Source organism: Mustela lutreola, chromosome 7, assembly GCF_030435805.1.
Source record: "Mustela lutreola isolate mMusLut2 chromosome 7, mMusLut2.pri, whole genome shotgun sequence".
Taxonomy (NCBI): domain Eukaryota; kingdom Metazoa; phylum Chordata; class Mammalia; order Carnivora; family Mustelidae; genus Mustela; species Mustela lutreola.
This window is the reverse complement of record NC_081296.1, coordinates 3,962,010-4,031,008: the sequence shown is the minus strand read 5'-3', so window position 1 is coordinate 4,031,008 and position 68,999 is coordinate 3,962,010. Positions and strand designations below refer to the sequence as shown.

Genomic DNA, 68,999 nt, shown 5'->3' with positions numbered 1-68,999 from the left:
AGGTCATGTTGGTGATGCTTCCAGACGCTTCAGTAAGGAATAACCATGAATGGGGGACGTCCACCTGCCAGAAAAAAATAAGTGAGTTTGACCCCCACAGCACCCTGCTGGGGCAGAGCCGGCCTGCACGGCCTGCGAGCGGCTGTTGCCACCTGCTGGACGTGACATGGGATGCAGGGAAGAACGCGCGGAGGTAGGCGGCGTCTCCCTTCCTTTTGAAAAGAGCAGCCGCCCTGACGCCACACGCGGGCCTGGCACCCAGGGCTTTCCCGTGAGCGTGAACGACCCACAGAACACCCGCGTCGGATAAGGCCGCTCCCCTAGGCCAGGCTGGGGCAGGACACTCCATGAGCAGGTGTGAACGCAGACCAACTCTGAGCGGCTCCCGGGCCACAGACTGCGGGGCCACCCGCACCCCCTGTGCCAGCCGACACTGTGACCTGGGACCGTTGTGGCCTCACGTGCCCTCCTCCAGATCAGACTCGTGGACCCACCCCAGCACGGAATCAGCCCTGCTTCCCGGGAGCACCGGCCCCACGGAAAGGCTCCCTGAGACTCTCCCCAGATCCGCCGGCCGTGAGTCCAGACCCTGCCGGGGGTTCTCTCCAACGCCATCTCGCTGGGGCACCCATGTTGCCATCGCGCGTCCTCCCCGCCCTGGGGTGGGTACTGACCCAGCGGGCCAACTCCAGGGGAGTGCCTAGGGGTCTCCCACCCGCCGCCAGTGCGGGCATGACCACCAGTTCTCAGATCCAGTTTGGACAACCCAACGAGCGCTGGCTGGAACCAGGGCAGCTAACTGGCCGGCCTGCGGTCTCCGCGTTCCCCGGGCGGCTGTGACTCGCCGGATGGTCCTCCACCTCACCACCTTTCCCCGCGTCACCCCTGTCCTTACCCTCTGAGATAATTTCCACTTGGCTGATTCAGTCATGTGACCCACCCAAGTGACGATGCCCTAGCCCTGTTGTGACACCTGCGTCCTATGGGACTCTGCCAGGTGCCGGCCACTGGATGAGCGAGGTCTCTGACTGCACCGGGGAGGAAAGGCAGCAGCTCTGGGACCCAGAAGCCCAGGGAGTGAAGGTGGAGCCTGACCCCAGCTCTCTCCCTCTACAGCGGCTGCTGCCGGCACCGGGCGCCCAGCTGGGCGTTCCTGCCTCCGTGCCTCCTGCCGCCACGCACACCAGGGCAGACGCCCCCACGCCACGATTCTGCTGGTCACTGTCACCAACATCAGCACCGACCCAGCTCTGTCACAGTCACTGACGGGTTCCAGAAGGCAGATGCCACTGTGTCCCTCCAGGGTGACAGGTGACAGTCGGGTCAGGCTCTCTCTATATTTGCATATCTTATTTTTGTTTTTTTTTTTTTTTTTTAAGATTTTATTTATTTATTTGACAGAGAAATCACAAGTAGATGGAGAGGCAGACAGAGAGAGAGAGAGAGGGAAGCAGGCTCCCTGCTGAGCAGAGAGCCCGATGCGGGACTCGATCCCAGGACTCTGAGATCATGACCTGAGCCGAAGGCAGCGGCCTAACCACTGAGCCACCCAGGCGCCCTGCATATCTTATTTTTGAATGTTTGATCTTTGGGCTTTTAATTCAGAAAAATGTAAAGAACTCTGGAACCCCAGGATAACCCTGGAAAGTTGATGACCGATGAGGGGTCTTTTCCTAGACGTAGGGCAGTATCAAAAAAACCCCTAGCCACTGGACCAAATAATTTGTCTAGGACAACATGGAAGGTTTTATTTTTGTCCTCTTTGTGACAAACACAGAAATGGCAGCAATAACGTCATCTAATCATTACCAGGTATCATTAATATTCATGCGATGCTCCCTAGTTCCTGCTCCAGGACCAAGGACAGCTCACGGCTTCCCGCAAGCTTGGTCCCTGCGCACAGAAGAGGCTAATCGCTTGGGCACTGGGTCCCTCCTGCGTGTCAGGGCACCGCTTTGGCATGGATAAATTCTGCAGAGAGGGCCCGCTCGTGGACAGCCTGACCCTGGGATGAGCGTGAGGAACGGGTCTTGTTGGGGAAACACACACACACACACACACACACACACACACAGTCCCCTGCAGCATCCTCACCGTGGAGGGGCAGGGTGCTTGCGCACAGGGAAGACCCCCACCCCAGCCACCCCTCCTGGCAGAGCCAGCATGCAGGAGAGCGGCTCCACTCACTGCACTGCACCAGCCCTGCTGGGTCCCGGGGAGGCTGCATGGGGATACCTTGTTGGCGTGGGACAGAGAAGTCCAAGTTTCGAGCTTTGCAAATTTCCCCACTGATGGAAATATCGGGGGGCAGTGGCCAGAGGCTTGGGGCAGACCCGTGATCTCCTCCTGGGCCCAGGTTGGAATAACTTTGTCCTTGACCTCCTGACCTTGAAGCTGGATCCTACAGGAGGTAGTCATGAAAGATGGCTTCCAGCACCCCCATCTGTGGGTTGTTGCCCTGTATACACCCTATAGGTCTGACCCCTATCACCCCAGAAACAGAGGGACACACCTGAAGCTTTATGCTTGCAATGGGGGAAGTGAGTGTCCCCCTGACTCGTTGTGGCTTCTAGTCCCGACCCCTGTCCATCAGGCCAGGCTGCCTCCTCACTGCGCAGGTGTCCTCCTCTCCTGGCTGTTCACCGGGGAGCCCAGACTGACAGGCTCTCCAAGTCTCCTCCAGCAGAGCCTGGATCCCCTCAGCCTGCCCGCCAGTGCCCTGGGCCTCTGCTCCCCCGGGGTGCCCTCCACCCCAGTCTTCCCACCCTCCCCGTCCACATAAACAGGCACCCTTCGGTGTCTGATCACTGTATGGTTAGTAGAGGAACCAGGGCTCCTGCGCAGCTGGGACACGTCCCCGCGTCGCCCCAGAGGACGTGCAGTTCTCAGAGAGGCCAGTCCAAGGCCAGCATCCTGCGCTATGACGGCATGGGCGGACCTGGTGACACCACAGACAGAACAACACACCCATTTCCCAGATGGGGAAGCTGAGGTTCAGAAAGCAGAAGGGGTTTCTGGGTGTTCTGCGATCATTAAGAAGCGGATTCCACGGTTCCTGATGTCCAGGTCAGTGTCCTTCCAGCCGCCGCGGACATCAAGGGGACCGTGAGTGCCGGCGCTGCAGTCCCCCCGGCAGGGCTGAGGGCACCTTCAGAGACGGCAGGACCCCGAGCACAAGGACGGACGCCGACGGGAGCCAAGAAGAGCAGCTTCTGTTCATTGTTTTTGGCTTAAAGAGTGTTGAATTGTGAAACGAACAGCACGCTTGTTGTGTTTCCAAGTGGGGAGGAGTGTGACACAGAGCACAGATCCCCTCTCCGGGGTCCTCTCAGACACGTCCCACACACGCATACACAGACGGCGATGTTCACTTGTAAGGGTGTACGCGCGGTTTTCATACAACGGGGCTCCGAGGATACGTTCGGCTCTGCCGTGTGCTTTCTTCAGTCCGTACACGGGCTCAGCCACGTGTCCACGTCCGGAGTGTAGACGACCCTCTTCCGTGATGTCCACACAGAAATCCATGGTCTTGACATGCCGCACCTTACGGAACTCGGCCGTGGATACTCGGGCTGTCTCCAGCTTGGGGACGTGCCGGGGACGAGCAAACAGGTCACTGGAACATTCTGTCAGGCCACTGCTCCTGACCACGAGGAGGAGCTGGCCCGGAAGACGGCTACCGCGGCTGACATCTCCGACGTTTAGTTCATAACTGACGTTTACTTGGGCCAAAACAGCAAACAGGAAACTCACACCCAAAATGTACAGAGAACATTTTAAGTACTGTCTTCCCTGTCCAGCTCTGATTCTACGACGCAATGACGTTCCCTGTGTAAAGAGCAGGAACAGTGGAGGACGAGCAAAATGCGACTCAAAACCTGCAGCTCACGGGACCCGCCTGCCCTCAAGAAACAGAAGAAGCAGAACGTGGTGCTTCCTTGAGGCCACACTTTCTGGGCTGCTCTCTGTGCAGAACAACGCGTCTGTGTGCACTTTGAACCCGAACTGGGCCCACACCCTGGGCCGCGGTTTATATCCTTCTTTTTGGATCTTAAGACAGTTATTTTCTTCATAAAGTTCCTGCACATTTTAGAAAGCTTTTTCCTCTAGTGGTAGAATAGATTTAATTTTTTTTTTCCTTGCTGATAAGTCTTCCAACCAGCCATCCCTGCTTTGTAAGAAGATACTGATTTTGTATATGTTTTTAAACAACCTCTTTATTCTTGTTAGTTCTGATAGGTTTTTAGTGAATAACCATGGGTTTTCCACATCGAGAATCATCTCAGCTACAAATAAAATTCTCCTGTTTCTCTTGAAATCATGATGCGTACTTTCTTTCCTTTGGAGGCCTTAAGTGCAGAAAGAAAACATCAGTTCTCGAAAGGAGGGTGACCATAAGGATACGTTTTCTTAGGCGTTCCCCAGCGTGACTGAGTCCGAGACTGCACTGATTCGGGATTGACCACGGGACACCCCACATTCCAGCGCTGCACAGTTTGTCTGTTGAAAAATGGCCGGAGACTCGGCATCAGGTGAGGGCCAAGGCCGGCTGCTCTCCAGGCATCAGAGCGCGATGGTGATGCCAGCTTCCCGGGGGGGCCTCTGGAGAGTCTGGGAATGGGGGTGAAGCCAGGTCAAGGGAAGGTCCACTGACTGTCGGAGTGGAACCAACCGTCTGGGCCACATCACTGTGTCAAAGAGGGCTTTTTAAAATCAATTTTCCCATTTTACTTCCTGAAGTATCTTTCCAGGGAAAGAGAAGAGAATCAACCTGTTCTGAAGCCCTGGTTACTTCAGGCTTGTCCCATTTTTCCGACATGCGGATACGGAAGGTCACGGCTTTGTGTATGAGCGAGAAGCCCCTTCTCGGGGGGTATCCCTCCCCCAGCAGAGGGTCCTGGGAGTGGGAGGACCGGAGGACCCAGACCTGCTTTTCTATCCGCACTCGCCCACGATGGCTGCCGATTCAGCATCTCACTGGCCAGCTCACGGGACCCCAGACCCGGGGTCTGCCCCACCACCCCCACCCGAAAACTCTCCTTCCCACTAACAGGGACCGCTTTGCACCCAGTCGCTCGAAGTCTCCTTCTTCGGTGCCTCCAACCCAAGATCCCACCCTTCAACCCCCACCCCTGCCACTCCAGCTGCTGAGGCCACGGTCACCTCTGCCCAGGTGGTCATGGTGGCTTCACCCACTGCATCCCCCGACAGAGCAGCCAGGGGGACCCCTTGGAATATAATCTTACCCAAAGGGGGATGCTCAGAAAAGCCCAACATTGGAAACAAGCCCAGGGTCTGTCCGTGGGGTACACACGCGCCACGGGACAGACTGCGCAGAACCAGACAGAACGCACTAGTAAGGCACACAGCAACCTTGATGGGTCTCAAGGGCGTTCTGCTGAGTGAGAAAAGCCAGTCTCAGCAAACTGCAGGATTCCACTGATGCAACATCTTCAGAATGACGGGACCACAGGGACGGAGAACAGGAAAGTGGTGGCAGGGGGTTACGGGTGGTGAGGGCACGTGGTGGTGAGGGAACATTCCAGATCGGGGTGGGGGGGGCCCTCTGCGGGGCTGGGGCTGTCCACACAGCACTCGCGTCAACGCCTGCTGCCGAACCCCCCGTAATTATACGGGATGTGACGACTGACAGAAACTGAGCGAAGTGTGAGGCGCCTGGGTGTCTCAGTGGGTTAGGCCTCTGCCTTCAGCTTGGGTCATGATCCCAGGGCCCTGGGATCGAGCCCCGCATCAGGATCTCTGCTTGGCAAGGAGCCTGCTCCCTGCAACCCCTCCCCTGCCTGCCTCTCTGCCTGCCTGTGATCTCTGTCAAATAAACAAAGAAAATCTTTAAAAAAAAAAAAAGAAAGAAAAGAAAAGAAAAAGAAACTGAGCAAACTGGACACCAGGTCGCTCCTAAAACTATATTTTAAGACTTCATTTTTTTAGTGCAATTTTACGTTCACAGCCAAATTGAGAGGGAAATCCAGAAGTTCCGCCAGAGCCTCTGCCTTATACAAGCTTGGCGCCCACATCATCAAATCACTCATCAGAATGGCCACATTTTTACCCAGGATGAACCCACACTGACACTTAGCAATCTCCCCAAATCCACATTTTCCCTCAGGGTTCGCTCTCGGTGCTGTATGTACCACGAGTTTAGATAAACACTGGATGGCCTATACCCATCGCCATCATATCCTATCTCCACGGCCCTAAAAATCCTCCATGATCTGCCTGTTCGTGTCCTCCCAGCCCGGCAACGACGTGTCTTTTTACGGTTTCTGGCTTTGCCTTTCTCAGCACGTCCCATGGCTGCGGTCATACAATACGTAGCCTTTTCAGATTGGCTGCTGTCCCCTGGCCACAGGGTCTTAAGGTCTCCTGGCTCGTGTCCTCGTGGTGCGGAATGAAATCCCATCTGGACACACTCAAGTGTGTCTCTCCGTGCCCGCAAAGGGCGTCTCGGTGGCGCCCCAGTTTGGGCAGCTGTGAATAAAGTCCGTGCGCAGGGTTTTGTGTGGACGTAAGTGTTCACTCCTTCAGGTCAATGCCAAGGAGGGATGCTGGATGGGGTGCGTGGTTCTGTGGGGAAGCACCAGCCTGGCTTCCAGGCGGCCGCCGCACACGCGTTCCCACCCCTCCCCGGCCTCACCAGCGCATGGCGCCCTCAGCCGGATTTGGCCATTCCCACGGGCGTCCTGCCCTACTTTTGAAACTTCCTGTGAATTTAGGGTCATTTCAAAATAAAAAACATTAAAAATGCGAAACTTTAAAAGAACGATCTGCCCATCCTCTGTCTCTGCTGGTTTCCCATCGCAGGCTGGCATAGAATTAAGCAGATAGTCTTACCACAGTCCAGAAACTCCACATGAGCTGGTCCGGGGTGACCTCTCAAAATTCGTTTTTTACCACTGGCCCAGTGGCTCACTGCCATGTCTGTTCTTAAATTCCTGATGTTCCCAGAACATGCCCTGAAATACCGCCTCAGGGCCTTTGCACTTGTCTTTCCTCCCAGCTGGAAGCCTGCTGCTCAAAGGCCCCCTCGGGAGTGAGCCGGTCCTTACCCTGATCGCTAATGCCTTTCTGACTCCGTCTCCATCTCTGCCCCACACCCAGCGTCGTCCGTCTTCACGGCACCGCGTTTGTCTACGATGACTGTTCATAGAACGTAAGTCTCAGCAGAACGAGAACTGTGTTTATTCGTTATTTCCTCTCCAGTATTCGGCAGAGCCCAGCACCCAGCAGAAGTTCAGTAAGTGGTTAGCGGATCGACTACTTAATTAACCAGACTGCTGACTTTGGGGTTGTGAGTTGCAACACGAGCTTTCCCAGTCTCGTATTTGGTCGTGTCTCGCGTGTGTGTCTCGCGTGTGTATAGGGCACGGAATAATCTAAAATCCCGTGTAGTCGGGCTCATTTCTCTCTCCCGGATATTGTGTCATGTTTAGAAGGGCCCCCCACCAAGGCCAAGCTTAATATCTTTTCTTTTTAATGTTTAAATCTTTCATCTTCCTGGAAATCTTTTGGCATAAAATAGGAAGCAAAGATGAACTTTCTCTGATCTGGAACTTGGGACCATCACCACCTCCTCCTGCGTGTTTTATTTACGTGGTACCCGCTGGCAACCTGTCCATTCTCAAGTTTGCAGGGTATGTTTGTTCCAGCTGCGTTTCCGGCCCACATTGTCGACGGTATAAACGATACGGGATGTTTGTGCACCAACCTTTGTCTTCACATAGATGAGGTTAGCCCATTTATCTGATTTACCTTCATCTGCCGGATGTATGCGATGTTCATTCCTTTAGGCCATTTCGTCATTTGTATCTCTGCTTCAAACTCTTCTTTTATAAAGGCAACTAATTCATCATTAATTGATGGTGACATATTTGGCCATAATTTTCATCTGCCCCATGCCAACATTTTGGTGTTTTCCATTTTCAGTGTGTTTTTCCAGGCGTTTCTTCTTTTTATCTTGTTGTTTTCCTTGGATAGACCAAGGCTTCTCCCCCTAGGCCCCCCGGCATCTCAAGTCATCCACAGCTTTGCTGCGGGAGCCGTCCTGTGCCCCTTCCCCCATCCGATGTTCAGCAGCATCTGGGGACCCCCACCCACCAGATGCCTCTTCTCCAGTTGCGACAACCAAATATATCTCCAGGCCTTGCCAGACTGTCCCCTGCGGGGCCCCTCCCTATTGGATCAGGAGGTCCTGCCTTCGGTTGCTCATCTCTGAGAAAGAAAGGAGCATTCTGCTTGCATAGGGATGAGCCCTGCTTAGGTCACAGAGGCCCTCCCCTCCACCCTCCAGTGGCACAGGGGAGGGCCAAGCAAGTGTCCGTGTGCTCTGCTTCTCCAGCCTGCTGGGCCCGGGAGCTGTTGCTCTGCTCACATGTCTCTCCTCCACCAGCCCCCATCTTCCCAAAGCCTGCCCCAAAAGTCGCTCTGAGGATGAAGCCCAACTCCCCCTTCGGATAATGACACCGTTCTGCTCACCCCTGCCAGCCTCCTCAGGCCCACTGGCACCACAGAGCCGTCCCTCTCTCTGCCCACAGTCAAGCCCACCTTCCTGGAGCGCTCAGGATGAAGGACACTTCTCTGCCTTGGCTCCCACCTGCTCTCTGCCTTCCCCGCTGGCTCCCCCGCCTCAGCCCAGGAGCCACCTTCTCCAGCAAGGTCCTCGGGCTCCCATGCAGCGGACCCTGCCCTGCCTCCAGCCTGGGTCTCCATGAATCCACGGGTGCGTGTATGAGTGAGCAGGCGTGTGAATGATCTGTTGTTCCTACTGATGCCATTCTTCCCAGTCGCTGGGCGTACTGAGGAATGAATGAATGAATGAATGATGTTGCTTCCAAGTCACATCAAATTGAGAAAAACAATTACATTTAATGCAGAAAAACCTGGGGAAACGGCCTTCTTTGTACTGAGCAGCACCGGCCCAGTGATTACAGCCGGCCCATCGTGGACAGCACACCCAGCATGTGGGCTAGCTACCACTGCATAAGGAGCTGCCCTCCGATTCAGCATCTGCAGACATGAACATGGGCTCTTGAGCAGGAGCTCAGGGTGACTCAACGGTGAGGTTCTGGCTCAGGAACCATGAAGCCGCCGCCAAGAAGCTGCCCAAAGACCCTTCCCCTGACATTCTGTGATGCACTGAAAGGCCCAGAATCACGCCCATCCACAAGTCTCTGCAGAGACACAGGGCCCCTGCTCAGAGGCAGACTGGTTTACACCAGCTGGACCCAGAAAGCGAAACGAGCCTCACTGGTGTTTCCACACTGTCCTCCTGTGGCCACGTCTCACATGGCTGCAGTTCTAAGAAAAACACGAGATCCACTTGGTGTTGATGGCAAACACTAGTTAGGTACTCACTGCAGTCCCTTGACAGGGTCTACTGGGCGGTGCAGGGCATGCCCTCGTGCCATTCCCCTTCGGAGAGTTTATTCTCACCGTGAAAGTAAGAAACAGCCCTGAGGGCATGACCCGTGCAGCCATGCGGTGGGCGGGGGGGGTCGAGCCGCTCAGGGGTCTGACTCTGCTCCCCACACTTACCGCCCTCACCCGCCACGACGGAGGGTGAATTTGCTCCTGCTGGAGCTGGGATGCCCCCCGGCCCCTCTCCCCGCCCCCAGACAGGGAGCTCCTGGTCTCAGGCATTCAGACTCATATTGGGGTTCACGACGCCGCTCCCCTGGCCTCAGACTGACCAGCACCCCTTGCTCTCCTGGTTCGGCGGCTCACATCTGGCAGGTCCGGGGACTTTTCAGCCTCCATGGCCATGGGAGCCAATCCCTCTAGGAGATCCCCTGTAATAAATCCCATTGTTTCCATTTCCCTGTTTCTCATGAGTGTCTAGAAGAAATGCCCCGCCTCAGGGGAACTGCAGTCACGAAAGACAGAACCAGTAGCTCTCTTAAAAAAAAAAAAAAAAAAAAAAAAAGAATGGATTTTACTAATCCCTTTGTGAATCCAATGTGTTTTTCAGGGTCTCTTGGGTGGACTGAAGCGCATCCCTCATTTCACTCTTACGAGCGAGACGGCCTCGGGGAAAGCTGACTAAATGCCCCGTGCCTCGGTTTCCCTACTATAAAACGGGATGGCCGACAGTCCCCGTCATAGAGCCCTTTGGAGAACTAAAGAGCTTTAAGCGATGGTTGGCCCAGAGTAAGAGTGCCGTGTAGCTCCTTCCGTTGTCATGATTGCGATCGTTTCTTAAGTTCCCAGCAGGGGAAAGAAGGCCGTGCACATGTGCCCTCCCTCGGCCCCCGGCTCCCTAGTTCTCGGTCCCCACGGGCTGTGTTGTTGAATCACTGCTGCACCATCGGGAGGACACAGCCCACGCGGAGGAGCAGATTTCCCGGCTCCACGGTCCTGGGTGGGTGTCGTTGCGGACGGAGAGCTCGCAGGAATGCGTGCGCCCTTTCTCTGCTGCTTCTCTCTCCCGCTGGCTCGCGGGGGCTCCTCCCTGGGGTTCCTCCTTATTCCAGAACGGGCACGCTGTCCCCCACGGACCTTCCAGCTCTAATCGTCACCTGCTGCCTTCGTGTCTGGATAGCAGGAAGCAGTTTCTGATCTTCCTGCGCGCTCTTTCCTACAGCTCCCTGGAGACACCACGCCGTGGTCTTCCCAGCGAATCTGGAAATGTCAGAAATTGTGGATTTCTTCTTGGTGTGGATCACCTGCTCTCTGGTCTTTGCTGTTGTGGCTGTACTTTCTTCTTCAGGGACGCCCAGACCTGCACGATGGACCCGCTCTGCTGTGCAAATCTGTCCCCAGCAACGTCCGGCTCTGGGTTCCTTGTCTGCTCTATCTGTGACACTCTTGGGCTTTCCTCCAGCCTCCCACACTGGGATCCTGGTGGCACCTCTTCCCGGGCCATCTGCAAACCGATGACCCTTTCTGGGACGGTTTCTTCCTCGTCCGTGCTCCCCGGAATCTTGACGGCTCTTTCTCACCTTTCCCATCCAGCAGAACCTCGTCTGATTTCTTGTAACTCTGCTCTGAAACCTTGTTGCATTGTCCCTATTTTTTTTTTTTAAGACTATAGGGGGAAATGGGCGTTTGCGCTGTTCTGCGTCCTGGGGTAACTCTCTCCAGATCGGCCCTCCGCGTGCCTTCTGTTGGTTCGCTCTCACACCAGTCCAGAGGGGCCACTCCTGCTCCAGACATCGTGACCACCGGCCTGCCGGAAAAGTGTGCGGGGAAGCGGCACGGGGAGCCTGGCCTCCGGTGCCTGCTCGCCAGCTCCCTCAGGACAAGCCTCCGCTGGGCGGTCCCTCCGTCCTCAGCATGACCCAGGAGACAGCAGTTCCAGTGACACCCGGGCGGCCACAGAACTGCCAGGGACAGATCTGGCGTGATCCTGGCTACACGGCGGATTCCCCTTCGGGGCTCCACCCTCCGCCTGCCAAGTCTCCTGCCCACCCGTCTGACCAGCTTCTCCTCCGACCCTACCTGCCCCGTCCCTGGGAGGAAAGAAGTAGAGTGGGGACCCCCTCTGCTGCCCACACGCAGTCCCAGGAAGTACCATTACAGGCTCCGCAGCTCGGCCATCCACAACAACGCCTCCTTCTCTTAGGAAAGTCTCAGCCCGCTACAACCGCTCTGGGCATCTCCCCCCTTCAGGTATCACTGATCTGACAGCCATTCCCTGTAGCTAGTGATTCAGGACTGTGACCTTTCTCTGGTTTCAGGGACTTAAATTCTATTTTACTCTCATCTGCTTGGGTTGGTCTCACTGGAAAGGGGGTGGGAGGGACATGAGGAAGGGGTCTGTCTTCTTGCATCAGGAGCCCCTGACCCTTCTCTTAGCAGTTACTGTGACGCCATGACCTCTCCTGAGAGCTCACTCGGCAAACCCGCGTGTCGTCTACAAGCCCGCCTCGGACTCGGGATCGTCCTGGAAACACAAGCACTCAGTGGGACACGGTTCCTCCAGCTTCGGACCGCTGGGGAGAGCGCGCATCCGTGAACCAGACTGGTTCTAAGCCAGACGATGCTTGGAGGAGAGGCTACCTGGACGCCGCCCTGTCTCGCTTCCCTTGACAACGTTCTGTTACCGTTGCTTACGCTCAGCGGGTTTCAAACCCAGGGATTTGGGAGCCTCGGAAACCAGGGGTCTGGCTGGAACACGCTCGGCTGAGCCAGAATTGGTTCCTATGCACCCTTGAAAGCCGAAAATAGACCTACAAACGCTGGAAACAGTCTGATCGCGTTCTTGGAGGATTTCTCCGGGATGTGACAGGGAGTGTGAAGAAGCACGCCATATGTGAAGCCTGTTTTCTCCTGTGGCCAAATATTGGACTGAGAAACACAAACCGGCAGAAGGAACACTGCGTCGAGCTGGGTCAGCATCGGGAGAGCCGCTGCCCGGCAGTTCTGCGGGTGGAAAGGCTGAGTCCAGAGCTACGTGACCCGAAGGGGGTTGCCTACCCCTAACCCGGCAGGCCCGCGGGGCGGGTCCCAGGGAGCAGGGAGGAGCTGAGCCCATGGTTGCCACCAGGGCTAGAAAAGCAGGTGCTCCCCAAACCTGTGCGGAACCTGTTGTCTGGCTGCGTGAGACCGCGCGTGCATGTGGGTTTGGCCAAGGACGTTCTGTCCGTGATCTTACATTTCTGCAGAAAGAGACGTCCCAGGGGGTGACGCATCCCTGCGGGTCCGCTGCAGGTGAAGGCCCAGCGCGCAGCCGGCCCGTGGCTCCGCAGAGACAGGGGTTCTCCTGCCAACAGGAAGGATGGGGCTGCACGGGGCTTAAAGCCGAGACAGAGCGCATCGCAGTGCGGTGGTGGCCGGGCAGAGCCGGAGGCCCACGGGCCTCACCTCAGCAGCTGTTCTCCCCGCGACTGGAAGATGGACTGGAAATTCAGACAAGGAGGACATGAAGCCTCTCCCTGCTTCGTGTCGCACACTGAGAAAGCCCAGAAGGAAACGCCATGAGAGGCTTTTGCTCAGAACCTCAACCAGGACCGAGATCGAATCCCTGGGACGCGGGGCTGCAGGAGGCAACCGCTGTCCCCTCGCAGGTCGGTGACGGCCGGGAGTGGGGCACAGGCTTGGGCTTGTCTGGGGAGCGGCCCGGCCCGCCCCGCCCCAGGCCAGTGGCCAAGCCTCCCCGTGAGGATGACAGACTATCCAACGATTGCCGTCCATATCTGGGCCTAAAAACCAAGCACTGTCCGTTAGAGAAAATCGATCCTTTGCAAGAGTTCAAGGGAGGGAGGTTCTAGTAAATCGGGATCTTCAGTGTCCCAGTGCCCCCCCACCTTGAACTCATCCCGTCACGTCCGCGGATGAGCTCCTGCAGGGGCCACTCCAGGGTGCGGGGGCCTCGCCAGCTCTGGCGGGAAAGGCCGGGAGCTTCTCCTTCTGCACCAGCTGAGTCCCCGTGGCCTGGCTGTCGCTGAAGGTGCCTGCGTGCGTCCACAGCCGGTGGACGTCCCGGCGTCCTGTCCTGTCGCGTCTGCTGCGCTCTCACACGAGACCCTCAGGGCACCTCGGACGGCGGGCGGCTCCCCACCGAGCAACTCCGCGGCACCAGCCATCCGACAGCGTCACTTGCCTCTGTCCTCCCCCCGGGGACAGCATCACATCCCACAGGCCGAGGGCCCGGTCTCCCCAGACTGTCCCCACGTCCCAAGCCGTCATGACCGCAGGCTGTCCCGGCTGCTCTGACCCAGCTAGAGATTGGAGGCGCCCACGGCCCCCTTCTCCGGTTCCACTGGTTCGCTGGAGCGGCTCCCGGAGCTTGGGAAGTAGTTCAGCTCCTGACGCCGGTTTGGCATAAAAGGAGAGGATGACGGGGCAGGTGAGCAGCCAGATGGGAGAGGCGTGGGGCGAGGCCTGGGAGGGGTGCAGAGCGCCCGGGCCCTCCCCAGAGGCACCCCCCCCGCAACCCCGCGTGTTTACCAGCCCAGAATCCCCCTGAACCCTGTGCTGTCGGGATCGTCACGGAGGCTCCACCACGTAGGCCTGGCCCGTCCTCGGAGCGACCTTCTTCCAGCCTCCCCGCACCCCTCTCCTTCCCATTGAGAGGAGGTATTTCTTAAGATTTATTTGAGAGACAGAGAGCAAGTGTGCAAGCAGGGGGAGGGACAAAGGACAGAGAATCTCAAGCAGACGCCACGCTGAGCGAGGAAGCCACCGAGGGGCTGGATCCCAGGACCCCGGGATCGTGATCTGAGCCGAAGGCAGATGCTTAATGACGGAGCCACCCAGGTGTCCCAGGAGGCTATTAATTTTTAAAATAAGGAAGAAAAAAAACCCTCAGGCACATATGAACAGATAAGCAGCATTTCTCTCCACTAGGCTAGCAAGCCTCATGGAGGGTCTCTTCCTGGTCTACAACACATTAGCGACACCTGCCAGGAGGCTCTGGCTTTCAGATCACTCCTAAGAGGTCCCTCAGGGCAGGTTTCAGGTCTCTGGGACCTCCTTCAGAGACACTTGGCCATCACCAGCTGCTGACAGGTAAGGCTGCTGGCTTGGCCCCCAATTGCATAGAGACCTTAGTACGTAGCAGGGGTTGTGCTAGGGACCAGGGACGCATCAGTGATGATACGTAGCTGAAAAGTAAAACAGGGACAGGGAGACGGGAAGGGGCAGGTGGGCAGGTGCCATTCTGAACAGAGCGGTGAGGGTTAACTCGCCAATAATGTGACATCTAACCACGAGACAAAGGGGGATTGCACAGGTTATCAGGGAGAGGGAGGGGGAGTTCTAATAGGATGCGGCATGTGCAAAGGCCCTGGGGCAGAGGCATGGCCTGGTGTGTTACTTGAATAGTGAGGAGACCTGGGCAGAGGGATAAGAGGACACGGAGCCGAGCAGCCAGCAGCCCGGTGAGGTACAACCTCATGGCCCCCAACAAGGATGGGGCCAGGACCTGAGAACACGTGGAGCCACGGGCGGTGTTGACCGGGGGGATCGGTCTGACCCAGGTTTGACAGAGCCCAGTGTGGCTGCCATGGACACAGCCCAGGACAGCTGCTGACAGCTCTGTCCCTTCCCGTGCTCAGCCCACAGCTTGACTCGACGATGATCAGCTGTTTCAACAGTGACCTCTGGAGTCGGAGATGAGAGAAAGCACAGTCCCCATGTCACCGCTGTCATTCCACCGGGAGGAGGGCAGCGGAGCCCAGGCCGCGCGCGGGTGTCCACGCACGCCTCGAGGGCAGCGCCTGCTCTCCCGCACACTCTCTGCGGACACCCCGTTCCCTGGGAAGCCGCACACTCCTCCAGGGCAGAGAGAGAAAGGCACGGGTCTGCGTGGAGCTCCTGCTTAGCTTTTACTGACCGGAGGGCTGCATCCGGGAGACCCACGGCTCACCACGGGCAGCTGGCCTCCGGGCTCCTGCCTCCACAGATGACACAGCTGCTCACCTGGGGCGGGGGTCTCTGCAAAGCCGCCTCAGGGCCTGTCTCCACAGACCCAGTGAGCCCCACAGAGACAAGCCAGACGACGGCCCCTCCTTGTCCACAGAGGACAGGACACACACAGGCCCGACGACCCATGCACCGTGGACAGAGGGGGTCCCTGAACCACCCCAAGAGGCTTGAGTACCCGGGGTTCCTCCTCCAGCCAGGCTGGGCCCCTCACAGTGGCCAGTCCAAGCCCAACAGCACGCTTTTCTCGGTGTTCCCCACGGAATGTGCCTAGAAGCCTCTGGATCATCAGGCTCAGAGGGCGCTGGCTACTGGGGTACGAGGAGTAAGCAGCGGGGTGCCCCAGCCCAGGGTCGCCCTCGGGCCTGGCAGGAGCCCGTGACGCAGTGGCCTAGGAGTGCGGCGCCCGAGGGCCAGCCCGCTTCTCCGTGAAGAAGCTCTTCAGCAGCAGCACCTGGCTGAAGCTGACCACGAACAGGGCAACGGTCTCGCCGACCGACCAGTACGAGACGCGGCTGTTGAGGTCTTCGGCCCGGGCCCGGTCCTGTGCCTCGCGGAGCCGGTAATGCGTCTGCGAGTCGATCACCGTCTTCAGAGCCTCGTGGATGGTCACACAGGCCGACTCCATCTGGGCAGGAAGAGGGAGGCGGTCACACTGGGCGCTGAAACAGGAGGGACGCGTCCACGTGCGGCCACCGCGGCCCCAGGCGGCACAGGGGTAAGCCGGCGTCTGCGTCTGCCTGGTGGAGGGGCAGGGGAAGGAGGGCAGCGGGCCAACAGAAGGCAGGTGAGGCGCACAGAGGCCCACTGGGCTCAGGGATGTGTGGGGAGGAGAGCAGGTGCGGGGGCTCACGGTAAAGGCCTCAGGGTTGACCCTTTGCTGCCACGGCAGGCTGAGAACCCCACTCTGCAAGGCCTCCGGGAGCCAGGATGCCGCGAGGGGCCAGTGGGAGCCGGTCTGGAAAGGGCTGCGCTCTGGGGGGCAAGAGCAGACCTGGGCACGGCCATCCTTGAAATTAGGGGACAGATGGGGACACACGCACGTCCATGTGTCTGCACGTGTGTGGGCCTATGTACCCACACATGCATTTAGTATGCGTAAATACACACAGACGTTGTTTACAAACAAGAGGAAAGGGCCTGTCTGGGTCTCCAGGCTGGAAGTCCACTCTCCGTTTACTTCTGTCCCGAGCTCATGCAGAAACTCTGCACACGCTGGGCTTACCCATCGCGGGTGCGCCCTGAGCCCTGGGTCCTGGCCGCAGGGCTCAGCTGGACAGGCTGCCCCTCCAGCCTCCTCCCAAGGCTCCAGAATCACCACAAACGGAGGGAGGCAAAAGGAGGAGGGACAGGGAGGACTCCCAAGCCACACGACACGTCAGAGGTGCCACACGACACGTCAGAGGTGCCACACAAGGCACCATGGTCAAGGCCTGGGTCAGAGTCCAGAGGCCCTAGACGGGCACCAGGGTGCTGGAAAGTCTCAGATAATCTGTGCCAGGGAAGGAGGCCCAGTCCCAAAGGGCAACAGGCACTAACATGGCCTTGCTGGTGTCCCTCAGGACCTGGTGTGGGCACCATGGGAGACCCGAGGGCAATCACGTGGTAGGATTCACAGACCCCTGGGAGCACCCCCTCCTGTGACAGCAGCCTCCGCCCCACTCACTGGGATCTTCCAGTGTCTAACGGGCACCTCCTCGGCCTGTTGTTACAACATCCGAGCTCAGCAGCCCAACCAGCCTGCTCCCCCGGGGCCAGGGTGTCTAAGAAACAGGTGAGGCCTTCTCGCTGCCCCTTCTTCTGGTGGCGAGAGGCAGAGGGAGAGCAGACAGGGGACAGGAAAGAGAAACCCCAATTCCTGATCAGTCCCTGCATGAAAGCTTCCCGCCAACCTAGATTTATCGCCCAAGGGACAAAAAACTTCTCATGCTAGGCCATCGACCCTCGGGGCGTAGCTGCTGCAGCGGCTTACATTACCAAGCGAACATGCCTTTGGTCCTTACGACACAGATGGTGTGAGCAGAGGGGGCTCGGCAAGGCCTTTCCTCAGTGGCGCTGCGTGCAAACCTGAGCCAGAACCCAGGAATGCCGGAGCAAGGAGCCGCAGGGATCCCGCAGGACAAAGCAGGGGGCTCAGAGGGGAAGGTGTCCTTGAGGACTGAATGTGCGAAGAGATGAAGCCGACCCTGAGCCTTCCAGCCCAGGAGCGGGACCGAGGAGAGGCTGACGCTGAGCACAGCCGAGACTGGATGAGAAAGGCTGAACCGGCCCGGGGCCGGCCGATGTCCACTCACCTGCGTGAGAGCGGTGACCCTGTTCCCCATGTCTGGCAGAATGGGGGGCTCGTCGCCCACTTGAAAATCAAAGTAGATGGTCTTGTGAGAGAAGGTGGAAAACTCATTACTGAAGCAAAACTGGTAAACGCCCTTGACCTCAGCCCGGTGGGTGAAACTGTCATACTGCTTCTTGGTCTCCCGGTAGATGGTGTTCCCCAGGGGGTCCTCCACGTAGCAGTCGACATCGTAGTGGCCTCCGGTGATGACCTGCAACCACAAAGACACCCCACAGTCTGCTGTGACCGGCGGGGCAGCCACTGGTATGAAATGCCAACCAGACACCGTGATCAGACTTGACAAACTTGGTTTTTTTCATGTAACCATCACAGCTTTCTAAAGCAGGTGCTAGGACACTGTTCTACCGGGGAGGAGACAGGCTGAGAGAGATGGAGGAAGTCAGCCAGGGTCACGATGCTTGAAAGTGACGGCCAAGATCTGAATCCCTGACAGCCTGACTCCAAAAGGTTTCATTCTGCAAAGGGGCAAGGAGCCTGATCCTTCCCATTCCACAGAAGAGAAGACGGAGGCTCCCAGCTCAAGCAGGTTGCAGAGTGGGTCTCGTGAATGTTCGTGTCACTACTGATCGAATTCACAGATTCAGTGGCCATCAGAGGTGAGAGGGTCCTTGGGAATTACATAGTTCAAACTCGCTTAAGAAACATGTCATACAGCAGGGTCATACTGGCGGTCAGTGGCTACAACCAAGGTCCACCGAGGGACACAGTCAATGGCCTCCAGCTGCTTCCAAACTTCAGAAGGTCCTCTTTGTGCAGATGGGAGAATTTACCTAGCGACCAGGGCCCCGCTGCTGGAGGTGTTAAAACTGTGCTGGCCGTTCCTTGACAAGAGATTCCTGACCTAGCAGTGCCCAGAGGACCTCCCAGGCCCCTCCAGGCTCACAACAGTCAGTTTGCAGTGACTGTGCTAGGGGGGCCCCCGGTAACCCGGCCATAATTCATATTCACATGTGGTGCCCAGAGAAGTGTAAGCGGCCAAATAGGAGACCCCGAGGCCATCCCACACCGTCTCCCAGCAGACCGCTCCCTCGGTGGCTCTGGACAGCGAGGACCCACAGAAGGGCCGCCCTCCCTCCTGAGGCTCAGGCCACTGCATCTCCGGGGTGTCTGCGAGCAGGAAGGCAGCCGGGGTCCTTCCCGCTCAGTCCGCCCACCAAAACTCAGGGGCAGACCCCCGCCCCGAGACCCGCTCCTGCGCGCGCCCGAGGTCCGCGGGAGGAGCCTTGGACCGCGGGCGGGCAGCAGACGGCAGCAGGCTCTGCGCTCACCCCGCGGCCCCCGCAGCGCGGAGAGGGGCGGGGAAGGAACGCGAAGCCCCCTCCTGCCCGCTGACATATGGGTACACCCGGGACTCCGCGGTCCCAGAGGCTTGGGACGGGGCCCGGGGCGCGCGGCGGCCGCTCCGACCGCGCCCCGGGCCCGGTGCACCTGCGGCGCTCCCCTCCGGCCGGCGAGGGGCGCGGCCCACCTGGTAGTCCAGGGAGAACCTGGCGCCCTGCTCCACGTCCTCGTGGAAGCACTGCCGGGCGCTGTCGGGCAGCTCGAAGGTGAGCTCGGCGCCCCGCGGCCGCTCGGCCCGCAGCAGCACCAGCAGCAGCAGCAGCAGCGCCGAGGCGGAGCGCGCGCCTGCGCGGCCCATGGCGCTCCGCGGCGGTCGGTGGGTCCCGGCCGGAGGCGGCGGCGGCGGGATGCGGGGCGCGGACGTGGCGCGGCGGCGGCGCTTCCGGGAGGGGCGGGCGGTCTGGTGCGCAGGCGCGCGCGGGGAGCCACCCCGCCCCTTCCCGCCGCGCGTGCGCGCTGGCCGAGCGGGCCGGCCACGCCCCCTCCCCCTGCGGCGCCCGGCTCGGCGGGGGGCCTCCGTGTGGGGGGTGGGGGGCGCCCTGGACTCGGGCCCGCGGGGTCGGCGCCCCTCCCGAGGGGCCCAGGTCCACACGCCCACCGCCGCCGCCGCCACCGCGAGGCACAGCGGCTGCGCGGAAGCCCCGCACCGCCCGGGAGGACCGGCCCGGCCCGGGAGCAGCAGAGGGCGCGCCCGCGGCGCCGCGGCTGCCGGAACCGAGCTTGGGACGGCCGCACGCCCGCTCCCCGGCCACCCCTCCGCGGGCGAGAGACTGCCGCGGCGCCGGGGGCTGACCCCGGCTCGCACCCCCGGCTGGCGCGATGCCCCGGGTCGCACCCTCCGCGGTGCACCTGTCCGGGGGTCGGGACGAGGTGAAGGTTCTCCGGGGGCAAAACCCTCGCTCTTTGCCTTCGACTTCGCAAAATCCCCGGACGCTGATAAATTGTTTACTGCGTTATCCGTGACCGCTGGCCCGGGAAGGTATTTATAGGATCGTGCATAGGGTTTATATTCTACGATCAGGTAGAACAGAGAGAGAAGACGCTGGTTGTGGTCTGGCCGCCCAGTAGAGAACGTTCTCGGGACAGCAGGACCCGACGCGAGTCTCCGTTTCGGGGAAGAGCTACACCGCCCCTACAGACCCCCTTGTGGGCGGGAGGGGCGGGACGGCCTCCAGGCACCTTGGACCAGCACCACGGGCTAAGCAATGTGAAAGGGATCCCTACCGGTAACGTCTGCTAGTACGTCTGGTCAGAGACCAGAGAGGTGTGGAGGGCTCTGCCTTGAGGCTCCTTCCCTGACTCTGTACTGATGAGCACTGTCTCCTAGCTCCTGGCTTAAGAAAACAGGTAAGACGCACCAGGGGAAGCAACAAATGACAGATGGAAGACCAAGCAAGAGGAGCACGGCCAGCTGCATGCTAAGCTAAGACTAACGAAAAGGAGTTTTGCCGGGTTTACGGTTAAGTCCCATGTTTAAGTTCCAAGAAAACACCTGCTTCAGTTCCGAGGTGGGAAGCGACCTGGCAGTCGCTCAAGTCAGAACGCTGGAAGACGGATCATGGACAGGTACCAGGATGCCAGATGGCAGAAGTGGAAGAGCTAGAAAAGGAGCCCTGACTTGCATGGGGTTATTAAAGGAAGGGCAGTGTTTCAGCACCTGCTGCTGAAAGGTGGAAGGCGCCACCACTGGAGGTAGGATCAGAGCCCACGTGTCGTACTGCTTTAGGAGGGATGGTAATAAAGTGGGGGGTGGGTGGTAATTAGGAAGGGGCCGGTATAGTAAATGGCCAGGGAGGCTTCTCAAGTCAAAGGACATGGGATTTAACCTCAAAAAATAAAATCTAAGGGTGAAGAAAGTGTTAACTTCAAAAGTTGGCATTAACAGCAATCATGAGAGCTGCCTCTTACTTAGCACCTACAGTGTCCCCACCGCGGCACTGGCTATGCATGCACTTTACATATTTTGCACTAATTAATCCTCACTAGCAACCGTGTGAAAAAAAAGGCATTATTTTTTTCCTTTGATAATAAAGATACAGAAGATGTGTAATGAAATCATGTTCCTGCTTCTGTTCAGCCTTTGCTAGACGACAGACTACCCGGTGGTGTACACTGGCTGCGACTTACAATGTCTCGTGGTTCTGTCAGTTGGCTGGACAGTTCTTGAGCTGGAGGGTCCCCTGGGCTGGAGGTCCATGATGGTCCTACTCTCACGTGTGCCGCTGCTGGGAGCTGTTGGCTAGCGCGCTCAGCCCTCCACGCATCCTGCGGCTTCTTGCAATGTACACGATTTCCGTGTGTGGCAGATGTGGGGCACCATCCCAAGACAGCAGGGTAGAAACAGAAACTACCCTCCAGTATCACTTTTGCCCCGTTCTGTTAGCCAAGCAAGTCCCAAGGCCAGCCCAGATTGAAGGTGGAGAATTAACACTCCAGCTCTGGATGGGAGGAGTTCTAAGTCACATTCAGAGGAGGATGACACTGGATGGCAAGAGTTTATGGCCGTTAAACAAATTGTCATATTTCCCAGACTTACTCAGCTTGTGAACGGGGGAGCCAGCAAATGAACCCAGATCTGCCTGATGTTGTAGCAACATGCTTTCCACGAGCACACTGTGTCCACCCATACTTCGGGGTACATCTGTCCTGCGTGTCCCATCTTGTGTAAGTTGGGGCAATGCATGAATCTGACAGTAAGGGACATTTCGACTCAATATAAGAAAGGACTTTCTGGCAATTAGGCTTTCAAAAAGTTATGAATGGGGTACTGATTTTTTTGTCATCATTAAAATATTTAAACAGAAACTGCAGAAACAACCAATTCGTATGGTATCCCAAGTAAATGAAAAGCCAACTCTAACTAGATTAAATGGCACAGGATACCTTATCTCTTGTAACAGAAAGTTTCGAGGTGATGCGGGCTGCAGGCATAACGTGATCAAGGCTCCAATCCATCTTCCTCCAAGTTCCACCCTTCTCTTCATGTTGGCTTTATCCTTAGACTCTGTTCTCTCTTTGTCAAAAGAGGGTTGTCAACCCAAACAAATAAGTTTTGGGGCAACATGTTTGTTTGGTCATGTCTAGTGGAAGGAAGAGAAAATCTTTCAGCCATGAAGTGTATATCCTTTCCTTCAGTCCAGTTGGTCCAGTTAGGCCATGCAGCCATCTCTGGACCTAGGGCAGTGATGAGGCAGCCGGTGGTGGCTGGCTTAGACTAGATCCTTTACCCAGTGTCTGATAAGGAGAATGGACGTGTCATGATTAACTCAGACCAGTCAGGACTTGCCTTGGAGGGAGCTGGGGACAGAGCAGCTTTGGCTCCAGTCAAAAGAGAGGCAAGGCTATCGAGTGACTACGTGAGCAAAATCAGGATCTAACAGGTGGGCAACCAAGAGTACCGACAGTGGCCAAAAAAAAAAAAAAAAAAAAAAAAAAAAGAATACTTTTAAATTCTAATGGGATAATTAATTAATTTAGACCCTTACCTCTCACCATATGAGAAATCCTCTAGATCAGGAGTGTCTGTGGTTCTGCGTCCTCCCGGGTGAGGCACAGGACTCCAGAATGGAGCTCCCGGGGCTCTTCCTCCACAGGCTGTTGCTCTGGGCTGGTTCGCCCTGGCAGGACCTTGGCCTCGTTGGTCCTTTCGTTCCCCCTCCCCTCCTGTTCCTCCTCCTTCCCCATCCTTCCCCATAATGCTGACCCTTTTCTCTAGTGGGTGGCGCTCCATGTTTACTGTAGGATGTCAAGCCCCGTCCACAGCCGGCGTCGGATCTGTGAACTTGATCTGGTATGAGCACAGCTGCAAAACGGTGACCTCCGTCTTGTTTCCTGAAGTCTGTTCTTTACTCTCGATGACCTCCCCCTGGCAAATTCCAAGTGTGGTGTGGGTGTTTTCCTTCCTACCCTGTGCACACCATGGGCTATGGGACTGCTGTCCATCTCATTTCATTACCATTGGATGTAAGAAGCATCACACTGCTTTACTTTTCTAAATCAATCTAAAATGGGTCTTGTCCCCACCCCCACCCCCTGCCAGTCTTAACAGAAACAATAAGAATGTCCATCTCAGTCTCGGAGGAGCTCTCCGGCCCTGTTCCGTGGCAGTACCAGCAGCACACAGCATTCGGGCTCACTGCCGTGCTGACGTGTGTGCACTGTCCGAGCTGCCGTGTTCTGTCAGGGCAGGCAGCTCTGAGGTCCTCCTGCCCAGCCTGACCCTTGCCTCCCAGGATGCACCATGCAGCCTCTCCCCTCCATAGTTTTGCTCCGGGAGGAGGCAGGTTCCACTCAAGGGACCCCAAGTTTCTGACCTTCTGTCAGTCTTGGGAGTGCACGCTTCCCCTCCAGGTGGGCTCCTGTGGCCTCGTCCTCAGCCCTCTCCCCCGTCAGTCCCCCTGACTATCAGCGTCTCCTCCCCCTCCCCCAGTACGGTCCCTCATAATCTCTCCTCTAGGGGTTCAGAAACAATGGGGACCTGCCTTTCCTGAAGACAGAGGGGGAAGAGACATACTGAAACTAGTCCTTTCCTTTTTTTCTTTTTGTTAACCTAAGTCATTTCAGTCGTCCAGGGGAGAACCTAAAGGTACGGTTTGCACTGGATCGGGTGCGGATGAAACGTGAGTCACAGATCCCGGACTCCCAGAGACGATACCTGTGCCCTGTCCTCGAGCAGGAGCATATGTTACCACTCATCGATGTTAGACCTCGGACCCAAGGAGGGAGGCCCCTCCCCACTCAGGAAACCCAAGCAGAGGCGGGCAGGGTACAGAGAGCCACCTCTCGCCATGGAAAAGCACTTTCTTCTCTGCCTCTTGTTTAACCAAGGGAGAAACCATAACACTTGTGTAAGTAAAAGTTAATTTTTAAAATTATGCATGCATGAAATTAGGGTGTCTGCTAAGGATGACATTCCCAGGCGGTCACGTCAACCCCGTCATAAGGAAAAGGTGATATTTATCATGGAGACTTCGCTACAAAAAAGGGTGTGCTATTAAAGGATTGCCATATATCTTTTTATTGACATGTTAGAAATATCTAGACGGTTTCGTTACTTGCATGTGGACACGTCTCTGACCTTGCCGTCAGCTTGAGACTAGAGTCCAACACCACAGAGAACCAGTTCAAGCAGGAGGAGGAGTTTAAGGGGAAGGGTCAGACACAGCCTGCCTTTGGCAGGACACGTTTACCTGATGAAATTCTAAGAGACTCTACGACAGGTCTAAATAAACAAACAGAAACCGGCTTCGGGGTGTCTAGAAGCTAAACCAAAGTTCCAGAATTTAAACTTCAGGCTCCTGTTCTAGAATATATTTTGACAAGCATTCCAGAAAGTCTTAACTACAGCCTGCAGCTAACTCCTGTAGTGGCACCAGGATTTAGAAAAGAGAAGCGCCTCTCTGATCTAGAAAGCACGGTGGAATCTAAAATGTGCGTTTTAGAAGCATCCTTGTGTGGTTCGTTGATGTGGACAAATCGCTTTTTTCTGCACTGACTAACCGTGATGAAGTGTTGTGGTCGTACTAGTTTGGAACCCAGCCTAATGCAGCAAATGCATCATCAAACGGGGATGGAGAGAACGTACCGTCCGGAGAAAGGCCAATGGACGGGTCACCAGGGACAGAGGCAGACCAAGAGTCCCCGCTGCTCCTGCTGTGGGCACGCATGGGACGGACGGGCTATTCCGGATCTACTAGCAGAGGCTAGCTTTCGCTGGCAGTGCGGACAGTGGGAGGGGGTGGGGGGTGGGGGGGGGTGGGAGGAGTTAATGAGCTGCTGAGAACAAGGGATGTCCCTATGATTTTCTCTAATGTGTGGGAACGTGTCCTTGCCTGCAATCCCGTCCATTTGGTAAGAACTATTCGTGACTCAGTGGTCCGAGAAGCTTATGCATTGTTCACCCTAAACCAAGTTTGTGAGCCCTAGGTTTTCACTAGCTTACATGCTTTTCCTCCCTCCCCACAAAGTACAAAAGGGCACCAGCACTCCCACAGGTGTGCTTGCCAAGAACCCCGAGGGCCCGAGTTATGGATCAATCGATCAGTCATCCTACTAAAGCAGAATTCGATTGGCTTCAGGTCAGTGGGAGGGCTGACGCGGCCAGACCCACACCTCTGTGCAGCTTTGCTGGTCATGACCGATTTCTGCCAGGCACGCTGTCCCCCTCCTGGAGCCGCAGTGATCAGCCGAGGCGGTGTGGGCCCAGGAGATGTCTGGAGATGTTTCTGGTGGTCGCACCCAGGAGGAAGGTGCTACTGGTGTCTGGCGGGCAGAGGGCAGGGCTGCCGCCGAGCCTCCTGCCACGCAAGGTCAGCCCCGACAACAAAGCCCATCCAGCCTAAAGCTTCAGCAGTGCTGGGACTGAGCACGGACAGGCCCGCCTGGAAGGAATGATGAAAAAGTAAACATTCAGGTTACCTGTAAGCGTCGTCCACGCTTCTGTTTGGGGTGCTCAGACAACCGCCTAGCAGATGCCGTGACAGAAATGCTGTGACCTGGCGAGCTGACGTGGCGGAAGGCATTTTCCTCGACCAGTGTGCCGACGGCTCGGTACCACGGCACCCCCGGGGGTCTCAAGGAGACCCTGGAGTTCCTCAGCAGCACTGAAATCCATTTTGTGCAGGATATAATGTATTATCCGAGACGCGGGCGCTTCAGCGGTCTGAAGGTGTCCGTCAGAATCAGCTACCTCCCGTCCAGTCACTGCTCCGTGCCAGGCCCAGCAGCCGGCCCGTTCTTCCCCCTCCCCCTTTCAAGGTGGACCACTGCCAAGCCCGTTTTGCCCATGAGGGAGTGGAGGCTTCGAGAAGTCACAAAGCTGGTAAATGATGAAAACAGGGATGCAAACCCCAGTCTCAGAGCCTTTACTCATTCCTCTGTAGGACGCAACCCCTAGGGACCACCGCATTCTTCTAACCCTGGAGCCGGCGTATCCAGGCAGCAGGAGAAGAAGATGACTGGGACATAACCAGGAGCCCTCATCCGAAACGTGCCTCCAGCCCTGCAGATGTGCCAAGCGTCTGCCTCCCTTCTCCGCTGGGGCAACGTGGCTGGAAAGGGTAGTTCCAGTCATTTCTACAAACCTCCATCATGTGGATAGTTCAGACACAGCAGAAACCAGAATTTTCTTCAGTTACCTGGACAGCAGCCCCTGACAGGACGGCCAGCACCCCTTCCCCGTTCATACAGAACTCAAGGCCGTCCCGCGGCTCCGGCCTGAGAAGCACCACCTGTGCTCTTCCCCCGTGCCCATCCCATTGTTACTAACGTCCTGGCTTTGGGGAGTCTCATCAAGTTTTCTCAAGAACAAGCAAGAAAAGGGACTGTTCTGGAAATTGTATCACATTCACCTCCAAATTCATTAACCACCCCCGAGGGTCTTTCCACAAGATTCCGACACAGAGCTAGTGTCAGGGCAGGGGGCAGGCCGCGTCTCTGAGGCACCCCTCAAGGACGGCCCCTCGGGATTCAGGGAACACGTGGTTACCATCGCTGGGGACCCGCCACACACCCGCAGGTGTACATGAACGCAGGTGTGACGGGGGCGGGAGGGGTCTGGGGCTCCGGGTGCTGGACAGCGCCCACCCGCGGGGCCTCTCTGAACGGGGAGCTCCGCTTCTGCTGTTTGGAAGGGAACACAGCTGCGGGATTCCCGAGCTCCGGGCCCACTGAGCTCCTGCACATCCCGTCGAATGTGAAAGCCTCGTCATCTCTGTAGGCACTTTATAGATGGATTACAAAGGGCGTGATCTGAATACCATCTCAGGACCTCCGTGCTCGTCTGCCTGGGGGGCCTTCCCAACCCCAAAGGGAGGACCATGGGGAAATTTTTGGTTTCGGTGATTTCGTGTCTCGAACCCAATTACCCTGAGCTCTCTGCAGGGAAAACTGCATAAACCCAGAGACCACTTCCGCAGGGACACAGCGCCCAGCTCCGTCCCCACCGGCAGCACAGAGGGACCCACGGGATGTGCGGCTGTGTTGCTCTAGGTGAGGGTGCCTTCCAGTAACTGCGCAGAGTTCTGTGGTTTATAGCCCACCGGCCGCTGCTAGGTGACGGTCTGCTCGAAGTCCGACAGCTGCCTCATCTGCTCGGCCTGCATGGAGTGTCTCCGCAGGAGCGCCCGTCTGCCTCTCAGGTCTGCTCTCTTGGGTGAACTGGGCGCAACGGGAACCATGGATTTCAAGCCGCTCGCAAGTGGAGAAGACGGTTTGCTGCTGGATCTGATGTCAGGGATAGGTGGGTTCCCACCGATGTTTAAAGGCGGCAAGAAGCCAGGCCTGGTGTGCGAAATTCGGTCCAGCAGCAGAGTCCCAGAACCTCGCCTTTCCAGCAGAGGTGGTGGCCGGCGGCGTGCCGAGCTGGGGGACGTGCTGGGCGCGGCGTCCAGGGACTCCCGCGAGCCGTGGAAGAGAGCCAGGAAGGAGCCGTCGAGCCTCTTCCTGTCCAAGGGCCCTTTGCTTGATTCCAGGGAGACCGAGCTGAGCTGGTCGGCCCCAGTCTGTAAATCTAAGTCGTGCAAATCACTCTCCAGCCACTTGAGGGACACGGGATCTTTGAGAGCAGGGGGGCCTGCTGGACTGAAACCCACCTTCTCCTGGTCAGCGGGGAGAGTCCCTCTCCGGGCAAGACGGGGGTGGGAAGCCTGACCCTTCTCGTGGGCGGCCTTCCAGGATGCTGGTCCTGGGGAGGCCGTGATCTTCTGCACCTGCTCGGCGACGGTGGGGAAGAAGGTGGGGTCTTTGCCATCGATGCTGCTGGTTCTGGAGAGCGGCCCCCTCTTGGGGAAGGACACATCACTGAAGCTCTTGATGACCTCGCTGTCCGGGCCGGGGCCGTGGGTCTCGTCCTGACGCGCGCCGGCTGCCAGCACGGACGGCGCAATCAGGCCCCAGGGTTCAGACTGCAGCCTCTTCAGCTGGGGCAGGCGGGCCCGCTTGAGGTTCCCCACTTTCCTGAGGGGCGACCCGGGCTCGTTGAGAGCCCTGGCCATGTTGCCGGCACTCAGACGCCCTGACTGGAGGCTGAAGAAGTCATCCTCCCTGTCCGTGGGTGGAGCTCCCCGGCCTGGAGCCTTCAGTTCGATGTCCGAGGGGGACGTGCACAGCGGAGGGGACTGGCGGTCTTCCCCTCCGGGCGACGGAGGGGCGTTGAGATACTGCTTGGTGGTTTTGGTGCCTGACGACGACTTAGCGGTTGTTATGATGATCACCTCCTTTCCTTTGGCTTTGCAGGCATCCAGCAGGTGCCTCAGGGCGTCCTTGTCATCGGCATTGATGGCGTAGACCAGGGCCGAAGCCCCCGTGCGGTCCTCGAGGCTGGGGTCGGCGCCGTTCTCCAGGAGCAGGGACACCACGTCGCCCCCCGCCCTCCGGATGCAGGCGTGGATGAGAGCCGTCTTGCCGGACTTGTCCTGGATGTTGGGGTCTGCCCTCTGGTCCAGCAGGTACTTCACCATCCTGGGCCGGCTGGTGCTCTGCTGGTCCACGTGCTGGGTGATGCACGCCACCATGAGGGCCGTCTCCCCTTTGTCGTTGCTCTCATTGATGTAAGCGCCCCCTTCCAGGAGGAGCCTGGTCAGCCTGAGCCTCCCCAGCCACACCGCCTTCAGGAGGGAGTTCCCATCTGTCCTCAGCTCCGTGTCGTCGTCCATCATCCTGGCCTCGGCAGCGCCTCCGGGCCACCGCGGCGATCAGACCTAGCGAGGGAGAAGAGAAAGAGATGATGTGTGCTCCGCCGGCGGCCGGAGTGCTGTGGCTGGTGCAGGGGTGCGGGGTGCGGGGCCGCCGGATCCCACCAGGTCACCCAGCTCGTCCACATCCGTCTGTCACGTGCGTGGGGTCGGGGGACGGTGGCCGCCCCTCACAGAGCCAGCACAGAGGTCAAACGAGAGCACGTACGGAGAACCCTTCCCCACAGCAAAGCTGCGGACGTAAGCCCAGCGCACGGTAAGCAAGACAGACGGCCGTCGCTTACCTCGAATGTCGTGGAGGAAACCACGCTTCGCGCCCGTGGGCCACGCTGGCTTCGGCACGTGGAAAGGCCCATGTCTTCCTGGTTCGCTGCCACAGCCCCAGCCCCAGCATCGAGCGGTGAGGCTGCCTCTCGGGTCACCTCGTAAATAACTGTTCACCCCATTCTTCTTCCAGCAGGAAACACGCCAGAACGGTCATAGAGCAATGGACGGTTTTCACCTTCTCTTTGCCGTACTTCTGACGTAAGCATGCGTTACTATATAAGAGGGGAGAAATCAGGGCGGAAAATCATCATAAAGCAAAACCAGTCTCGCTACCCCGTCCGGGTTGTAGTCTCTACTTTTCCAGCAGGTGTCAGAATCCCGTCGCCCTCCTGAACATCGTCCCGTCGTCTTCCAGAACGATGCCGCACCCCTTCCCCCTGGGAACAGGCACAGGGCAGAGGATGGGCGGGATCACACGCCTGCCCGCACCCGAGCGTCCGCGGCGGAGCCCTGCCAAACCTGGCCCCGGGTCCCTCCCTGAGTTCCTGCACCAGAGCCCCCAAACCCGGTGTCGCTGGAGAGGCCGTCCGCGGATACGGAGAGGTGGGGGCCCCTCCGGGCCCACGTCTGTGCCAGCACAGCCCCTCCAGGGGACTCTGTCCCCCAGGCTCCTGCTGAGGCGATGGTCCTGGCTCCCCACCTAAGGCACATCTGTCCTCCCCCACCCCCACTGCCCTGAGCCGTTTCTGATCAGTTTATGACCCTCTGTTAAATGGGAAGTCAGAAGCCTGCCTTGGCTGAAGTTACAGACAGACCCACACCCTTCATCAGTCTCTAAGACGTTAACAGGTACTTGCAGTGTTTGCAAACGCCCAAACCACACTTAAGGCTGCAACGAAGAAGAGCTCTCCTCGTGCGCGCGCGCGGACATGCACACGCACACGTACACGCACACGCACCCACACACATGCCTCGGGGAAGCCACTCCCTTCAGGGAAGCGACTGTGGTTAACCGTCCAGTGTCCCTCTGCTTCAAACAAGGCTTTGTCCCGAGAGCTAGATCTCGGGGGGTCGTGCTGCAGGCGTGTTCGTGGTCCCCTAAGATCTTCTCTAGAAACGCTCCCGCCCAGGGACACCGCATGGCCGCTGTCTCCCCGTCTCCGCGCCTCCTCCTTCAGGCTCCTACTGTGTGTGTGTGCACGTGGGTGTGCGTGTGTGGGTGTGTGTGCGCGTGAGGTATGGCCTTTCTCTTTTTCCACCATCCCCTATAAGAAGGGCCTGATAAGGTCCCACGCCACAAATCAAGGAGAGGGGGTGCGCAGCGAAAACACGGCCTCCTGCTCCCTCAGAGGCCCCTGGTCCCCAGCCCAGCCCCCCAGCGCCCCCCGCTGTTGCCCCGGTCGCCCACGCACAGCGTCTCCCTCAGATGCCCGCATGTTTGTCCCTTTCAGCACCCCTCGTGCTCCTAACTGCAAGGTCTCCCCGCTCTTCCTTCCTGACTCATCGTCCCGCAGACCTCGGCTCAGATGCGACTTCCTTTTTAATCAAGAGGAGAATCACTCAAGACCGAACAGGGAGGGCAGAGGGAGATGACAGCTGACTCATGCGCAGGCTATATAAAGAACTCCCACAAATCACTTCCTCCGAAAGAGGACCCACAAACCGCCGACGAGCACATAAAAAGGTGCTGAGCCTCATTAGTAGGCAGAGAAAATCAAATTAAGGCACAACGAGAGGCCACTACACATGCTGTGTAATCCGGCGCGGCTAAAATTAGACCAGCGGCTCCGAGACCAGGGTCGGACCAGGATTCGAGGCGGCAGGAACCCGCTGGCGGGGCCGAAACCAGCCCTCCGCCCCAGTCACTCCACGCGGGCTTCCGCCTGCGGTGGACTGAGAAGCGTGGCCACGACGTCCTCCCCTCCCCGAGCACATGCCTGTGAAGACCCTCGCCCCTCCTCCATGCACCCCTGCCTTGACCAAGAAAGCGCAGCCAGAGCGGCCGTGTGCGACTTGCAAGGCCTCCGTGGACCTTCGTTTGCTGCCTGTAAAGACATACGGGGTGTCCCGCCAGCAGGGACACACGGAGTCCCAGCGGGCCAGCCCCGCTGACCACTGCAGTGCGAGCGAGGCCGCCTCGGACCGGCCAACCCCCAGCTGGTCACCCCTGCGGGAAGGAACGCAGGTGAGGCTGGCAGAAGTTTCCAGAGCCTGGTCCGCGTTGCAGAAACAATGCACAAATAACTGATTACCGTTCGAAGTCACTCGTTTGGGGGTGAGTCATTCACACCAATAAATTACCCGTAAATCTGTGTAGCCAAACATGTACAGAAACGTTCCCAGCAGCACAATTCATAAAAAGCAAAATCCAGACGCAGCCCACCAAGAAGAAAATCAAGTGTAGTACACGCACACGCTGTAATGCTTGCACTGTCTTGGCCTTCTCTCTTCCTCGCGCTGACACAGCACCCAGACGCGCAGCCCACAGCACACGCACGACCCACCCTCACCGCCGCAGTCGCACACACACTACACGACACGAGAAAAACCGGACACGGCCTCTCCCGGGCTCCTTGACGCTTTGCAAACTTCTCCATGGAGCGTCGACATGTTCGTCTCCTGGGTCGGCCTCCGTGAGCCCCGAGGCAGGGACGCGGGCTTCTCTCCCTCATCGGCCGCGTCGTCGTTAGGAGGAGGATCCAGGAAGACTCAGGGGAAGGAGCAAGAGAGGGAAGGAAGGCAGGACGGGCAGGAGGACGGACCGTGGCGCGTCCCTCCGAGTCCCGTGTGGGCCACATCGCATCCCTCCAGACCCCTTCAAGGTCCGGGGCAGGGAGCGAGGGAGGCTGGAAGGGAGGGGAAGGAGGAAGGACCAGAGGGGACAGGACGGCCTCTCTGGGAGATGCTGCTCTCCCCGAACTTGGGGTCGGCGGCCCCTGCTCCCCTGAGCGCAGGCCTCGTCCCAAATCCCAGCATCTAAGGAGAGCACAGAATGCAGACGAGGCATGCTGGCAGTCTCCAGCCCATCTGAGGGTACGACTCTGTGTAGGGAGCACTTTCCATGCTGTCCACAGCCCCTTTTCACTGTGTGCCTCCCGACTGACATTCCTGAATGACAAAAACGCAGGAGCTCTGAGTGAGGACAGACTCAGACCCTCGGCTCACCCCCGCGGTGGGGGACGACAGCCCTGCCCTTCGCTTTCCGCATCCCCCAGACCGACGCGGTCACGTCGACCTGCCCGTCTCCGGTGTTGGCCCCCCGCCTGTCTGTCTGGCCCGAGTGGCCTTGGCAGGGCTTGCACCTCTCCCACGTCGTCGGTCAGGCCAGTGCTGCAGGTGAACAGGTGTCCCACGAGTCCCACGCCCCGGCTTCAACCGGCCAGGAGCAGCAGCTTCCCCGAGGCCACCGGGTGCAGACACGCGGGCGCGCTAACCCTTTCTAGAGCAGATGCTGACTAAAGGGAGGTGGTGGGAAACAGAATGTCGGGCCACCTCCTCTCCTCGCTGCTGGTGGGCTTCAAGGATTTCGGGGCAGGGGATGCCGCAGAGGACATGCCTTCCGCGAAACGGAGCTGCGGGCGCCTGCTGTCAGGCCGTGGCTGGCTGCGTGTCCCCTTGTACCTGCCCCTCCTCGTTCCCTCTCCGCCTTCCACTGCCCTCACCCCTACTCCCCAGGGCGTTATCTCCCCATAAAGTGCTGATACACTGACAGGCTTGTGTGGATGAAGCTTGAATATGGCCGCGCAAACCACGTGGGACGCACTGGCGCTGCCGGCCCATTCATCCTTCGTTCACCACCAAACACGGACTGAGTGTCAACGCACCTGCCGGGCACGAAGGACAAAGAGTGTCGAAGTCAGGCTCGGAAGGGTCTGCTGGAGGCTGGAGGTCACCTAGGAGCCGCTGAGGGAGGACGAGGGTCAGGAGCATCGGTGGGGCGAGGCGGAGAGGAGCCTCAGGCTGGACAGGCGCTCCGAAGGCAGCACTAAACGTGACCCACGGGAGCGCGGGAGCCAACCGCGGTCTGACGGACTTTGGTTTGGGAATTCATCTCCTGACGTGCATGGCAGAGAACGAAAATGAAGGGCAGGGACCCCTAACGCAGGGAGGATGAGACGCCTTTCGTGGTTCCTCAGCCTGTCGGAGGGAAGGAGGCTCCTGAATTCTGGAACCCCAAGCACTTGGCACGAGGCACCACGTTTTAAAATTAGCAACCCCAGAGTGGGTCCCCCACCACGTATTAGCAACCCCAGAGTGGGTCCCCCACCACGTGTTTCAGAAACAGAGTCAAGAAGTTAAAAAACAGAGTTAAGTTTTTGCTCACTGAGACGTGAGCAAAATTTGCCTGGTTCCTTCCCCGCGGTCTGGCCCCCCTGCCCCTCAGCCCACCCTTCTCCCGTTCACCCCTCAGGGCTGTTTTCCGTCTCCCTCAGAAACAGGGCCACCACAGTGGGGCGCACACACCTTCCAAAGGCGCAGGGACTGACTGACTGGATGAGGAACCCCAGAAACTAAAACATCACCAACGCCAAAAAAAATATAAGAAAACGATGTTCTCTCTGATGGAGGAGTGGGTGGGTGGTAGTGGTTGCCCTTTTTTGGCCCAGAAACTGCTGGATTCTTTTACTGTCCACGAAACTATTAAAGTCTAAGATTTTTGAAGCTCGGAGGAGGCACCTTGTCCACTGGTTCCCAGTTTAGAAACAGGGGATTTAAAGACAGACAGTCTTTCATCTTGCCGAGTTCAGGCTCTCTCCCTCCCACGCCTTCCCACACCTGCAGCCTGAGTGACGTCGATCAAGGTTGCCCAGTAAAGGACCGAGGGCCAAATGTGGCTCCCAGGGTCGCCTTGCTTGACGGGTACAGTGCTTTAATTTTTGAAACTTGAATGTTTTAGGATGCATCGTTCATTGTTCAGTTTGCCATCCTCTGTCATCCTATGACGGGCCTGACTCCTGCGCTCAGGCTACTTCCCTGGCCTCTGCAGGGATGCGGTTGAGGACACTAGGCATAAAACGAAAATAAACTTGGAATTCAAGTCGGGCTGCTCTGTCTCCGTCCTTTCCCTCGCTCGCCTAGCTTCTTACCTCTACAGGTTTGTTAGAAGCCTCCAGTGAGCCAAAAGATGGAGGAACGCTCTTCCTAAACTTCAAAGCACGGTGCGCTTCTGCGAGCCATCGCAACAATGAGTTCGGTGCCGCGAAAATCCCATCTGCTTTCTCTCCTCTTCCCCGAGTCACCTTGGCATGGGATTTCCCATTACACTTCCTTTGTTAGGCAGCACGGTAGATCAGAGGGTCAAGGCATTGCATTTCTTTTCAAGACTGTTTCCTGAAGGAAAAATTGTGCAAAAGTAAGAAGGGCCAGCAGACTCCTGCAAACACCTACAAAGCGGCTCCTATCCCCAAGAAAGACACTGGTCATACACAGTACTTCACTTAGTGACCCGCAGCAAGCCTGGACTCCAGGGCACACGTGCTGTGTATTCATCTTACTGCTGGTTCTGGCCTGAATCTTGTTTCTTACCTACTTTCTCAGCTTCCTCTCTCCTCCCCACCCCCACTTCCTTTTCCTTCTCTTCTTCCTCTACCTCCTCCTCCTCCTCCTGTGCAGATTCAACAAAATAAGCTTATGGCTGTTCTTATGTTTGTACACATCAGTCTGCCCACAGTTACATCTTAATGAATCTCAGCTACTTCCAATGTGTCAAACTGACATCTTGTGGATCTTTATAAATTGCCCGAAAGTCCTTGTGGAACAAAAGAAAATACAGTCGATGAGTATGTATGCCGTTGATCTACATGAGCTTGCTGTTTCCATAGATCGAACATTGGTTTACAAAATCATTTTCACCTGGTTAGACCTGATCCTTACAGGGCTTCTCTCCATGCCCTGTAGGTCTGTAACCGCTCCACATCCTAGCCCCTGAGGACGTACAGCTGCGGCAGAAAGACTGCAGAGCAGAGAGGCAGGTGGCCTGGATTCGGATGGCAGTCCTGCTGCTAGGTGGCTGTGTGACTCCCCCAAGCGTTGTTTTGCCACACGCATAGAAGAACTCCAACCCCACCTAACAAGACTGCTGTAAGGCTCAAATGGAGGCCACATGGGAACACTGTACAAAGTCTTGTGAATACCAAAGGAATTATTATCTTGACTCAAACTCATCCAGGATCCTCCCTCTGAGCCCTGCACTGGGGTGCCACTGCCCATCACCCACCCTTTCCCTCTTTCAGTCACCTGCACCCCCCTTTCCGGCCCCCACCCCCCAACCACAGTCCACAGTTTGCAGAGTTATCCCCCAGGTACACGATCTCTTCGACCATCTTGCCCTGCACTTTTGCAAAGGAAGCATCATTACCCTAATTTTCCAGACACAGAGCTCGACGTTCAGACAGGTTGGGGGATTGTGCCCAAGCACACAGGTTCCAAGCACACAGGCCCAGCTTTGATTCAAATTCTGCCGCCCTGAACCCAAGTGCGGAGCTTTCGGGGGGACTTGTTCCGGATCGGGCACACCTACCACTGCTGCAGCCCGGCCGGGTGGACAGGAGTGGTACACCATGGCCGGCAGTAGGGACCTGCACAGGTGACCGAGCCCCCCCATCCTCAGCACTGGGATAACAGCACCCAGGCTCTCTGCGTGCCTAACGACCGCAGAACCGAGCGGAGCGCTCAGCACCCGGCCCGGCGCAGGCGGGCGCTCAGTAAGTGTAGGTTTTGGAGGAGTCTGGGTCGCCTTTCAAAATCCAGGGGGCCAGGCGTTCCGCGGTCGCGTTCGCGGAAGCGGGGGGATGTTTATACTCCGCCTCTTCCTTCCGCAGTCACGGGAAGCAGTTCGAGGCGGACCAGAAGCAGAGCTCCACGTCCGCGTTTGCGACCCGGGAGGCCTCTCTCCGGGCGCGGGAGGCGGCGATGCGGGGCGGCCCGGGCGGGGAGCGCGCGGGGCGCGGGGCCGGGTTGGGAGCCCGGCGCTGTCCGAGGTGCTGGACGCCGGCGGCGCGCGCTCCGGCCGCCGCGGTCCCCGGGCATCTTCCCGCAGGCCGAGCGCGGAGTCAGGGACCACCCGCGCGGTAAGTGCTTCTCCGTCATTGCTCTGAAATGCTCACGTTCGAACTCTACACAGTTCCTCGAACACTGTCAGGATCACAACCTCTTACCGCCCGGTCCTCCTAGGTTCCTGCAAAACTGTAGGCTTTGCTCCCTTTTCGGTCCCTGCAGAAATTCAGACGCCTGTCACCCCGCCCCGCTCTGCTCCGCAACCATTTCCTACAAAAATCCAGGCCCCTACGCATCTCACCCCCACGCGTCAATGCAAAAATGAAAAAATGTAAATCCATCTTCCACACCCTTCTCCCACAATTTCCTGTGATAAAAGTAGACTTTCCTTCCAGCCTCCTACTCCTGCCTCGGCTAAACGCGTGGACTTACTTCTTGGGAGCTCAAGATCCCTCCCACCCGGTGGACCAGGGCCGACCCCTGCGGTGCGCTTACCTGGTGAGGACGCTCACCAAAGGAGGCCACCTGAGTGCGGGCCTCCGGTAGGGGCATGGCTCCAAAAGCAAGATCCCGGGGGTGCCTGGCACTCCCGCCCTCCGCTTCGGGCTGGTTACCAAGGGGCACTTCCAGGCTGAACCGCGCCCGGGCGCTGGGATGAGCCCGGGCCTCGCCGGTCCAGCTGAGTGACTTGCCCAGAACTTCGCCAAGGTTCCTAAATAAGACCTCTGCGTCAGTGGCTTCCGAGCACCCCCTTGCTCCTCCAAGTTCAAGTGAGAACAAGGGAGTTCTTCTTTAAGAGAAGGAAGCGTGGAAGATGAGAACTGCGCCCAGTTCTTCTGCCCTGCGGGTCTCCTGTGCTCCGTCCCGGCCCCCGCCGCCGGCTGGCAAGCGCCGTTGCCCGCCCGCGCCCGGAGCGCGTCTCCAGCCGCGACGCCGGCGGGCTGTGTGGGTGAGTGTGCCAGGGAGGAGCGAGCACCGCCGGGGCAGCGGGGGCGGGGAGAGGCGCCCGTCGCCCCGCCCGCACCCCCGAGGCGCGGTCAGACCGGCCAGACCGCCTCGCGGGAGCCGGCTGGGGGCTCCGGGGGTCGGGAGAAGGGCGGCGCGCTCCCCGAACCTGACGCCGCACGTGCGGGACCGGGTAGGGATTTGAACTCGGGTCTCCTTTGCTCTCCACGCGGCTCTGCCTTCCTCGGGTTTCCTTCGTCAAACGCGCTCGGATCCAGAATGTCCGTCCACAGCGTGGGAGGGAGAGGAAGGGAAGAGAGGGGGTGCTGTGGCAGGAAGACTCCAGGGGTGTGCAGGAGTGGGTCGGTTATGGGGTTTCCATCCCGGCCCCTTCCGCGCACCTCCTGCCTATTCCCAGGACTTCCCGAGCAGCCGCAGCCGCCGCCATCAGCTCTGTTTTCTTTGTAACAGGTGACTCCCGCTCGCTGGGTACCGGCAAAGCCCAAGGCATCAGTCCGCCAAGAAAGTGCCGCCCCCGCCCCAGTCTGGGACCTCCCACCTCCAGCCCAGGAGGAGCCCCGCCTTTCCAAACCACAGTCCTGCGGGAGGGACTGCCCCGGTAAACACGCACACGCACGTTCCAGTTTCCCTTAGAAAAAAGTCCCAGCACTTGGGTCGGTTTTAATCGTTTACGTTTTCCTAGAAAATTGTCCATCTCGTTTACAATTTCAAATTCACAGGCACAGAGTTACAATTCGCTTTACCTTATAATTTTCAACGCCTCTAAATCTCAAGGTCCCCTTCTCATCCCTGAGTTTGCTGCGCTCCCCGCCCCCCACTATTTTTGGTGTTTAGAGGTGCCCTTACTTTGTTGTGGTTGAGTTATATGATCTACGATTTCCGTTCTGTGGCCTATTCAATGACTAATTTAAATGCAGAAACCATTTTTCCTCACACTCAGTGAAAGAAAAAAAAATGAGCATTCTGTGTTTTTGCATACAAACATAAAAATACACTGTGAATTTTGCAGAATTACCCTCCACATCTTTACTAGTCTATGTTGGTTAGGAGCAGAGTCTGAAGTCAGACTGCATGGATTTATTCTTTTTTAAGATTTTTTTTATTTATTTGAGAAACCGAGAGTGAGAGGGAGCACAAGCAGGGGGAGCAGCAAGGGAGCGGAGAAGCAGAGGACCCCGGGATCACGGCCTGAGCCCAAGGCAGGCTCTGAACTGACTGAGCCCCCCTGGTGTCCCAGACTACGTGGATTTGAATCCCAGCTCAAGCACTTACCAGCCGTGGATCACTGGTGAGTCACTAACTGGTCTGTGCCTCAGCTTCCCTCTCCATAGAATCAGTTAACACTAGTGTCTGCTGCAAGAGGCAGCTACATTTACGCCGAGCCCCGTGTACCTGCAAGCTGTTCTCCCGCTCTGTTGTGTGTCAACCAGGATCCACGTCATGGGACCAGAGACGCGCGCAGCTGAGTTAACACATGGGCAGTATTTAGTGTGGTGTGCGGTGAGGACTAAACATCATACGTGTCTTCGCTCTGTCACCCAACCTGTCAATATTCACAGGAAACTGTTGAAGTGTTTCAGGACGCTTGGATCCATTTATTCAAGAAAAACGTATTGGGTTTGAGCTGTGTGACCAGATCTGCGTTTTTCTGGCTGTGCGCTAGTCAGCTGTGAACAGGAAAGATCAGTTCTCTGCTTTTGTGGAGGGACCTTCTCAAAATCCGGACTTGTCAGCATCTCTTGGGGGTATGGCCAGTGTCCTGCTGTTCCACGACCCCGTTTCATGCAGGAGAACACGAGGTAAACATTCTGCACCCTCTTCCAAACCCTCCTTCTGGTGGAATCTCAGTCGCGTCCCAGGAGTTGCACCCTATGTGCCTGACCCACTTGATCCATAACGATAATTATAATTTTCAAAAATAATCATCACTTCTAGTAGCGATTAACAGCTTCGAATCGCTGCTGTCGCCAGTACGTTCCTGCCAGAGGCATCTAGGGACACACCTGCCAGTGGACAAGTTGGATCTATTACTTGTCTCGGCTGGGGAGGACCGCGGGAAACGCTGGGCCTCTCGCAAGCAGGTGTCAGAGAGAACGTGTTACAGAATTAAGACGTCGGCCGGGAGTTTGGGGAGAGGGTTTGGTCCACTCTGAGCAGAGGAGAATCACGCCAGATGGTATTCTGACACCACAAGGCCAGTTATGAAGTGACCTCTGGTGCCCTGCTTCTCACTCACTCTGGTTTCAGGGATAATTGACGTAGAACGTAATCGTTTCCGGCGTGCAACACAGCGATTCGATATTCGTGCATCCGCATTGCAGAACACCTGCCATGGTAAGTCTGGTTCACCCACCACTGTACATGGCCACGGCTTGTTTTCCTGTGATGACAACTTTGAAGATGAGCGACTTCCAACATCCAACAGAGAACCTGTTCTCAATTGTAGTCCCCATGTGAGACATTACGTCTCCGTGACTTGTGTATCTTATCAGGGGACTTTGTACTGTGTGGTGCCCTTCCCCCATTGTGCCCGCCTCTCCCTCCCGCCTCTGGTGGTCGGCAGTCTTGGTGCGTCTTCTCTCCTCAGCCCGGAGGGGATGGTGTCTGTCTCCCACTCCTGAGCACTTTCCCTGCACAGAACATATTTCTAGTCAGTCACTGTCTGGAGGGAAGACAGACTCAGGGGTCACTACCGAACCTCTGAGCCCCTTCACAAGGGGCCGGGAGTCATCGGCTGCATGGTCTCTACACGGACTGGGAGGCCACGTTCAGGAACCACGGGGGGGCTCTCCCAGGATGCATAGCGATCCATCCCACGGTTGCCAGGCCTCTCGGGGTCAGCACTGTGGGGTTCGATGTGTTCCAGACTATGATACATTTTTAATAACTTTTACTAGATGGTTATTACAAGCGTGTTACAGGTATCGTCTAGGACATAGAAGTGAGATGTGACGTGCTCTTCCTGTCCTTCTGGTCCACTTTCTAATGTTAAGCAACGGTTTCTTTCATGGTTTTCCTGCACATTTAAACCAGAGGTGCTTTTTGCTGTAAGTATTAGAAAACCCATCTTGGGGCTTCTGGGTGGCTCAGTCGGTTAAATGTCTGCCTTCGACTCAGGCCATGATCCCAGGGTGCTGGGATCGAGCCCCGCATCGGGCTCTCTGCTCAGCGGGGAGTCTGCTTCTCCCTCTCCCTCTGCCCCAGCTCATGATCTCTTACTGTCTGTCAAATAAATAAAACCTTAAAAAAGAAAGAAAGAAAGAAAGAAAGAAAGAAAGAAAGAAAGCCCATCTTAAACAAACAGGGGCCGATCTTCTTACATTCCAGGATGTCTGAAGGTGGGCCATTGCTGATGGTAGATCAGAGACTCAAACCTTCCAGGACCAGCAGTGAAGCTTGTGGCGTTTCCCTGGAGTGTTCCAGAAGGCTGCCATCCACTTGAGCCATAATATCCACTCCCTAGACAGATGACGAGGAAGGAGGAGAGCCAGACACATCTGTCCCTTTCATCGGGAGGGCAGGCCAGTCCCCACAGTGCATCACACAGCCAGAGTCTGTGAGGAAGGGGACCTGTGTGGGGACTGCTGGAGAATGAAAAGCCAGATTGCTGCGATTGGCTCAAGACTGAGAAGTGATTCCTTCCCGTGGTCTGGTCCAGAGCACTCCCGTGAGCTGGAACTCCGTTAGCAAGAAAACATGCAGGGAATGAGCGATGTGAGTGTCACAGCGCTTGTGAATGAACACTTGGGAGATGCAGAGGAGCAGAGAAAGAGGCCGTCGGTAACGTTTATAATCCATCGGTGTAATTTATAGAACTAGAACTGAACCATAGAGCACGCTGGATTGGTCTTGCAATGCCTTCCTTTTTTCTTAAAAAAAAAAAAAAATCAGCCATGAATCTATCGACTTAGATATTTTTTTGTTCTGTGATTTATTTCACACCTTTGCACCCGATTCCTCAGCTTGATTGTTGATGGCGGCAATATATTCTAGGGCAAGTGTGAGCCAGTTCTCTGTTGAAGATGCAAAGATTTCACACGGCCCCTCCCCACCGTAAATCACACCGCAGCGAAGGTCCCTTAGTTAATCTTCACATTTCAGAATTATATCCTTAGAGCAAAATATTTGAGGTTTTCAAGTAGAAGGTGGGCAAAATCTTACCATTTTATACACATTTCAAATGTATCCCCTGTGAAGGTTGAACCAGTTTTCATTATCCCTCGCTCGTAGTTAAGCCCGTCGTCAACCACAGGAGATCTCATCGTTAAAAAAATGTGCCAGTGCCGGTAGTTAAAAATGGATTGGGTCATTGTTTTCATTTGTGTTTCTTCTAGTACCAGTCAGGTTGAGTCTTTTTTCGAATGTTTATTGCCTACTTTTCTGTAAATTGCTCATTTGTATCTCCTAAATTTTCTCTTGGTGTTGGTGATTCACACTTGAGTAGGAAAGTAAATTAAGGTTGTTCATGATCTCCCGAGATGATGGCTGCTACTCGTCAGTCATGGGGGTCGCGCATTCCTCTCTCCCTGTCTCTCCATCTCTCTGTCTCTGTCTCTTTGTCTCTCTTTCTCTGTCTCTTTGTCTCTCTCTGTCTTTATCTCTCAGTCTCTGTTTCTTTCTCTGTCTCTGTCTCTCTCTGCCTCTCTCTATCTCTCTGTCTCTCTCTCTCTCGTGTCTCACAGCTACCTACTTACGTATCTTGTGATTATTTCCCTTTGGATAAATTCCCAAAAGTCAGATTTCTGAATTCATAGATAAGAAAAATGTTTAAGTTTTCAATAATAATGGTCAAATTGTTCCCTGAAATGTGGTACTGATGTATCAAATTCATGATACCCCCTCATGAACCCTACAGTAATGCTATTTCTTTTTTAAATAGTTGTCAGTTGGAGAGGCAAGCTTGTAGGTTTTCTCTGTGATCATACCCTCCTTGGGAATTCCCAGGGTTGGCTCTCTGGGGCCTCTTTTCTCTTTTTTTCTTACTAAGACCTGATCAGGGCTTTTCTTCCATGGATCTTTGACATTTGTTAATGGCAGCATTTTTCTATTTTTGGTTCGCCATTCTACTCTCATTCCTATTAAATACTTGCCCTTGTTTTCCTGTTTCTTTTGCTGTCTGTTCCTTAGCTTTGTGAGTTGAATTCATCATTAGCTCTGTCTTACTCTTCTTTGCACACAATGGAATCCTTTTAAAGGATATAAATTATCCTCAGGGCACAACTTCATCAGGCCTCCTCTCTTTTGTTATGTCCAAACTGAAAATAACTTTTGAAACAAATGATACTTTAATAGTATCAGAAATTTTAAAGAAGACAGAAGAGTCAAAAAAAAAAAAAAAAAAACCCCCACAGAGAACCTCATTTGGAAGTCCACAATTCAGTTAACTATTGTTAACATTTTGGGGAATGTGGCCCCAGAAATTTGTCTTTTATACATATATAAAAATTTTGTGTCAATTTTGTCTACTGGACTTTTTACAATGTACTGCATAATGAAAATGTTTTTCTCTCTTTTTCTTAAAGATTTTATTCATTTATTTGACAGACAGAGACATAGCTAGAGAGGGAACACAAGCAGGGGGAGAGGGAGAAGCAGGCTTCCGACTGAGCAGGGAGCCCGATGCAGGGCTCGATCCCAGGATGCTGGGATCATGACCTGAGCCAAAGGCAGACTCTTAAGGACTGAGCCACCCAGGCGCCCTGAAAATGGTTTTTTCTTAATGAATGTACCACGTAATAGCTTTCAATGAGTCCGTCTTATAAATATATTATCGGGGCTCCTGGGTGGCTCCAAGTCTTGATCTCGGCTCAAGCCATGATCTCAGCATTGTGAGATCGAGCCCTGTGTCTTGCTTCCTTCCCAGCGGGGAGTCTGCTTCTCTCTCCCTCTCCCTCTGCCCCCACCCCTCTCAAATAAATAAAAATAAAATTTTTATTTAAAAAAAAAACATTATTACTTATTTAACCAACCTACAGGTTGTGCACATTATACGTTATTCCTAATTTTTCACCATGATAACTATCACACCTTAGTCCATTTAGAGTAAATACCTACAAAGAAATTGCAGAGTGAATATAGGGAAAATGTTAAACATTTTAATAAATATTTCTGGACAGTTTTCCAGAAAGATTGTAAAAATTGACACTCCCCCAACAGAGCACGGAACTAGCCATTGTCTTTTACCCTCTTAAGTTCTGGATAGCTTATTTAAAAAAAACTTACCTTTCCCTTTCTCTGGTTACTAAGCGTGTTGATTCACCTGTTGTGTCCATCAGTTGTGTTGTGTGTGTCTGTGTGAGGGCCTGTGTGTGAGCTTGATGAAGTCCCAGAACCTAAGTCAGGTTCGGTGGGGTGAGGTTCGGAGCCGACGACTAAAGAAAGAATTCTTAAGACGTCGTTGGTGCAAAATGGTGGTTTATTAGAGCACGGGGACAGGACCCGTGGGCAGGAAGAGCTGCTGCCCCGGGTTGTGAGGGATGGCAGGTTACGTACCCTGCGGTTGGGGGAAGGTGAGGGGAAGGGAGCTTTCAGTGGAGTTTTCATATGCTAAAGAGGGCCTACAAGGTGCCAGGATGTTCCAGGCCTGCTGGAGGCCTTGCCCTTGTGATCAATGTTGTCTTTAGACCAGCCATTAACATTAAGATAGTTGGGAGACTTTTTGGTGGGATGTCACAATCCTGCTATCAATCGTCTTTGTTAGTGAGATTTAGGACATTTGTAAGCCAAGGGAGACTCCTGTCTAGCAGGACTGTGAGCTCTGCAAGTTAACTATTTGCTTATTGTTCATCGCAGTCAGGGCTGCCTGAGGGATGCTACACAGACGGAGGGGAGCGGGTGAAGAGGGGGTGCAAGGCGCCAGCTTTTGCTTTGTCCTCAGCCAGCCTCCTGCTCCCTCATCAAGCTGACTGGTGATACCCTTTCCCATTTCTCTATCTGACTTGTCTTACGGATTTTTGAAGCTTTCTCATATTTTATGTCTCTGTTCTTAATCTGTCGTACATATCACAAATATATTCCACTGTTTTATTTTCATTTGAGTTTTATTGTGTTAGCTCTGTCATAAATGAGGTTTTAATTTTTAAATTGTCTACATCTATCTTTATTTTTTTTTTCAATGTCTTGGCTTTAAGGCACCTGGCTTAGAACACTCAGACCTGAAGCTGATGAAAACCCAGCCCTGGGGCACCGGTGGGGGGCTCAGTCGGTGAAGCGTCTGCCTCTGGCTGGGGTCATGATCCAGGGTCCTGGGGTTGAGGCCTGAGCCTGCTTCCCCCACTCCCTCTCCGCCTCCCCCTGCTTGTGCGTGCTCGCTCTCTGTCAAGTAAGTAAATAAAATCTTTAAACCCAGCCTTCTGCTGCGGCTTGTCGGGTTCGGTAATTCGCAGTTAGACGCTGGCTCCTACGGTCTGTGGTCTGCGCCGTCAGCGAGGTGCGCAGTGAGGGGAGCCGTGTTCCCAGTGACGAACCAATGACCCCAGCGAAATTTTTGAAGAACCTCTCTTCTCCCCATGGCTTTTGAACTGCATTTTTATCACTGGCTACGTTGCTGTAAAGACTTGACTTTATCTGTGAACGTCGCTGACCCACCTTTCCCGCGACTTGGGTCCCCGCGTTCTGGTCACTACAAGCCTCTGTCACGGTTTGGGACGAATGGCGTAGGTTCCTCCTTCAAGTACCTCCTCTCCCAATCTCCCTGAATTTTACTACAGATTTGCCCTTTCAGATTAACTTTGAAATCTTAGATTCAGAAGATCACGGTTTTTTGTCAAATAGTGTTTTTTTTCCTAATCATCACGACACGACCGAACTGTCTTCTAATTGCTGAAAACAAACGTGAGTTCCATGTTTCCAGGGAAAAAGCCCGTGTTCTTCTTAGACTCACTGCCGCACTCTGGTGTACAACCGCACTGCAGACCTCCACACAGAAGCCTAGAAGCCTCCAGGCTCTCTCTGTGCAGCGGGATGGGTGAGGCCCCCTCCCCATTGTTCGTATATTGATTCCTAACCCTCAGTGCGAAGTACGTGCGTGTGTATGTGCGTGTGTGTGTGTGTGTGTGTGTGCTCAGACTGTGCACTCACACTACGTGCGTACACGTACATCTCTCTACAGTGAGTGTCGCTGCAAAGGCTCTGTCTGCACTCTGCACACCTCAGCGGAAATTTGGGACCAGACCTGAAGGCACTCTGGCCCTCTCAAAGCTTCTCTCTAACTGTGAGCTCCAAGGTATTGTCACCTGCGCAGCAACTTGGGAAAATATTTTGGGAAACTGTATCTCACACGCGGTGGTGCGCTGGTGAGGACCCTGGCTTTCCGCTGGGAGATGGGGGCATGTTTATAACTACATGCGGGGGTAGCTATAGACAGCCACCTATGAGCACACACGTGCAGAAGTTCATTCTAACCTGATTAATAGAAACGACGTGGGCTGCGCTATCTACAAAGAATAAGAAATCATACAGTGTTCTCCTGCGAATCCCAGACAGCCGGCTGGTCTTCGCAGAACGGTCTCGTTGATTTTTCGCGAACTCTTATCTCCCCATTCAGCCTGTGGACACGAGTCACCCACAGCTTCACGAAGGAGCTGCGTCGCAGCCCGAGTCCTTCCCCCCAGAATGTTCCGTCGTCCCGTACCACCCGTGATCCCCTGCCCAGCTGGTTCTCACCCCGTACAAACTGATGAAGTTCCAGAACCTAAGTCAGGTTCGGTGGGGTGAGGTTCGGAGCTGACGACTAAAGAAAGAATTCTTAAGACATCTTTGGTGCAAAATGGTGGTTTATTAAAGCACGGGGACAGGACCCGTGGGCAGGAAGAGCTGCTGCCCTGGGTTGTGAGGGGTGGTTGGTTATATACGCAGGAGTTGGGTAGGTGAGGACAAAGGGGTATTCAGAAGGGCTATTGGGGCAAAGAATACTATCAAAATATTGAAGGCTTAGTTACTATTAAGTAAAGACAATTGAGAGTCTCCTGGTGGAATGTTACATTCCTGCTATCAAGCATCCTTGTTAATGAGATTTAGGTTTAGATGAAATTTAACTTTATTTACTTTTCCTTCTACCTTCACCTCCTTCGGTTTTTTATGGAGGGGAGGGTGACATTAGGGCTTGAGGAACTGAGTTCTGTGTCTTTGGAAATTGGGCTATTGATAAGGTAACTTCTTTGTTGTAATCTCAAGGACATTTGCAAACCAAGGGAGACTCCTATCGTGCAGGATTGTGATCTCAGCAAGTTAACTATTTATCATTTTATGGCAGTCAGGGGTGCCTGAGCAATGCTACACCTATGGAGGGGAGCGGATGAAGGGGGGGGGGGGGGGTTGCAAGGCGCCAGCTCTTGCTTTGTCCTCAGCCAGCCTCCTGCTCCCTCATCACAAACCACGCTCGTGGAACTGAAGCCTGCTCGGTTTCCACACTCGCGGTAAGTTCGATCTGCTCTGTCGCAAGTTTCCTCCCTCACATCCGTGATCTACGTAATTGCCCCCGGCGCTCTTACATGCGGACACTGAAACGAAGCCGCGGCCGGTCACAGCTGCCAGCGGGGCTGCGTCGTCCTCACACCCGGCTGGGTCCAAGCTGTCGTCAGGCTGTCATGGAAGGCAGAGCGGGGACGAGAGGCAAACCTGTAGGCAGTATGCCCGCCACACAGACTCACCAGAGCAAAGAGCCTCACCAGCTCGGATGATAGGAAAAGGTATTAATTAGGAAGGGATGAATCTTAGTGTTCACCACCTTCATTTTTAATGGAATTTAATTGTAAGCTCTTACATTAATTTTGAATCACAGCTGTGACTGACCAGAGAAATGCAACAGCCCGTCCTTGGGAGCCGGTCCAAGCCGACTCCTGAGCTGGGGCCACACATCCTTGCGCTTGGGGAACGGCTGGGCTGGCAGAGGCCTTGGCCACGGCACGTGGTCCCCTCACATCCTATGTGGATGGAGAACCGGCGGCCTTCGGCTTACCCGGGACCAGAGGTGGTGCCTGTCCGAGACAGCAGCGGCTCCCTCTGCATCCTGCTCCCGGAGTGTGGTATCCCCCACGGCCACATGCCCTGGGAGCGTGTTCACAACACAACGTCTCAGGCCTCCTCCAGACCTGCCCACTAGGGAAACTACAACCTCCAGGTGATTCCCAAGCACAGGAAGGTCGGAAGCTGAATCACCGGGGCCCAACCCCTGAGCACAGCGAGTGGCTTTGAAAGATCTGCAGGTGATTGAACGCAGAACCCAGACCAAGTGACTCGGGTCGACCCCATGCCCTCCGGGATGCCCCTGTCAGAAGGTCACCTTGGACATCAAGGCTCTGACGCCAACTCTTTCTGAGAAGCAGGGTGACGCCAGCTGTGCCTGGAGGGGATGCAGGACAGTGACCCCGGGGGCTGGAAGGGAGCGAGGCCTGCCCGTGTTCTCCCAACCGCGAGGAGCGAGGACCCCCTGACCCTGAACTTCTGAGCTCTACCCCCCACTCCGTTCTTTGGGGACAGTGGGAGCCATGGGGAAACCAGCAGAGCAGCGAACTCACAGCCTCCGTTTGATGCCGATCGTGCGCCAGCTCTGCTCTGCTCCTGACCCCCTGGCCCTGAAGAGCTGGTCTTGAAAGTGTCGTTGCCACAGGAGGCCCCCGCATTGTGATCACCGGCTCCCTCCACGCCCTCCTTGGGAGCCTCCTGCGGTAACTGTCTTTATCTTTTCCGATGTGAGGTACTTTACAAAAATACTCAGCAAATATTTCAGCAAAACGCAGGTCCCAAAATAGGCATTCTACCCAGTGTAAGTCATGGTCACCAGTGTTCCTCCGAAACGCCCAAAATAGCGTCTGGGTGGCAGTTCTCCGAGCAGCTAACCTAGTTAGAAGCTGTCAGCTTGTGCCTCGCGTCCTGTGAGTGTCTCGTGGCTCTTTCTCTCCAAACCCTTCTCATCCCCTGGAGGGGCTTCCCCGTGTGCAGGGTTCCGGGGGGCGGGGGGCAGCTGCAACATGTTCATGGGACGCCCGGAGAGCGGCCTGTGGGCCTGCTTGCACAGGGACGTCGCTGGGGGAGACCCTCCCAGCCCCTCCGAGACCTTTCCCTGGGGCTGCGTCTCTGTGGGAGGGCGGGCGGACTGGCTGCCCCATTTCCCCCGAGGCCCCTTGTCTGACTCTGACATTTTGTCACCGCCTCTAGGCCCACAGGGATGGAGGGAAGTTCATGCGTTTGAATCTGGTCCCAGCCATGATCCAGGAAACAAAGGGGCAGCTCTGCACCCGCTGTGGGGAGAGCACACCTGTACCGGAGGGAGGGGGCATCCCCCGTCCCTGTGACACGCTGCAGGGCACGAAGACAATGGCATGAACATCTCTGGGTACCTGAGGCGGCAGCGCCCAGCTCGGCTGGATTTGTCAGGACTTTCTGGCTCGGCATGAAGAAGGCCCATGTCCCGCAAACCCTCCCGGTCCTGGGTGAGGCAGAACCACTGGTCGTCCTGGGGGACAGCCCAAAGCCACTCCTCCTATGATCTGGCAAAGGAGCCTCAGCTGAGAGTCGTGATGGAATTTGAGAAAATCTAAAATTAAAACAGAGAAGCGGACAGAGCGTACGTGTACATGAGTCAGAGGGGAACAGCCATTCACCGAACCCCCATTTTAGGAAGAGACAGGGCAGAGCCAGGGCCGTTTCCAGGCCTGCAGAGCTAAGACGAGGGCCCCCCGCCAAGTGCCGTCGGGTGCCTGCCAAGGGCTCTGGGGAGCTGAGGCCGGCCCCGGCCAGCCCAGCCAGGGGGAGCCGTGTGGGAGACGGAAGAGGGGCTGAGCCACAGTCAGGAGGGGACCTGCCTGCCGCCGGCCTGTCCCCTGTCCCACCCGGGCGCGGAACCCGCAGGAGGGGAGAGAGGCCCCGGGCAGCGACCAGCGGCCGCACACTCTTCGTGGCTCAAGGGAAAAGAAAACTTTCACTGCACGTTTCTCTTTATTATAAAAGGATTACACTGATAATGAGGGAGTGTGGGAAGCCCAGCAGCAGATAAAGAAGCGGCTTAAACCCTCACAGGGCATCGCCGCCCTGAACACAGCCCCTGCAGTGTCACCGGACGTTTCCTTCCTGCCAAAGCCCGGGTCTGCCGCCCTGTCCCAGCCCAGTTCTGTTTCGAAAATCACTTTCCAAGAATAATCGAAAGCAGCTGAGATCTTCCCAGGAGAACCTCAGAGTCAAAGGGAATCCAGTTTGCAATCTGCCCAAGCACTTCTTCCCGTCCCGTCCCGTTCCCAGTCTCTGGTCACCTGCTGGCCTGCTCCTCCCTGTCCCTCCCACCCCCCAGCAGTCTGTCAGCCCCAACCCCAACCCCAAGGGGTCCCCGGGTCTCTCTTCCTCGTTTGACAGGCTCCGCTCCTTTCCCAGCATTAAATTAGGGGGACTTGCTTCACTCTGCGTTCATCCTTTCTTCCCACCCATTTGCCGGCCCTCCCAGGCCGTGCTGGCCTAGCAGACCCCCTCCCTCCCCGGGAGCTTGGGGGAGGGGAAGGCAGAATGTTCCTTCCAGTTCAAGGGGAGGAAAAGGAAGAGTATCATGAAATATGCAAATGCCTGTCATGTAACAGCTTTTACAGAAAAAAAAAAACCTAAATATTTTACATACATTTATTTTATCAAACTGCAGTTGTATTACAGGTGCAATTTTATTTTAATTTTGTTGGTTTTTAAAGATTCTATTTTTTTTAATTTTTTTTTTATAAACACATATTTTTATCCCCAGGGGTACAGGTCTGTGAATCATCAGGTTTACACACTTCACAGCACTCACCCAAGCACATCCCCTCCCCAATGTCCATAATCCCACCCCCCTTCTCCCAACCCCCCTCCCCCCAGCAACCCTCAGTTTGTTTTGTGAGATTAAGAGTCACTTATGGTTTGTCTCCCTCCCAATCCCATCTCGTTTCATTGATTCTTCTCGTACCCACTTAAGCCCCCATGTTGCATCTCCACTTCCTCATATCAGGGAGATCATATGATAGTTGTCTTTCTCTGCTTGACTTATTTCGCTAAGCATGATACGCTCTAGTTCCATCCATGTTGTCGCAAATGGCAAGATTTCATTTCTTTTGATGGCTGCATAGTATTCCATTGTGTATATATACCACATCTTCTTGATCCATTCATCTGTTGATGGACATCTAGGTTCTTTCCACAGTTTGGCTATTGTGGACATTGCTGCTATAAACATTCGGGTGCATGTGCCCCTTTGGATCACTACCTTTGTATCTTTAGGGTAAATACCCAGTAGTGCAATTGCTGGGTCATAGGGCGGTTCTATTTTCAACATTTTGAGGAACCTCCATGCTGTTTTCCAGAGTGGCTGCACCAGCTTGCATTCCCACCAACAGTGTAGGAGGGTTCCCCTTTAAAGATTCTATTTTTAAGGAATCGCTACACCCCCCACCCCCCACCGCACCGCACCCCCTTTGGGGGCTCAAAGGCACATCCGGGAGATAAGGGTCGCGCGCTCCGCCCACCGGCCAGGGACTATATGGCCCTCGCTAACTCCCATCGTAATCATGCGTTCCTTCATTCATTCGTTCATTCGGCAAATGGTTTCTGTGGGCTTATGTGCCGGACCTCGTCACTAGGGAAACAACAATGAGAAAAGAGAACACAGACGAAGATTCACGTCCTCGGGAAGCACAGGCAAGTGATGAGACGTAAGCGCAAATACAAAAGCAAGTCAGTCGCAGGCTGCGCTGAAAGGTCAGGGGTCCTCTGTCGTGGTCTCCAGGGGCGCGCGTGGGTCAGGAGAGCTGCTTACTTCTCAGTGACGCGATGTTTGGGGGAGGCTCGGCTGAGACAGGCTGAGATATGCAGTCTGGGGGGCGGGGGGGGGGGGCGTCCCGTGTGCCACAGCACCTCAGCAGCATCCTGGCCCGTCCCCCCTCCGACGCCCGTCGTCCCCCCTCCCCAGGCGTGACAACCAGTAAGGACTCCAGACCTTGCCATGCATCCGGGCATGCGAACGCGCACCCCTGACCACCGCCCTGGGTGCCCTGTTCCAGGCCGTGCTGACAGTCCGTTGTGCGGACACTGCCCAGACCGACCCAGCTGGGGTCTCCCGGTGCTGGGGCCTGAGCCAGCCCCTCAGGAGTTTTCTGAGGTCGGCCTCGGCTGTGGGCCCCTGCCTTCAGCCAGGGGTCCCGCCGCCAGTCCTGTGACTGAGGCGGGAGTCAGAATCCGGGCCCAGGCGGGCTCACCCCCAGCGCCCCTCATCCAGGCCTGAGAACGTGCATTCCTACATCGTTCCTGAGGGCAGCTGGAGGGGCCACCCTGGCGGTGATGCTCAAAGTGGACGTGCCCGGGAAGACGCTGGGCGCTCACGGGGTCTGCCGCTGTGCCCGCACTCAGACTCTGCAGCCTGTGCGGGGCCCGGCTGTGGCTCTGACCCAGGTTCCAGAAAACCCACTCTGGGAAACCGCAATCTGTCGCAGCAAAGACGAGGAACACGGTATGTCCTGCCCCTGTTAGAGAGGCCCCTCCCAGCAGCGGGCTCAGTGGGGCAAGGGGCCGGTGGCCAAGGTCTCACAGCAGAGCAAGGGGCCGGGCCTCATGCATTACTGACCTAGGAAAGGGGAAGGAAGGGCCTAGGACTGGCCAAGTTACCCACCGAAGGCTCGAAACTTCTAAACTCAGAGGACTGAGGACACTAACTGAAGCCACAGGGTGGCTGGGCTGGGGCCACAGCTTCGCCCCAGACACCCCTCGTCCCCAGACACCTCTTGTTCCCAAGGTGCCTGACCTTCTTTGGTCTCCAGCAGCGTCCCAAGAGGCTTGTGTGTGGTCAGGACTCCCCCCGGCAGGGCCAGGCTCACCGCAGGGGAGTTTCCACGCGCCCCACTGTGCACCCCACTGTCACCCTACCCCAGTGTCCGTCCTTTCTACCTGCATGTCCCCGCCCTCGCCTGGCTCTCCTGAGCATGACGCAGCAGGTTCAGGCTTCTCTGCACAGGGAGGGAATGATGAAGCCTGGGGCCTGCCCTGGTGTGGCCTGCCGTGGGGTCCGGCCCCAGCGCCCAGCGGCCCGACTGCGGCTGCCGACGGTGCTCCCACACGCGACAGTCCCCGCACGTGCGGAGGACGCAGACGTCCCTGCTCTCTGCGGTCCTGTGACCTGCACACGCTTGGATCTGAAAACTGGAGTGGGATCGACAGAGGTGAGAAGGAGAAAAGACAGCAGAGCGTACAAAGCTGAATCTCAGGGTCGTGAGTTCGAGCCCCGTGTCCGGCATAAAGGGCACTTAAAAAAATTTGTTTAAAAAGACAGAAGAAAAGACATGAATGTTGAAGGTCACAGGTGACGCTAACATTAATAAGTCAGCTTCCTGAAACAGTCTCAAACAGCCACTAACCTGACAGGACAGAAACATGGAACATGGGACCCCGTGTGTGTGTATATGACAGTGGCTCTACCCACGCGACGGCGTTGCGGTGGTTTTCACTTTTGATTCCTCTATATTTTCCGTGGAATGTCACCCTACAATGAACGTGCACTGGATAATCAGACACAAATGTAAATTACTGTAAAAATACATGGAGCGACGCCCGGTTTGAGCCTCAGACTCTTGATCTCGGCTCAGGTCTCCATCTCAGGGTCGTGGGATCGAGCCCCGCGTGGGGCTCTGTGCTGGACATGGAGTCTGCTCAAATAAACAAACAAAAAAATAGAAATAAATGCAAACTGGCGCTTGCTCTGGGCCAACGTGGGTTCCCGTTCGCCCCAGAGCAGCCGGTAAGCGCAGGTGACCGGCCACGCCCCCTTGAACAGTGGACTGCGCGTGGCAGAAGCCACATGACCTGGATCCCAGGCCTTGTCCTCCCATGTACTCAGCAAGCGGGGCCGTGTCTCCACGGCGGCAGAACCCGTCACCCCAACTGTCTCCCCCGACACCTCTAGATCCCCCTCCAGGAAACCGTTCTTCATCTGGAAGGACAGGACTTCGGGATAAAGGGCATCAGTGACCGCGGATCTTGCCGCAACGCTACCCAAGAGGAAACCAAGCTGACCAGGAGGGGAGGGCGATCCTGGGGTCACACAGCGGACGAGCGGCCAGCTCAACGTCCCTGAGTCCTGCCCGTGCCTCTCCTCACAGGCGAGCCTTGCGTTTTCTGCCAGGGGCCCTGGCTCTGCCTCCCCACGCCGTGGGCCCCCAGCGTCCAGCAGGTGGATGGCCACTCAGGAGGCCGGGCACCCGCGTCTGTAACCTCATCTTAAGGGATGAGGAGGACGTATGGGGGAGGCTGGAGCCCTCGGGTGCGAGTCAGGAACCGGACGTGAGCCGGGATCCCACACGAGACCGGGCGGGAAGGGCGCCGGTGAGCCGCTGCCGAGCCGGGAGCACCACGGACAGAGTCCTCCGGGCGAGGCCACCAGCAGGAACGGCTGTGGCCCCCATTTTGAGGGTAAGCAAAGCGAGGGCTTGTTCTAGTTGCCAATAGCGGCTGTCACAAATGGCCAAGACTTAGGGCCTTAAAAACAACACGGCTTTATTACCTTATGGTTCCAGAGGGCAGAAGGCAGAAACGGGGCTCCCCTGGCTAAGATCCCGGCATGGGTGGGGCCGCGTTCCTGGTGGCGACTCCGGGGAAAGCAGGTCCCTTGCTGCCTCCTCCTCTCCGGCTGCCCACGCTCCCTGGCCCCTGGTGGCTCTGTTTCCCTCACTCTGACCCCACGCCTCCCTGTTGCTCCGGAAGGATCCTTCTGATTCCACCTGCCAGGGAGACCAGGCTTCTCCCATCTCAGGACCCCTAATCCCAGCTGCAGAGTGGCCACACCGGCCACACTGGGGGCCGTTGTCTGCCTGTGACAAGTGGGGAGAGAAGGAAAGTCCAGAGACTAGAAGCCACCAGGCCCCCATTGTGCCGGTGGGCAAGTCAGAGGATGACGAGGGACTTGCTCCAAGGAGACGCTCAGCCGTCCATGGTTCCGCCTGAGGGGGTGCCCCCTGCCCAGCACCCACCTCCTGAAGCCCTAGGTGGCCTCCCCTCCCCGCAGCCGTCCGGGAATGCTCTGGAGCGCCTTCTCTGCTCCCGCCGCACCATGAAGGCGTTTTATTTACGGTGTGTCTGGATTTCACATTTCCTGTCCTGCTGGCCCGTGAGCGGAGACCACAGGGACCCTCGCCGTGTTCACAGGCCCAGGACATGTGTGTCAGCCGGTGCCCGCGGCTGTGCGCAACCGACGGGGTCCGCACGCCCAGCCCACTGTCTTCACCAAAGACTCTGGCCACACCTTCACTCAGCCCGTGGACGAACAGCCGTCACCACTGAGCACTCACTCCCCCTCTCATTCGTGGTCCAGGAACCACTCACTGCATAGTTAGTGATGGTCCATTCATGGTCTCTCCTTGGCAGAATGTCAACCCCAAGGTGGCGGGACACTTTCCTGCCTCTTTGGAGCTGGACCTGGCATTCGTGACTAAGGCAACCTCCTGTGCACGGGACCTCTGTGGTGTGCGGGACAGTCCATGAACACTGGCAGGAAGGGAGGGGGAGGAGGGGGGCAGGGAGGAAATGACAGAGCAGGAGGGAGAGCATCCCTAGTTAAATCTACACTGAGGCGACCTCCCTTACCTGTTCCATTCCTGCAAACAGAAATGCTGGGTGACAGATGCCAGTGACAGGGCGCAGACAACATGACACAGATTGCCGGTGAGGACATAAAGTGACCCGAGCCCAGGAAGGGGAACTCGGTGACTCTGGCCAGACTGTTCTTGCCACTTTTGTTATGGAAGTTAGTAAATAAAGAGAGAAAAAGAGACGCTTATCCAGCTTCATTCTGTAAGGACAGTATTTCAGGGTAACCAAATAGTTAATCAGGGAAAATTCTTCTTGAGAAAAGTGTTCCAGCTAATAAAGACAGAAGCAGATTGAATTAGAAAACAAATCGCCCCTCTCCATCTCCAATGAAAGAGTTGACCCGGCAGCGACCATCAGTGGTGGGAAAACTTTAGGAGGGCTGGTGGGGGGGCTTGAAAGGTGGCAGGTTAGGAGGGCCCCACGCCTGACCTCACGGACCAGTGTTCAAGAAACTAAAAGTGGGACAAGCCGTCACTATGTGCCTCCAGAGGAGATGTGATGAGAAGCGCTCCGAACCACCTCTGACTTACTCCTGCCAAAATAAAACCCAGCCAGAATCTAATTGAGCCTCTAGAGAGCAGCGGTTCTCAGCTGCTCTCAGAAGATGCTCCGGGCATCCCGCCAGGAAAGTCCAGAGATGCTGCTGAACACGTCCTCTGTGCCAGGACAGCCCCCACCGCCGAGAACGATCTGGTCCAGGACATCAGCAGTGAAGGGCTAGGAGGTCCTGCGCCAGGTCTAAGCTGTCTGTAGGAAACACAGGCCAAACAGTAAACTGAGGCCAGGAGGCTGGCATCAGCCGAATCAGGATGCTGAAAATGCCACCGCTCCAGTGATACCATTTCTTCCACAGACACGTGGAATAAAAATAGAGGGAGGAAGGGACACTGGAGTCAACTTTTTAGAAACAAAACCCAAAACACAACGTGTGGCCGAAACTTCCTGATTCAAATAAAGCAACTGTAGGGACACTTGGGAGCTCAGTCATTCAGCGTCTGCCTTTGGCTCAGGTCATGATCCCGGGGTCCTGGGATCGAGCCCCGCATCGGGCTCCCTGCTCAGCCGGGGTCCTCCTTCTCCCTCCACACTTGTTATTTACCGGTGAACGATACAATGTCTGAGATTTGCTTAAAACCAACGGTTCTCAGTGTGGGGTCCGCAGACCCTGAGGGGTTCCCTGAGGTCTATGCGCGGACGTGCAGAAGCCACAGTGGGTAAAATAGGGGTGCTCTGGCCCAGTTCAAGGCAGTGGCACCAAACTGTTGCAGTCCCTGTGTTCTTCAGCACCACGCCGTCATAACGAGAAACTCTGGAGAGCTTGTCTCACTGGAGAATGTACGTACGGGGTGCCCGGGTCGCTCTGTCTGTTGGGCATCTGCCTTCGGCTGGGGTCATGATCCTGGAGTCCTGGGATCGAGCCCTGCGGAGGGCTCCCTGCTCAGTGGGGAGCCTGCTTCTCCCTCTGCCTCTGCCCTTCCCCTGGCTTGTGCTCTCTCTCTGTCAAATAAACAAATAAAATCCTAAAAAAAGGGGGCACCTGGGTTGCTCAGTGGGTTAAGCCTCTGCCTTCCGTTCAGGTCATTATCTCGGGGTCCTGGGATCGAGTCCCGCATCGGGCTCTCTGCTCAGCAGGGAGCCTGCTTCCTCCTCTCTCTCTCTCTCTGCCTGCCTCTCTGCCTACTTGTGATCTCTCTGTCTGTCAAATAAATAAATTTTTAAAAATCTTTTAAAAAATAAAATCTTAAAAAAAGAAAAAGAATGTACTATATGAAGCAATAGAAACTATATTGCTAAATCCCGACCTTCTAGAATACATCGTTTTCATATTCCAGGTGATAAAAATGCAAAGTGCAGGGGCGCCTGGGTGGCTCAGTGGGTTAAGCCTCTGCCTTCGGCTCAGGTCATGATCTCGGGGTCCTGGGATCGAGTCCCACCTGGGGCTCTCTGCTCAGCGGGGAGCCTGCTTCCCCCTCTCTCTGCCTGCCTCTCTGTCTACTTGTGATCTCTGTCTGTCAAATTAATAAATAAAATCTTAAAAAAAAAATGCAAAGTGCAACCGACCTCAAAGTAAAAGAGCCAGTTCCCTTCCCAGCAAAAAGGGTTTGGTTGGGAAGCGCCGCTGGAAGGGGCGGGGCCGGCGGCGCCCCAGCTCCTGCCCGGGGAGCAGAGCAGAGCTGACCCGGCTGGTCTGCAGAAGGAAGGGGGCGGGGCTGGGAGGCTGCTGTAAACTACAATTCCATTGGCCAACACCCGGAGCTCCAAGTGTAGCGACTTCTCATTGGCTGGGCTGTTGCTGGGGGCGGGGAGTGGCAGGTGCCCGAGCCCCCAGCTGGCCTTCCAGCTCCAGGGCAACGAGCTTTCCTTCATTCCGGTTCGCGTACCCAGCGAGCACCTTCTGCTCTGCACCCGAGGGTGATGGTCTCGGGGAGAAGCACTTGGACGATTTACATTTTCAGCTGAACTGGTTGCTGCTTCCACGGAGCATGTCTCCTTGAAAACCGACGAACAGATCCTCTGTTGGGTCCGTTCAGTTATGGTCAGTTCGACCCTACTGGGTATTTGGCAGACGTCTTCCCCAAAATGAACAAAATCAGGTATCACTTTAAGTGAAAAAGTGGACCAAATCTGTTGCCAATCACAAAACGTGAGCTTTCAAGTGAAAATTAGAATTTAGGGGGAACAAAGGCTCTGCCAGCTGTCCAGAACATGGGGATATCCTGAAAAGCTAGTGATGATATTAACAAATGTAATGTGTTGATATTGCATAATAAAAATATGTCTGCATTTGGAAGAACCACATAACTTAGTAACCAGTGTTTTCCAAATGAAGGAGGCGTGATGAATCAAACAAAATTAGGGATGAGGGAAGACACAGAGCCCAGGAGAGAACAATGGGTTTAAGGTAAAAAAAAAAAAAAAAGTACAGAAAGTTTATTGATATAAAGTCAGAGTCCACATTGCAACTAACATCCAAAAGCTAGTGTTTATCAAGTGTGAATAGAGTATCAAAAAACAATATCCACAAATATCTCAAAAGACTTAAAATATACCTTCATTCTCCAAGGGAATCTGTACAGGGCCAGATTCCCTTTACGTATTGCCATCAAACAACATAACGTAACCATTGGATGCACAAGCAGGTGCGAAAATTAGCTGGCTTTTACTGAGAGTCCGTGTGCCTCACACCAGCCACTGAAGGGAATTGTGAAAATATAGAATATCATTCCTCTTGATTTTTTAATATAGTTATTATTCATTAAAAGTATATACATCAGGGGCACCTGGGTGGCTCAGTTGGTTAAGCATCTGCCTTCAGCTCTGGTCATGATCCCAGGGTTCTGAACCCATGAAAACAAAACGTTTGAGAAGCACAGCTTGAACACGATCTAGAACCAACCAAACACACACACAATACTGTGTCGAGGGAGAAGCAGGCAGGTGCAGCCGAGCTTGGGTTGAAGTCGGGTGGGGATTTATTATACTATTCTCTCCCTTCAAACTACCTATAATAAATCACTTTTAAAAAATTTATTTGACAGACAGAGATCACAAGTAGGCAGAGAGGCAGGCAGAGAGAGAGAGAGGGGTAAGCGGGCTCCCCGCTGAGCAGAGAGCCCGATGCGGGGCTCGATCCCAGGACCCTGAGATCATGACCTGAGCCGAAGGCAGAGGCTTAACCCACTGAGCCACCCAGGCGCCCCAATAAATCACTTTTTAAAAACAGATCAGTAGTTGCCAAAGGCCAGGGAGTCGGGGAGGGGGGGGACAGAAAGAAAGAAGCCTCACAATACAAAATTACTTTCAAAGTTCTCAGCAAAGCTGAGACCAGACAAAATAAACGTCAACTGTGCCTCAAAAACAAAACTCAAATCTTCGCTGTTTCCTTGAAGCACACCTAGAACTAAAGGAAAGAAAAAAGACAAAAACAGACGGAGGAGGCAAATGTAATAGCCGGACGCAGTTATAGGCAGCAGCATCTATACCAGACGGAATAGAATCCTGAATAAAATAATGCCAAATAAAAACAGACTAGCATAGCGACAATAGCAGCGTTTGCTCTGATAAGGTGAGGAGCCACATCGTTAATGGTATGTGTGAGGATCACTCGAGCTCTCAGAACTACTCCTTCCCTCCACCGCAGCCCTTCTCCGGAAGACCTCACTTCCTGCCAAAGCAGGGGCACACCCCCCGACCCCGCCTTCTGCCCCGGTTCTGTTTGCGGGGACAGGCTACCTTCGAAGCGAAGTGCCTCTTCCTTCTTTCCATCTGTCACCTCTAAGGCCACTCTCTGTAGCTGGAAAAGTTAGAGTGAGCAACTGAGGAGCTGACTTCTGTAAGCTTCCGAGGCTCAGCTCTCATTTTTTTTTTTAAGATTTTATTTATTTATTTGACAGAGAGAGAGATCATAAGTAGGCAGAGAGGCAGGCAGAGAGAGAGGTTTCCTGCTGAACAGAGAGCCTGATGTGGGGCTCGATCCCAGGACCCTGAGATCATGACCTGAGCCGAAGGCAGCGGCTTAACCCACTGAGCCACCCAGGCGCCCTCAGCTCTCATTTTTTAAAAACAGTGTCTTAAAGGACAATTCCAAAGGCAGTTTTCAAAATGCCTTTGTAAAGAAGGCATTTCTGGTTGTCCTCTGAGAGCGCTCGAACAGACAGACAGACACGGGGATGCGACAGGGGACCAGAGGCAGGTACGCAGCAGGCTGGATCTGAAGGAGAGGCCGTGGGAAGGGGTTGGGAGTAGAGACCCTCTGCCCTTTCCCATGAAGCCCTGCCTGCTGTCCCAGAGACAGCCCCCCTGACTTGCTGTGAGTGTGCACCCCACTCCAGCAGCTGGGGGCTGTTCTCTGTGCCACGCTGCTCCCCAGCACCAGCTGGGCGGCCCGGAGTGGAGATCTGTTCTGACACTGTCTACCTGGAGACGCGTCAGGTCCTGCAGGCTAAAAGCTCGATCCTGTAGGACGGTCCCTGCTTCAGACACCAGTCACAAGCCCCAGCCCTCACCTGTGTCTCTGACCGTCCGGCCGATCCGAGGTTCCCATGGCCCCTCCTGGGACCAGCGAGCAGCCCACAGAGCTCAGAGAAACACCGCCCTTACTGGATCACTGGTTTACTGGAAGAGGTTGTAACTCAGAAGAGCCAGATGGAGGAGGTGCAGAGGGTCAGATGGGGGGGAAGGGGGCGGAGCTTTCATGACCCCCCACCCCCACCCCCACTCCCGCTTCCTGACCCCGCAACTAAGGAGGTCCTGGAAACCTGCCCTTGTTGGGTTGTTCTGGAAGCATGACTGATGGCACCGCTGGCCCCTGGTGACAGAGCTCGGTCTCCAGCCCCTGCCCCTCTCCGAAGTGGGGAGGGTAGATGCTGAAAGTTCCAACCCTCCATCACACCGGGTTCCTCAGGGACCAGCCCCCATCCTTGGGTGACCCAGAAGTCACCTCGTTAACACAACAACAGAGACATTATCACTCTCACCACTGGGGAAATTCCAAGGGCTTCAGGAGCTCAGTGCTGGACCAGGAATATGACCAAATACATATTTCTTAGTATGCATCACAATATCACACTCCACTCCCCGCGGGCCCTGCAGTCAACACGCAAGAATCAAGCATCTGTCTCCATCCCCAGGCCGGGGCACCGCACGGAGACACCAGCCCTTGCTCTCTGATGTAGGGACCAGGAAGGGCCGCGGGGTGCAGCGCCCAGCTCTCCCGGGCAGGCAGACGCAGGAGCTGGAAACAGGGCAAGGACATCACCATCTGTCAGTACATGATACCGTCTGCGCTTGCAGATGCCCTGGAAGGCTGGCAGACGTCAGCCCGGGAGCCAGACGTGGACGGCAGCAGTGGACACTGGTGTCGCCATGAGGCTTTGGCAACAGAAGCCAGCAGGGACATGCCGAGACTCTCATGCATTCGTAACACGATTTGACCCCCCAGAGCAGACGCAGGAAGGGAGGTGTTGCATTCAGTTTGGGTTCGTTTTCACTAAAGCCCCTCCGCGGCAGGTGCAGAGGCACACAGCGGGCTGCCTGCGGAAGGCAGGTGTAACGGTCTGGGTGCCGGTCTGGGTGCCGCACACAGGGGATTAAGTGAGACAAGTGGGCAGCGGGCGTCTTGAGCACTGTCACAAAGGCCACATCTCCCCCAGCAGTTCTCACGCTGCCATGGCGACAGGCGGTTAAAAATAGTTCAGGCACAAGTTGTGGAGTCAACGCTGGTGACCCTGCCAGGCTGGAGGAATGAGCAGCAGCGGAGGTAGCCTGGGCGTGTCCTGCAGGAAAGCCGCAAGCCAGGGGCCGGGGGCAGTTGGAACAACCTCCACCCCAGCCTCCCTGCCTCCCTCCCGCGCCGCCCCTCCCTCCCACTTTGCCGCTCCCACTGGTAGCTCCCACTGGCGTCCTGGGAGGGGCTGTCCTGGGTTTGCTCCCCAGGGCCCACCCGCAGCTCCCACAGGGCCTGACCTTCAGCAGGTGCCCCGTACATCTCTCGGGAATGAATAAGCAAGATCGCAGAAATTACCGTTTCAGCTCCTCGTTTGGAAGCACGTTCTGGTTATTTCCGACTCACGCATCGATAGACCGTAACACCTTGGTGTTGACTAGAATCATACACCCTGATGGGCCCGGTGGGATATCGGGGCATGCTCCCCCTGCTCCCTCGATATTCCCATTCTACAGAAACCCCAAGAGGGAGGCTTCCTAAGTCACACGGCCCCCACCTTCTGAGGCCCCAGGGCAACACTCCCTCTTTTGCAGCTTTTCTCACTGGAAATAGAACTTGACTCTGAGTGAGCATTCCCGTAGCCAGAACTGTTTGAAGACGGCGCTGTCGATGGAGATCATTGCTTCTGAGAGAGGCTGGGGCACAGGCTTTGGGACCCCCGGAGGAAGACAGGGCGGCGCGTGCTGGCCCCACAGACGGCCCCGGAATCCTGGGTGGGCCGGGAAGGCTGCAGTGCCCGGGGACAGGGCATCTGGGATGAGCCCAGTGCATACATTAGCTCCCAACTCCTCACAGCCCTGAGAGGTGACTGGGTATTATTAGTGACATCTTAGCTGGAACTGGGTCACACAGGAAAGGACAGGCCCCCCAGATGGCTACCAGCGACCCGACCGCTCAGGCAGGCTGAAGACCGCAGCCGCCGCCAAGGTTCTGGTGGGGTCAGCCCGACCCCCCCGGCTCCTCCTCTGGGAAGTGGACAATCAGCCCTCGCCCACCTCGCCCCTGCCCTGGGGCTGGGGCCTCTCCCTCCCCAGGCCGCCTTGATCCGCAGCCTGCCCCCTGCTTCCAGCAGCATGGAACCTGGAAGGGGAAAGAGCCAGCCCTCCCCGGCCCATGTGCTCTCTCAGCTTCCAGACCCTCGCGTCGCTCTGCCCGGACGACGTCTCCATCGGAAGGTCCCAGGGCCCACACAGCACATCCAGGACCAGACCCAGCGTGTCCCCCCGAACCCACTTTCCTCCCGAGATCCCGGTCTTGGCGGTTGTCCCTGCACCCGGAGCCTAATGGGCCACCGCTCCAGCCGCAGGCCACCCTCACGCACGGAGCGCTGTCTCTTTCTCCTCCTAACTCGGCTCCCTTCCTCACCCGGGCGGAGCTCACCTCGGCACTCCCCGTCTTCCCTCCGCAGCCCGCGGTGGAGATAGACGGAAACCCCCCGGACAGGTTTCCGCGATGGCGGCGTATTTCCAAAGTCTGCCCCACGCGTCAGCACCTTGATCCTAGAAGCACCGCGGTCCGCGTCCTCTGCGCGGGTCAGAAGACAATGAGCGGGTTTACGGAACACGAATTCGGGCCATGCTGCCGCCTTCGGGTGGAGAGGAGCGCCCGTCTCTCTGAGCCTGGCAGGACCGGCGGGTTTCGCAGGAAGCGGGACGGTCAGCGTGGAAATCAGGACAGTCCCACACGAGCCAGCGCAAGCTCGTCCCCCTCAGTCTGGAAGAAGAGCCAGGCACATGCACGGGAAGACCGTCTTCTTCCCAGCCGTCCTGGTACCCTTGTGGCTGTCTGTCCCCGTCTGTCTGACGCTGGTGGCTAGAAAGCCATGTGGGATGCGTGTGGGAAAGATTCCCCTCCGGCCACCAGCCCTCCCTGCCGCCCCTGCACCTGCCGCCGGGGCTGCTGGCCCGCTGACGGCCCCTCCCGTGCCCTCAGCCTCTCTGTACACCTCCCCCGCTGGGGTCGCAGTGCCCTGAGACTGTCTGCAGCCACGTCGTCCGTCCGTGTCCTCCTGGGGGTGAGCATCGGAGGCCAGGCTGGGAAGGAACACACAAGACAGCAGGACGCGGCTGCAGAGAACAGGGCTGCCTGCCTGCCTCTGACCTCTGTGGCCCGGGGTCTCACAGTGGGCTCGGGGAGGGCCACCCAGAACGTGTGCAGTGGTGCAGCAGGCACCTGGGTCCCATGCAAGCGGAGGCGGACCTCCCGTCGTCTGAGGAGAAGCAGCAGCAGAGATGCCAGCTCAGGGAAGCAAACAAGCAGAGCCAAGTTCAGATGCCCCTTCTGCAGACCGAGGGCTGCGCGAGGCGACCCCACGGTCCCTCCGGATCCCGTCACTGAGCCGTCGGCACTGCCAGCTGTGAGGGCACCGCAGACGCAGGGACTGGGTGGGAGTTTGGGGTGCGGTGACTGTGCTGAGCCCACAGTCGGAGCCGAGGGAGAGGCATCTGGACCACCAGGTGCCCCAGGGTCACAGGTGAAGCGGTGAGCGTTTCAGAGCTGGGGACACGCTGTGCGCTCTCTCGGGACACGGGAACAAATACAGAATTCGCGTGTGTGGCTGTGGCACCCCTGGGGTCCTCCCCCCCTCTGCTTCGCCCACCCTGGGCTGTCAGGGCAGGGCTTCTAGTCACCACGGAGATGGACGTCAGCTGTGTGTGTGGGGCGGGGGGGTCCCCAGCTAGCTTTCGACTAGCAGAGCTCGGCTGGGCGAGCACCTGGCTCTGGGGCCACAGTCTGGTTCCCCTCTTCTCTCTGAGCTGGACTTAGCCTCCCCAAACTACAGACAGGCCCGTCGGCCAGAGCACAGACGGCTGCTGTCTGCAGCAGAGAGGAAGGGCACCAGGAGGAAAGCCCGTGCCCACCTACGGGAAGGTCAAATGGGAGGGCACTTGGGAAGGGCCCGTATTGGATCCCCAGCAGATTGCCAGTGGGTCAGCCTCTCCCCTCTGCCGGAGGAGCAGCAGTGAGGGGCAGCCTGGGAAGGGGGCCCAGCCGAAGACCCTGTGGCTCCCTGTCTTTGGAGGGGGCGGGTGCCAGGTCCCACGTGGGGTCCCCACAGGGTCTTTACGCTGCTGGTGCTCCAGACTCCAGCCTGGCTCTCCCTGTTGGTCCTCCCCTGCCCCACACTGTAGGACGTTGGAGGGGCCTCGTCCGTCTGCTCGGGCTGTCTGTCTATGGGAAATCAGTAGCCGAGGGGAATTCACGTGCTGGGTCCAGAGCCTTCTGCATGAGTCCTGCCTTCCCGGTGGCAGTCCTAGTCACAGGCTGTGACTCATCTCTCTCGAGAAGGCAGACGGGGTATCAGAGTTCAGCTTGTCACAGGGGCCGGGATAGAAAGGCCTGGGAGCCTAGTAAACAGAGCAAGGTTCCCGTGTCAGACAGCCGCCCACTCTGAGACGCTGTGGGACACGTCAGTCCCCAAGTTTCCGGTCTACCCGCGGCAGAAAGGGGATCAGAGCGATAGGATCACTAGATGCCGCGGGCATCACGGAGAAGGTACGCACGCGGCACATAGTAGCTGATCAACAAAGGCCTGGTCGTTCCCCACCTGCATTCCGCGTCTCCGGGTAGATGCCGTCCTCCGCCCCCAGCCCTGGGCTGGACCGGATTCGCATTCTCTGGCCACATCTCCAACGGCCCCAGCGTAAGATACAACCTCCTGCTGTGCAGCCAGGTCCCCAGAAGCAGTGGTCGCGTGAGTCCATGGGATCGAGTCTGCTGTGCTCCTTCTGTCTCCTTCCAACTGGCTCTGAAATGGGATGGGGTGCAGCCTACGGAAGGGACCCTCAGAACCTCACGTGGGGGCCACGGGGGAGAAAGGCAGACGGAACCAGGTGAACGAGCACGCGTGCGACCTCCTGACATTCCCTCAGCCGCGAGACAGGACAGCGCGGCCCTCCGGGAAAGCAGGTCCCGTGCGGCCATGGCGTGGAGCCGTTGTCTGAGAGCCGCTGGAGGGGCAGGATCGCGGACTGTCGCCGAGGCCCGCCTGCCGCGGCGGGAGACGGCAGGTGCTGGACCGTTTCCCCTTCTTCCACAGGTTGCTGGAACCACAACTTGTAATGAATGCACAGTGATGTGTCTTGACCCAATTTCCTGAATTGGAAGGTTTCAGTTACAACAGAAGAAAAGTGTGACATTCTCGTCTTCCCGGCAGAGCTAGAAGAGAGACCCCCTTTCCCCGGGCTTCGAGCCTTCTCCAGAGCCAGTGCATAAATACAAACATCGAGCACATAAACATATTCTCTTGCTCGACAAAGATCTCGACCGAGTCCCTCCTCTGCCGTCCGCGACGCTTGACGCTTTACCCCGCTGAGTTGTCTCAGGTAACCGGCTCCCGAGTTCTGCGAGGAGGTGGGGGGTTGCTAAGTCTGGGGAGGGGGGGGTCGGGGGGGCGAGGCTACTAGTCAGGAAGTGGTGGGAGGGCTGTTACCCCGAGCATCCCTACCCCGATGCACCTGCTGGTTTATGACCCCACGTGGGAGCTAGGGCTACGCGGATAGGATTGGAGGCTTAAGGAGCAGAGGGCTGGGCAACAAATTATGGCTCTTAAGTGCCGCCGTGTCCTCATCAACCATCCCCCCCTCTCCGGGGACACAGCTGCTTGTCCGCAGCCCCGTTCCGGGAAGGTGGCCCCCGGGAAGCAAGTTCTGTCCTCTCCTCCTGGCCAGGCTCATCAAGTCTGTACCACGGGCAGCTTGACCGGAGCTCAGCCTTGGTTCTCGCCTGTCCCACCGCCACCACCCAGGACCGTCCAGCGCTGGAGCAGCACTGAGTGTCCCCTTCTGAATCGGGAAACCCCATCTCCTTCCTCGGCGGCCTGGGCTGGCGGCCGGGGACGGGCAGTACAGAGCGTAGGTCGGCCACGGGGAGCGGCTCTTGCTTGCACCCTTCTGACTCCGACCACGCACCCGGATTTCTCTACGCCTCAGTTCCTTGTCTGGAAGCTGGGGGTGAGGGTTGTTGCGAGCCCTAACCCGCTGAGGCAACACCCCTGGAGCGCACGGGGGCCCAGCAGGAGCTGCCCAACCCCCCTTCCTACCGCCACAGAAGCATGGCCAACGGCAAATTCTGACCACTACTTTCTCCTCTATGATTTCTTATTTTTAAAGATTTAAGTTTAATTGCGGTGGGTAGAAGAAGGTACGGATGTAAGTCTTCTTTCAAGTTCAGTCCTCAGTGTCTAACAGGAGGGTGTGAGGGACCCTCCCCTCCGTGCGGCTCGCGGGTGCCGGGCTCACCACACAGCCGCCGTCCTGGTCTTTGATCCCACACCCGCCGTCTTCCGCAGGCTCCACAGGCCGTTTCTCTTCACATCTGCACTCCAGGTGTTCTGTCACTTCGGCTCTGCCATCGCGTTCAGTGCAACAGTCTGTCCTCCGAGCCCCGCTGTCCAGCGTCCGTGGTCATGCGCTCTTCTAGCTGTGCTCTCCCGATAAGGTTCACAAGAAGTTCGGCCTTTCAGATGGGGATTTGCTGGGCCAACACTTCGAGAACTTGAGTCTAGATCCCAAGAGCTTTGAAATCTCAAGCACTCGGCCACCCATGTGCCCCCAAGGCCAACCCTACTGCCTCCTCGCCCCTCCAACACCTCCCCACCGACAAAGTGTGGGAAGAAGGCAGGAGACAGTGAGAGCCACTTGTCACTCACCACACCCTTGTCAGGCCTGCCTCCCACGGAACGTCCTGGGGATGAAGCTGAACATTGGTCTAGTGATGGGCAGGTCCAGGGGACCCTCAGAGGCCAGAACTGTTTTGCCAGCTTCCGGTTACACTGTCCCCTAAGACATGTGACAAATCCAGTGAGTCTCAAAGGGGAGTCCCCGGACGCGCAGCAGTGGCAGGACCTGGGAACCTATTAGAAAAGCAAATCCTTGGGCCCCGCCCCAGGTCTCCTGAACCAGAAGCTTCCGGTTTGGGAGTTCCCTGCTGGAACTGGAGAGCTGCTGGACAAAGGGAGCGTAGATTTGCTCAAAGGGGACCCCTTCTCCTTCCTGGGGGACAGCTGTGCTCTTAGTCTGGTGGGCCCCCTGGAAACAGCAGGAAATGTCCCCCAACTGAAGATGCACTGCGGCCAGACCCCGCCTGACCAGGTGTTGATGCACCAAGACCCAGTATCTTCCCGAGGGCCCTCCTGCTCGCTCACCCCTGTCCTGGGTCCTCCGGTGATCAGCTCTCTGCCCAGGTCGCGGGCACCCGCGTCTGGTCTGCTCCCAGGCCCTTGCCATCTTCCGTCACCACGTACGGGATCTTGCTAGCTGTGGCTTTCCTTCCGGACCACGGCAGTCATCCAGGGCCCCGAGTGTCCACCGGTGACCGCTTCTCTGACCACTTCATCTCTAGTCATTTCTGACAGCCGATTTGTTTGCATGTTTTAAGATGTCTCTGCCTGTGGACACGGCCAGGTTTGGGGTCCTGATCGTTATGTGCGTTTTGTGCCTCCGGTGGAAGGAAGGGCGTTTCGGGGCCCCCCATGTCCTGGAGCCCACTTCCCACCTGCCTACTCCCTGGCCTCGGTTCAGCTTCAGGATTCCCCTGGCTGCAGGCCTGTGACCCCGCGGGCCGCGGGACGACCGCACACCTGAAAGGGGCTTCCCTCCTGAGACTCACTCCACTTCACTTTAATCTGTGTTTGAGTCTGTCTGCGCAGCGCGGTTCAGAGTTCTCCATAATTATTCTTTTAATTTAGCTTTTATGGTTCCACGTGTTATATTTAACTCTTGGGTCCATGTAAAGTTTCCTGGCACATGAAGCATAGGGTAAGAAATCCAAATTTTTTCTTTCAAATAGTGAACAGGTCTCCCCAAAGATTTAGTAAATAACCCATTCTTGCAGAAAAATTTAACAATGCCATTTTAATTAAATGCCCAATTCCCATACGTACCTGATTCATTTCTGGGCTTCCTATTCTCCGCTGTGATCTCTCCGGTTCTCCTGCTCTACAACTATATTGTTTTACATGTCTAAATACCCGATAGCATCAAGGTCGTGTTCATTACTCTTCTTTGTCAGACCTTTATCTGCTCCCAATCCTGGGTTAATTCCGTCAGATAAAATCTGGTTTTCATTTATCACATTCCAAACAAAATTCTGTTGGAATTAGATAGGGAACACACTGAACGTAGAGATTCAACTCAGGGAGAGTCTCCCAAAGAAGACCAAGGGAGGCTTTTCACTTACTAAAACCATTTTTGTGGCCTTCAATAGGAATTTTCAGTGTTTAGCTCTGAGCCCTAAGATTTATGACACTCGTCCTTCGGGTTTTGTTGTTGTTGTTTTGATCTCAAGGGCATTTTCTCAGCCATCAGGATTTTCTGACGGGTTGTTACTCAGGCTGTAGTGAAGGTTTGATGTGGGCTTGAATTTAATAACCACGTGCATCTCCTTGTGCAAGTCCTTCCCCCCTTCCGTTCTCCTGATACATGATAACGGGGGTTCTTGCTTCTGGCTTCAACGGGAAGGCTTCCGTGATGCCTTCTCTTGTGAAGGAATCCTCCGTTAGTCTCTATTTCATGATTTAAGGAGACTGAAATGGAGGCTGATTGAGAGCGAATGCATCTGCGTGCCTGAGACGGTCTCAGATTGAGCCATCCTTGCACACTCGGAACTCATCTCTCCTCACGTGTCTTTCTTGTAACGCCTCCTGCGTGCTCCTTGCCAACATCTTAGGACTTCTGCCTGTGTCATCGTGATGGAGGTTGACCTCCTTCTCAGCAATGAGAAATGCTTCTCATTCTTTCTCTTTCTCCGTTTGATATCAGGTGTGGTCTGGCGTGGGGTGAGACTCTCCTGTGTCTGGGAACAGCCAGTAGCCGTAATGACCTGTATCGTAGACATTTGAGAGATGTTACCTGTGATCCCTACGGATGTAGAACTTGTAAAGACAGGGGCTTTATTATAATTTTCTGAATGGATTTTAAATCAATTTAAAGGTCTTTAAAAGGTCACCATGACTCCCCTTTTTCTATTGATGTGGGAGCCACCTGTGAAGTGTGGGCCGACCCCATGCCCCGGGGGAAGGGGATGGGCGGAGGGCGCCTTTCAGATACCTTTCTCGGTTTCTTCCACAGTCTTACATTTTTAAAGATTTTATGTATTTATTTATTTGTTTATTTATTTCTTAGAGAGAGAGAGAGAGGGTGTGTGTGTGTGTGTAAGCAGGAGGGAGAAGGAGAGAGAGTCTCTGAGGCCG

General features: G+C 56.2%; 2 protein-coding genes and 2 long non-coding RNA genes across 12 annotated transcripts; 2 read left to right on the top strand and 2 right to left on the bottom strand.

The window, feature by feature from the left end:
* Window positions 1-15,265: 15,265 nt before the first annotated feature.
* Window positions 15,266-19,467, bottom strand: TMED3 (transmembrane p24 trafficking protein 3). Of its 2 annotated transcripts, none has more exons than XM_059179804.1 (3): window positions 19,203-19,463; window positions 17,676-17,924; window positions 15,266-16,009 (listed from the first exon to the last, which is right to left on the bottom strand). In XM_059179804.1, the coding sequence occupies exons 1-3, from the start codon at window positions 19,371-19,373 to the stop codon at window positions 15,773-15,775; spliced, it is 657 nt and encodes a 218-aa protein (XP_059035787.1). In that variant the 5' UTR covers window positions 19,374-19,463; the 3' UTR covers window positions 15,266-15,772. The 2 variants fall into 2 exon arrangements, with proteins under 2 accessions (XP_059035787.1, XP_059035788.1); XM_059179805.1 differs by having other exon boundaries at window positions 15,999-16,121; window positions 19,203-19,467.
* A 6,854-nt stretch (window positions 19,468-26,321) lies between these two features.
* ANKRD34C (ankyrin repeat domain 34C) lies at window positions 26,322-36,652 on the bottom strand. Its single transcript, XM_059179803.1, has 5 exons — window positions 36,526-36,652; window positions 34,122-34,365; window positions 32,859-33,171; window positions 29,052-29,306; window positions 26,322-28,773 (listed from the first exon to the last, which is right to left on the bottom strand). Exon 5 carries the CDS (start codon window positions 28,729-28,731, stop codon window positions 27,124-27,126), a length of 1,608 nt encoding a protein of 535 aa, XP_059035786.1. The 5' UTR covers window positions 28,732-28,773; window positions 29,052-29,306; window positions 32,859-33,171; window positions 34,122-34,365; window positions 36,526-36,652; the 3' UTR covers window positions 26,322-27,123.
* LOC131835492 (uncharacterized) lies at window positions 35,868-45,813 on the top strand. 8 transcript variants are annotated; one of them, XR_009355190.1, is made up of 6 exons: window positions 35,868-36,104; window positions 36,426-36,979; window positions 37,447-37,594; window positions 38,109-40,043; window positions 40,324-44,962; window positions 45,107-45,813. It is a non-coding gene; the product is annotated as an uncharacterized LOC131835492 (long non-coding RNA). The 8 variants fall into 8 exon arrangements; XR_009355194.1 differs by having other exon boundaries at window positions 37,447-38,284; window positions 38,427-40,043; XR_009355191.1 differs by having other exon boundaries at window positions 37,447-38,795; window positions 39,244-40,043.
* Window positions 45,814-46,313: 500 nt separating this feature from the next.
* Window positions 46,314-49,563, top strand: LOC131835490 (uncharacterized). The gene is made up of 3 exons (XR_009355187.1): window positions 46,314-46,685; window positions 46,778-47,870; window positions 48,154-49,563. It is a non-coding gene; the product is annotated as an uncharacterized LOC131835490 (long non-coding RNA).
* Window positions 49,564-68,999: the final 19,436 nt, after the last annotated feature.

Bases quoted from the DNA above. Each gene is read 5' to 3' on its own strand.
- TMED3 (XM_059179804.1), bottom strand. From the start codon at position 19,373: ATGGGCCGCGCAGGCGCGCGCTCCGCCTCGGCGCTGCTGCTGCTGCTG. The intron at 17,925-19,202 runs GTGGGCCGCGCC...TTGTGGTTGCAG, and splicing joins GGTTCTCCCTGGACTACCAG to GTCATCACCGGAGGCCACTA. The intron at 16,010-17,675 runs GTGAGTGGACAT...CTTCCTGCCCAG, and splicing joins GGGTCACCGCTCTCACGCAG to ATGGAGTCGGCCTGTGTGAC.
- ANKRD34C (XM_059179803.1), bottom strand. From the start codon at position 28,731: ATGATGGACGACGACACGGAGCTGAGGACAGATGGGAACTCCCTCCTG.